Source organism: Anoplopoma fimbria, chromosome 17, assembly GCF_027596085.1.
Source record: "Anoplopoma fimbria isolate UVic2021 breed Golden Eagle Sablefish chromosome 17, Afim_UVic_2022, whole genome shotgun sequence".
Lineage (NCBI taxonomy): Eukaryota > Metazoa > Chordata > Actinopteri > Perciformes > Anoplopomatidae > Anoplopoma > Anoplopoma fimbria.
The window spans coordinates 23,135,460-23,187,222 of record NC_072465.1 but is presented as its reverse complement, the minus strand read 5'-3'; the positions used below and the strand labels follow the sequence as shown (position 1 = coordinate 23,187,222).

Here is a 51,763-nt window from a genome sequence, read left to right as displayed (position 1 = left end):
ATAAGTTGTCCTTATTTTCATCACCAATCTTTATTGGGTGACTTTGCGGTGACCGCGTCCACTCCTCATATACAGTCTATGATACAGACATTCATGGTCCCCAGAGGATGAATTGTAAAGACTTTCATGATAAATTGGATGCTCTATTTATGTTTCATCTAGCGCCATCCTCAGGTCAAAATAACATTTTGTCTAATACATTACTTAATGACCAAATAGCTGCAAAATTAATCAGCCTCAGCAGTGCTTTGTGTTTGTGCTAATTAGCTAAATTTAGCATGTAAACACGCTACACTCAAAATATTGTATATCTGCTAAACTCAGCTCAATATTGTGTCATTTTTTAAAAAGTCTTATTAAAATCTTCCAGTATATTTCAGATCATTTATATTTCAAAACATTCCTTTTCTTATTCTGTTTGGATTTCACAACAGCCTTTTCCTAATGAGAGCTTTATTTTTAGTCAGTGACCAAACAAACTTGGCAGTCTGCCTAGCCCTAAAAGCAACATTATTTAACAAAATGCTAATTGGGGAAAAATACTGTCCTGAAATAAGACCAGACTTTGAAAAGAAAAGATTTTGACAAAAAAACTGCTTGAATGCAATAAAAATGACCTGCAATTGTATTGGATTATTTCACAATTTCATAGTTATGTCTTTTGACTGGATGTACGAGTATTTATTTTATGTTTTATTAATTTCATTTTTGAAGCTTTGTGGCTGCTTATTTCACACTAACTACTTTCAATTATTTACATCTGCCTAATTGTCTGCCTGAGCAAGGGAAGGATATCAAAGCTTCAAACAGGACTCAATAAATTTTATTTTTGACCTGAATATGCATCTGTGTTGTGTTTCTTACTCATGAAAGGAGGCTAAACGGTTATTAGGAGGCACTTATCAACATATAATCACCTTTTTTTTGACGTGTTCTTTTTTCTGATCTTTTGTTGACATATTGTTGACATTTCCTTCTCACGACTAACTGTCTTCTTTCATATAGTCCAACTATTTTGTCATAATTGCTCTTTCTATGAAGTGAGCCAGAATATCTGCCAATAAAAGATGGCCTTGGGCTATAATAAGCAGTTTAAACCTGCAGGTAAGAGTGTGTTTTGGAAGCTACCGTTATCCCTGCATACAATGTAAATATTTTGAAATCTCAAAGAAGGAAACATGGATCTAAGGTTTATTTGTCTTTAGGTGTCTGGTGTGATATATGATTATGCTGGTTATCAGAGCCATGGTGATGTAAGACCTGTAGAGCGCACTGCGAAAAAGCAACAACCGTTTTCAACATCCACCCTGCAAAGATGAATCCATGCCAACACACATCCTCATCAACTCCCTCTGAAGGGAGGGGCAAATACAAACATCATTAAAATAGAAGTAGCTATATCCAGAAACCATTTTAAAATGTTTAATTTGAATCATTATCTTGTTCTTTTTTTACATCAACTCAAATTCCCAGTTTGCCAAAGTTTCTGCCTTGCAGTGCTGACCTGGTGTTTAATTAATTATACCTTTTGACTGGTTGAGTAACTTTAGCGGAAAAACTTTAGAACTTTAGAGCTATTTCTGCTTCTTAACCATGAACCTTCTCCCAACGTGGAGATTCTCAGAGACCTGATGCTTAGTGATGCTTTCGCAGGTAAAACATAATACAAGTTAAAAAGATAGCAGCTAGAACTGTGTCTGTTTGCCAAAAGGGAAAAAGAAAAACACACACCACTCAACCACTAAGTGTACTTAGAAAAGCAAATAGCAACAGTTGCAATGTTTTTTTTTCAGGTTTGATGTACCCGGAAAGTCATGTAAGAGCTGTACTAGAATAAAATCCTCAGGAAATACCAAAATATAACCAAATAATAACTACAAAATGTAGTCTAAATGAATCTGCATAAGTTCACGGATGTCCACATAACAAACAAGAAGCATGTCATAAAAGTTTTGAAGAATAAAAAAATAAAAGAAATCTGTCTAAGTTTGGGGAAAGTCCCGAGACACTGTGGGAATTTTGTTAGCTTGCGTGTGAGGTCCATTTACTGGCAGCAGGTGTGCTGATTTACTGGATGAGTTGAAGGATTGTTGTTATTTGTGGGAATTTGACTCACAATTTGAGGATTAAAGTGACAAAGAGCTCAATGCGGTTACTGTTGCCCTCTAGTGGCAGACTGGGATATGACGTGTGAAGGTAAAACCCAGGGGACTCTGCTCAGACTGTCACCGTTAAATACTCTGAATTTATTTAAAAAGGGGGCACCACTCTTTAGACATTTAACATAATAAGCAGCTCCTTTGACCTCATGGTTTGGTTTTTGCTCCGATGTGCATGGTCAACTGTGAAGGTGTCCCCACAGCTTGTTTGAGGGTCCCCTGATTGTCACTGTGTGTGTTTAGGTGTGAATGTGTGTGTGTCCCGTCCTGACGTCGACCTGGGCCCAGTCTACCTCCACACCTGACACCAATCAGCTCGTCACCTCTCCCTGCTCTGCACACACCTGTCAGCAACAACTCATCAACTCCACATGTACATCAACCCTGGATTTCCCCCCAGGCCGCCGTCTCAGCTCATGTAGTTATTAATGCCTCAGGCTGCATGAGTTTTTATGTTTTCTTGGAATTAAGCTTGTGTTGTTTTAAAAGCCTCATCCAAACTATTATTAAAGTGTTCCACCACTTTTAAAAAAAATGTAAACATGGTTAAATTCCACATCTCAAAGAGTCTCATATGTGCCTCAGAGTTTTCTGATGACATTTTTTATTTTTGCTTATGCATATGAACAGGCACTACAGTTTTTATAAATTACAGCACTATGCTAAAAAATAAGAAAGAGAAAGCCCTCTAAAACGTTCCTCTCAACATTGCAGGTCAATGTTTTTCAGACAGAAAAGAAAGAAGCATTTGATACATTTTTTTGAAAAATATGATTTACCGTCCTTCAGTGTATCACAGGAGTTTCACAGTGGATGCCGCAGTTGTTTTTGCTTTTACACACTTTTACAGTACACTCGTTAACCATCCCATTCTGTTTCAAATAAAAGAAGCTGAAGTCTTTAAATTCCTATCTTCAGTGAAGACAAAGAGGGCCTGGGTGTCGCGTCGGTTGTAAACTGAGCTACAGAAGCAGGAGTCGGATTCTGTGGAGGCGAGTTCTCGTTCACTTTTTTAAACACGACGGTTGAGAGTCTTTGGGGTGGCATGGTGGTAGGATTATGGTAAGGCAACATTTATTTTGCCCCTCTGAATCCAGTGCTTACAAGGGGGCAACAGTTTTCTAAAAAAAAAAAGCACACAGAAGCACAAACACAGAACAAGAGACATTTCCCTCTTGGATCTTTTAAAAATGAACTTCTCTCTTGCAGCACAAAAAGGCAGTTGCCTCATCAATATTTCAGAGACGGATCCTCTTCCCTGCCTTTTTTGTGCAGCGCTCGTTGCAGCCTTTCTCAGTCCGCATCAGTAAGACTACACCCAACTTCCTCATCGACAAAGTGTAGTTTTCACCAACACCTGTGGTTACCAGGAGCAACAAACCAATCGACGTGTACCGTGCTGCTACGTAAACTCCTGACCTTTTTGTTTTAGTTTCATTTTCTGATTAAATTACAAGAACCTGCATATGTAACGCATATGTAGTTTGGTGCACAGCAAAATAGACGAATCATGATTGATTATGTTACACACAAAAAAATCAAATGGCATCATCATCCCGATAGTTTTAATTCAATCAAGAAACTGTTAAGTCATTTGGAGGAAACTAATTGAGGCCATGCACTGGATCAGTTCAGATCAGAGCGTTAAACTGTGTGTGGGAGCATCAGCATGCACAGAATAATAAGAGCAGGAAGCTGATAATGCTGAGTCACTGACATTCCCTCACAGTGAACAAGTAACTGCAGAACTTTAAAAAAAGAATAAATAAAAGCCTTGGTTGTGAAATGAAGCGAGTTTCCAGGCATGTTTTTTTCTTCACAGCTCCTGCGTTATTAACACAGTCTGCACGTTAAGACAACAGGAAGAGACACTAAATAAAAGGAAGTAGTGATAACAGGCACCTTGTCAGTGACGGGTGGGACAGCGGAGGTTAATATAAACAAGTGTTGCACGGTTTGGTAGAGTATATATTTCCATTTTAAAGAGGACTTTGTTTTTTATAACTGATGGTGAGCTGTCTTTTTTTTTTATCTCGGTTGAAAATGCTAATTGGGTGACATGCTATGGAGTGCGGCAGGAAAACAATTAAATGCATTAAAGGAATAGTTTGATAATATGCTTATTAGTATTAAGAGGAAAAGATCGATGCCACTCTTGTGTTTGTGCACACTATGCATGAAGCCAGAGCCAGCAGCTGGATAGCTTAGCATAGCAAAATGACACAAAGCTAACCTGGCTCTGTCTCTGAAGCTCACAAAATAACATCTTGTATCTTGTTTGTTTAATTGGAACAAACATTTATCTTTATTGGTGGGGTTTGTACTGCTACTATTTCTTGGCCAGGGACAATAACTGCACTTTGTACAGATTAAATAAAGCATTTTCAAACCCCGACACTGTGAGACCTCCTCTCTCTGGATTAACAGAAGAGATATAATAAAGGAGCTTTAGAGGGGCTGGCAGGTAGATTATGTTCCCTTCAGACAGAATCAGGCTAGCTGTTTCCCTTTGTTTCCAGTATTTATGCTAAGCTAAGCTAACCAGCTCCTGGCTATAGCTTCATATATAGTGTACAAACATGAGAGTGATATTGATCTTTTCATCTAATCCTCAGGAAGAAAGCGGATAAGCGCATTTCCCAAAAACTATTTCTTACATGCTAAACATGTAAATATTTCACAGAGAAAACACTGTATTCAATGAGAAAACAAAAACTGTACAAGCATCCAGACTGTAAAAAAAAAAAAGATTAAAATATATACATGAAATGCACAATGCATAGTTCATTCTCGCTATCCAGGCACAACTGACGATACCATATCAATACAATGATGAGAGGACATACTGTATGGCATGTTAACGTCACATCTGAAATCAAACACAGCTACACACACAAGAGACTGAAATAGTGTTGCGTCAGTTGAAGAGTTTGGATGTTGATGATGTGATCCTGAACTGGTTTCAGTCAAGTTTTCTCTGTGATGAGTGCTGAGATGAAGAACAGATCACTGTGCTCGACAGGAAGAGGAAGCTTTGCTTTCAAGTCTCTGGCAATGTGCAGTTACAACTGGACGGTTCAGTCTGGTCGGTTTTACGCCCTGCGACGACACAAGCGTCCTCAGGCAGGAACAGCTACATCGGCTCCACGTAATTGGCCGGGTAAAGACCCAGCTGGCCGTTGTCTAGACGACCTTTACACCAGCCCTGCTCGTCCTCGTCCTCCAGTTTGATCAGCTCGTCCCCTTCATCAATGAAAGGAGACAGAAACGTACATCAGGGGGAGATTATGTCAAACAATTCTGATTTATATAATACAAAATCAATGCTATGTGGATCCTACAGCTGTAATCAAGAAGATTAAAAGACCATTCCACCGGGGAAAAAAAACTTGATAGTGTGTAAGATAGCTGCTGGTTACCGTGGTGACAATAAAGGGCCAGTTTCATGGCTAAAAACAAAGTATCAAGATATCAAAACCACTTTTTCAGCATAATTCACAAGCAGGTTGTACAGTTTGTACAATAACACAACAATAGTTACTGTAATTCAATATTGGGGCCTCTCAGTGTGAGAGTTTTCATGTTCTCCTTGAGCCTGTGTACGTTTTTGTAGAGCAATTTACCAGACGTCAATGTCAGATTTTGGTCAATCTAGTGAGTTAAAGGAACAGTTTGACATTTTGGGAAATACAGTTAGTTGCTTCATTGTCAAGCGTAAGAGAAGAAGACTAATACCACTTTCTAACACTGTCTGTTAAATGTAAGGCAACAGCCAGCAGCAGGTTAGCTTAGCTTAGCTTAGCATAAAGACTGGAAACAGGGGGAAACAGCTAGCCAATCTCTGTCTTAAGGTAACAAAATAATTGCCATAAAGCCGTTCTGCTAACTGATTTTTAAGTATTTCTTTCACCTCATAAGGTATATATAGTGGTATCACCTAACTCTAATGATAACTCATAACACTAAATACACAGCTTCTGTTTGTCACTAATGTTTAACCTTATGACACCAACTACAGTTTCTTACATTGGTCAAGAGCGATGACCAAAATTTTTTTTTTCTTAAGTCCAACTTGAGCAAAGAATTTGCTTTGGTGAAATCATTTTATACAAAAGTACTCCTTTGACATTAATCAGTGACAGCAGCAGGAACCCTACTCGACAAACTTCCATCCGTTAGTGAAACCGTCGGCAGCTTGAGTCGTTACTTTGCTGTCAGGGGTTCATTGTTTGGTCACCAGGTGTCGTGCTCACCTGCTTTGAAGCTGAGCTCGTCCTGCTCTTGGCCTTCGTAGTCGTACAGCGCTCTCACCCTCACACCTTTCACCACTTCGTCGTCGAAGGGGTTGGGCCCTCCGTTGGTGTCGTTGCCTGAGTCCGGGGCCGTCTGGTCCTCGTCCGACCACTCCGTGGAGGCCGTGAACACCTGGTTCTTCTCGTAGCTGCTGACACTGAGCATTTCAGCCGAACATTAGTGTTCAGTCCTACCAGTTAAAATAACATGATCTCTCTCACTGTGTATGTTTTATGCTGTTTTTAGTGTGTTTATTTCTTTATCTTATTGACTTGTCAAGAATTCCTGCTATCACTGCTCATACTAATACTGCTATAACTTCTATTACTAATAATATGGCTACAGTACTTCAGTTGTATTTGTGTGGTTGTGATTAAAAGATGAATATAAAACACTTGAAAATGAAACTAAATTACATAAAAAATAACATGAATACAAACAAATATTAAATATAATGAGACAGCATACGGTGAAGGAAGACACTGATTCAACTAGATATAGTATGCAAAAATAAACTGATTTACACTGTCTCTGGAAATGTTGAAAGATACATTTAAAAATGTGTCGGTGTTTACTCTTACCTTCCCTGGTCTTCAGCTTGAGCGTGGTCGACTGCTGATGTGACGTGAGTCAGCATGACTCCATCGCTGCCTTTCTTTGACTTTTCTTTCTTCGAGATGTTATGGGTAAGTTCTGGGTTGTATTCCTGCACAACAAAGGAACTACTGATCAATTCCAGTTATATCGTTCAATATGTCCTATTTAAGTGACACTAAATTTGAGCAATGCTTATCAAAATGATGCTGATCAATGCTGGACACTGCATGAATATTACATAACCAACTTTAACTACAAATTTAAAAATGGTCGGCTCTCCTTTTAGTCTCATCTAAAGAAAAAATATTATCATCTCTCTGTTATCTTTGTGTTTATTGCTGTTAAACTAGGAGAGAAAGAAAATGTAATATTAAAGGAAGAGCTCAACAGTTTGGAAAGAATGCCTATTTGCCCTCCTGAGAGTTAGACGAGAAAAAGTATCTTCCTGGACTACACATGTACTTTGATTAAACAAACACGATATATCATGTTAATTAGTTAGTGTTGGTGGATTTTGTTTGTTTTAAACTATTCCCCTGATGATTGGCCAGTACATATTGCAGAATACTCTAGGCCTCCAGTGATGCTTGAACGTCTAAAAGCCTGTTTCTGTACCTCAAACTGTGGCCAGTTCATATGCATGCCGGGGCCGTGGTTGTTGCTGAACCACTTCAGATCGTCCTGCGGGCTGGACGACGTGATGGTGTGTTCAAGTTCTCCGTACACTGTAGCATAGCTGTGAAAAGAAAGCGAGGAGTTAGCATACAGGTAAATGATTATCTGACAACAGGGTCACTTCATATTATTCGTTTCATGACCGTCTCAAACCTTTGGTCTTCTGTGAGGTTGAGGTGGCGTTTGACGTCCAGCAGCACCTCCCGGAGAAAGCTCAGCCTCTTCTCCTCAAACTGCTGGCACTGATCGAACACCTGCTCCATGTTTTCCATGTAACTTGGAGTGCACTTACTCAGCTCATCCAGAGCCTTCTCATACTTCTCCTTGGCCTTGGAACAAACACACGCACAGACACATAAGACACACGTAACAGCCTGGAATTAATGATGTTGTTTGAAATCTCACTGGAGTCAAATGTGAGTCATATTAACCTTGAAAAGACAATAAATGTGGTGTAGAGCACAAGAAAGAATTGTAGTACAAGAGTGTGAAGGTCAAGGAAGTCAAAGGAGACCGGAGTCCACAGCTAACATTGGATTAGTGACGGAGACATGTAGAGGGGGGAGGTGTTGTATTCAGTCACACATTAATAATGCAGTTAAGAAGCCCTAAAGACACTTGGCCCGGTGAAACCAGCGCTACATCTTATAATAGCCTGCGAGTTGATTTGCTTTTGGCTTGAGTCATTTGTTCATTACGAGCAGCGACTTTCGATGCTCTCACCTTCTGTGAGTCCTGTTTGCATTTGTCCACTTTCTCGTGGAGTTTCTTCTGCTGGTCGGCGGCCACAGAGGCCTCTCCCTTAATGTTGGCCTCTCTGGTGGACGCCAGCTTCTCCTCCTTGCAGGCCATGTGGTAGGACTTCCTGGCAGCCTCGAGCTTAAGGAACAAGATGAGATCAACTCATTCAATCTTCATTGATCAAATGAGAAATGTACACATAAGCTCGCCATAAAAGAAGCGGGGCTGCAACTAATGATTATCTTCATAACGGACTAATATCACGATTATTTTCTTGCGAATAAAATTGTGATAAATGCTCGAAAATGCAGGGTGATAATCCTAAAGTGCTTGTGTTAAAAACCTAAAGTTATTCAGTTTTCGATCACATAAGATTAAAAAAAGCTAAAATAAGGAATATATGACATGTTTTCTTAAAAATGATTTTAATGATCAGCAAATAACCTAAATAGTTGTTGATTTTTTAAATCTAAAATCTGAAACAATCAATGGTTAATTCTTTATAAAATTGTTTCATGATAAGTGACTGCAACAAAAAGTAGTTAATCCTTTTTAATTGTAGAAAAAGGACTTGAAAATAATAATAATAATAATAATAATAATAATACATATGAATTACAAAAAATGATATTCACAATTATATGCAACTAGTCATGCAGACAGTTTTACCTTCACTTGTGAAATATCTGATGCCACTGGAGTTCAAACTGTGGTGAAAATAGTTTTATTTGTGCTCATGTCACTGAAAAACTCAACAACACATCTTCTCAGAAACTAATCAAATTATTTTTCAATGCTCTCAGCTCCAAAAACTAAATCCCATTCACCATATAAGGCATTCTCAAAGAAACCTCTGCCACTAAAACAAGCTTAATTTGAACTGACCCTTTTAAAATTTGTTAAATGTCTTTGGACATTCTGAAAACGTGTCCACATGGTTGCACATGACTGGAGGAGTAATTAATAAAACACACTCCCTCACCTCCTTTAGCTTCTTGGCCCAGGGTTTCTGGGCCTTCTTGAAGCCCTCGTCTGCCTCTTTGGTCTCCTTGAATCCTCCCATCATCTGTTTGTGGTACAAGTCTTTCTGCCAGTTCTTCACCTTCTCAAAGTCCTCGTTGATCAGGTTGTTTTTCACTTCCTGGTGAAGCTCGCTCACCTTCTCCGCCTCCGTCATCACCCCCATCCAAGCTCGCTCTACCGTGCCGTACTGAGGCCCTGGTAGAGGAAGGAAGGGTGAAGTCAATATATATATATCATATACAAAAATACAGATATATTATTTTAAAACATTATGTGAAATTGCATATCATGAGCATGAAACAGCGGTTACCTTTGTCTACCAGCTGTCTCCACCTCTTGGACCACTCCGTCAGTTGCTGTGAGTAGGCTTTCTCGATTTTGGCACGCTCCTGGATGCAGTTCATCAGGTCATTGCAGAGCCGATGACCATCGTCGATCCGCTTTACTGTACGTTTGTAGTTCCCAACCTTACATAAAAACAGAGTCACTTTCAGTTAATGTACATGACACCTAAAATCAATTGTATTTAAGGAATATGTCGACATTATGGGACATAAGTTGCTTTCTTGCTGTGAGTATGAGAGGATCAGTGCGAGGCTGCAGTCTAGAGGGGATTAGCTTAGCTTAGCATGAAGACTAGCCTGGTTCTGATCAAAGGTAAGAAAATCCAAAAAGGTGCTGGTAGACAGGTTTTTAAAAGTGCAAGAATAGCTGTTTCCCCAGACTTCCAGTCTTTGTGCTAAACTTAGCTAACCAGCTGCTGACTGTAGCTTTTTATTTACAGATAGATATGAAAACATAATTTTTATCGCCATATAAAATGATACACAGCACAACGTAATGACATGTTTATGTGATGTTTCACCTCTTGGTGGGAGGACTTTGACATTGATGCACATTTTTTTAAATCCTTCTGCTGCTTTAAAATTAAAAGATTTTTGGTTGTATAAATTACCTGCTAATTACAACAATTGTCAATACCTCTTAATTGACTGTTGTAGCACGTAGACCGCATGATTTGTGTTATGTTACTGAGAAAAGTGCTGTAAACGGTTTCGCTGTTACAGGATTCACTGTGTGTGAGGTGCCCCCTGCACTCAGCCTGCAGGTGATGCATTGAGTAGACAGGTGGGAACAGCAGGGGGGAGACTGCTGGTAAGACTGGACCTATGCAATGAACGCAGGGGGGGGGGGGGGGGCGTTCATGTCATATTATTTACAACTCTCTGTGGACACAGGAGAAGCAACCTCCCAGAGCTGGCTGTTAGCTTTAACCAAAGACACAGTGACAGAAAAAGAGAGAGGATAAAATCCCACATTACTGCATTCATTTCACACTTTTGTGAGAGAGAGGGGAAAAAAGGACTGCATCTCTACTGAATGTGTATTAGGCTTTTACCTATACCTCACGCTGAAAATGACACCCAACAAATCTCCTACGTGGACTAAATGAAAGCAGCCGGAGGGGGGGGGACGACGACAAATGATTGTATTCCACACCAGCCCTCTGGTTCAGCCGAGTCAGCGATCAGCAGGCAGCACTGCAGCAGCTCTGCTGTTGAGCAATGAGCGCCTGTGATGAAGTGACTGTTTGCTGCAAACGGGCACCTTTGCTGCTACAGCTGATTGCTGGTCGGAGAGACGTGGAGAGGATAAAAACACAGCCGAGTCTGAGAGGAAATTCATTATAAAACCCTGAACGTGTGAAGCGACGATACATCTTTTCCCGTCTCGACTACTCGCTGAGTCAATACATCATAAATAAACATGCAGCAACACGTCAGTCAATATTATCTGTAGCTTTAGATGTGTGAAACTTTTTTCCTGGTTTGAATATCGTTGAACCAGCCTCATATATAATGTATGGACTTCTGGGAACTTGTTGCTCGAATTACTTGGGACTGTTAGAGCTCAGGAAAGGTTGTTGTTGATGTAATCGTGGACGAGAAACATAGTACAAGATACTGTCATTTAGAGCTAAACAATAATTCAATAAGTAAAATTAAAAAAACGAGATTAGTGATCAGTTAAGTAATTTTTTTTACATTCGTCCCAGTTACTCAGTTGTGAACATTTGATGATTTTCTCTGTTTTATGTGACAGTAATCTGGATGTATCGGGCTCATTATCATATATTCTGAAGCTTTAGGGAAAAGTTTTCCCTATTTTCTGACTACATATTTTCTCCTTAATACAAGTCACTGTTACCTGCAGCTATACTATCATCCATCCTTTAAGTTGTCATCAAATCTTATTAGTTTTGTTTTGTTTAGAATTATTAACGTGTCAGAAAATATTTAGCTCCACGTAAAACAGTACCAGAATTTATTTTAGCAGTGTCACCTCAGTGTCATCCATTGACAAGAAAAGAGCAACCACATAACAGTCTGAAGCAAAGTAGTAAATCATTGTTTGATAATTGAAGCACTCATTCTATAGTTGCATAATAGAAGACTTCGCTGGCTCAGTCAACTCAATTAGAGATAATGGCACTAATATGTATCCGTTTGTCATCATGCTGAGTGATTGAAAGCAAATGTCATCAATGGATCTATGTTGACTAAGAGATGATTCACTTCTGGTAAATTATTTGTGTAATTGAGCGTTAATGTGTGTATCTTTGCCTACATGCAGTGGATAAACGAGGCCTCAGATCATCAGCTCCCAGGCGGAGCCGGTTCAGTGAGAGTTCATCACCGAGTGTTGTCAGTTCCCGGTTGGGTTTAATCTGTCAAAGACCGTTCCCTGCTGTCTCACCTCCCAGAAACTGTCCGTGGTCTCCTCCTGGCTGGCCGACTCGTCGTAGGCTCCAGACATGGTCTCTCCAGATTTGGCAGGATGGGCTTCAGGCTGTGGCGGTCTGCAGCAGAGTAACGCTCCTCATGCACTGTAAGAGAAGACGAGCACAGAGGAGCGTAAATACAGAGACTGACAGGTAAACGTAAACACTGAGATTATAAAATTGTTTTTAGCTGCAAACAATGTTGCTGCATAAAGTCACTCTAGCTATACTCATTAAAATAATCGTCTCACAGGTTCAAAGTGAAGAGCATGCATTTATGACGTGTATGCATTCGATCACAACTTCATAGTCTTAATCTAGATATTTGCTTTTATAATGCCCACATATGTTATGTCACTGAATTCAAAGTGGATTCAAAAATGCTTATGTAACAAGAAGAAGGTAGCGCACATGAAAGGGTTATGCAAGAGATTATTAATCATGTAGAGTTTAATTAATAACAGAACAGAACAAATTAAGTGCGTCTTTTAAAGAACAATAGATAATGTGACTCTATGGCTGACGGATAAAAAGCATATTCGCTGCCCAGATTATACATGTTTTGGAAAAACAATTTATGAAATATAGTATAAAGCTATCACTAATGACCGTTTTTATTATCTGCTGATTGTTTTGGATTCTTTGTCCATAAAATGTAAAAGAATTGAAAGAAATGACACAAAATGTCCCAATTCCCTAAAGCCCAAGATGACTCCTCATTTTTTCTGTCCAAGAGGCCCAAACTTAAAAGTTTTCAGTTTAAAACAATTATATAAAACATAGGACAGCAGCTGTAACCACTGACTTTTTATTAGAAAACAATTACTTAAACGATTAATCGATTTTTAAAATTGTAACCGATTCATTTTCACCCGAACAATGGTTCATAATCATTTCAGCTCTAGTTGTAACTAACACATTTTCGAAAACGTTGATTAAAATAAATACCCCTCATAATATTTAGTGCTTGTTTTGTATGACCAACAGTCTAAAACACAATAATATCCAATAAACAATGAAATAAAGATTGAATATTGAATAAAGGATTCTGGCTTGATTGAATTTCAGTTCTGTCAATCAATTGGAGTTCTCTGATACCTTTCACAACTTTGCAGACACATACTGTAGATAACACAGCTGTATAAGCTAGTGCACATTCGTACAAAGTACAAACTAAAGGTGAGATCAGTGATTACTATCAGGGGAAATCTAAAGTTAACCATCCGAGCATTTTACGTTACACAATACTTTCCACACGCTGATATCAGGACGGCTCAGATACGTACAAAACCACCTTTACACTCACAACCTGTTCCTCTCTCTCTCTACTCCCCTGAGATCTCTTTGCTAATATATGTAATGACTGGAGGGTAATTATCTGAGGCGTCGACTCACACAGCTTCTGTCAGAACACTGTCGTATAATCATAGAGTAATCTTCCCTCATTCTATTCAGCGAACATTATCACAAGGCCACGCTGGAACTCCGTATGCTGCTGCAAAAATGTATAGCTCTGACATGACTGCTAATGATGACACGTGGTGATATTAGAGCACAACAGTAGAGGAGGAAGAGAGGGAATCTAAACAAGCCATCCATCAATCCATCCATGAATCGACTGCTGATTGGGCCTACTAGGCACAGGCACCCAAGGAGCTTTTGTTTGGAAAGTGAATCGAGCAACTACAAAGACGCACAAAACAACAACAGAGATGCAGAATGATAAGCACAACAATGACAAAGAGCATCAAAATTACCACAAAGACACAAAAAAAACGACCAAAAAGATAAGCTAAATAACCTCAAAGAGATGGAAAGCAACTAAAAAGAGACGCAAAATGACCACAATGTGACGAAAAAAACACCATAAAGACACGCAAATAACAAAAAAATGTCAATCAATTTAAAAAAAATGAACACAATGCGCAAAATGAACACAAATAGTAACAAAGCGACAACAAAGAGACGCAAAATGACCACAAAAAGATGCCGAGCAACTACAAAGATAAGCTAAATGACCTAAGTCTGACGAAAAACGACCACAAAGACACACAAATTACAAACAAGAGATGCAAAACGACCACAAAAATAAGCTAAAATGACCAGAAAGAGATGTAAAGCGATTACAAAGAGACGCAAAATGTCGTAAAATGGCAACGACCATGCAAAAAATGATCACAAAGACATGCAAACGACTTCCAAGGGACACAAAGAGACATGTCTTGAGAGGATGCAAAATGAGATGAAAAATAACCACAACAGCTACAAAGAGAGACCACAAAGAGACAAAAACAACCAAAGGGAAGCAAAACACTCTCAAAGAGACACAAAACAACTAGAGAGAAATGCTAAAAACGATCCACCAAGAGACACTCAAGCTCTTGTCTGTATCTGCACTGGGACTGAATATCATAAGAGAACTGCTAAATAACAGAGAATAAGAATGCAGTGATCCATGTCTTATGATGTCTAACAGACTGTGGACTCTCAGCGTAATATGAAGACACAGACTGAATGAAAATAATATCCTGGTGCTGCTGCAGCCTCATCAGTGCCTCGCTCACCTCCACTTGTTCAGGTTCAGCTCACAGCCAACACTGCAATTTCAAAAGGGACCACGCTGTTAAACTGCCACATGTTCACACAGCGTACTGAAATTATGATGGGCTCTAAGTAACAGGTAATTAAACGCTGCCAATGAGTTTGGTTACAGCTTCATAAAACCTAATCGCAGGGAACCTCTGTTCTTGTAATGATGTTTTTTTTGTCATCTACAATTCCTGGCGTGAACTTGACTTTTTTAAGTCCATTGAACGGGAAAAAAAAGGGTTATTTGTGTTGTTTTAGAACAAGAAATTGTTTGATTTTAAATATTTGTTAGGCATCATCATGCAAGAAGGGTACACAGTTAATGACCATACCAGGGTTTTGGATTTGGGGAAATACAGAGTCCGACAGAACATTTTTGAGCAAACAGCACGAGCCTCCTAAGGCTTCCCAAATAAACTTCAATTTTAACAGATATAATTTCAAACACTTGTCTCTCCGACCGAAAGAAAGCAACATAAAGGCGCCGTCTGGATTATATATCTGCAAAGGGATCTACTTAGGGAGAAACCAGACAACTTGCAACAAAATATATGTTGTTTTCCTGGCTCTCTACAACAGATGTGGTGAAGGTTAGCGTGACCCACAGTCAGAATGGATATCAGAACCTCCCACCTGCACATGAGCTCCCCAGACTTTTTTAAAATCAATACCCATTTTCAACTGCATTTTGATATGATAACAAAAGTCCCGACATGGTTGCTTTAGATATTTACACAAGCATAAATCACTGACGGGATACACTGAGATGACAAAAAAAGATTACACAAAATATTAAGTATGATATTGTGAGGCAAGAGCGACAAACAGAAACCGACACACAAACAAACAAAACACAGATTGAGATAAAATGCAAAGTGAGGATGCAAATGAGCTGCTATTTGACTAGACTGTTATGAGCTCAGTTAAATGCCAGCTGCAGCTCCAAAACCGGTGTCACCGAGCCGCTGCTGGAAAACAAAATATCAATGAACAGATAAGACAACACAAAGTATGCTGTGTCGTCTAGCCTGCGATGAATCACTAAATTTGCATGTTAAAGGAATCGTTTGACATTTTGGTAGCTACGCTTATTTACAATTTTGTGTAGAGTTAGATGAAAGGGTTGATATCACTCTCAGATGGATGTACGGTAGAAGGGAAGCTTCAGTCAGCAGCCAGTTAGCTTAGCACAAAGACTGAACACAGGGGGAAACAGCTAGCCTGGCTCCGTGCCAAAAGTAACAAAATCTGACTGCCAGCACCAGATTGTTGTTTGTTTTATCTGTACAAAAACTCATGTCCTAAAAAGACAATTTTTTTGTCTTTTATGAAAGGTTTAATGTGCTGCAATATTTCTTGTCTGTGGCAGTAACTTCCAGGAGTTTCTGCCGGTTACCTGGCAACCTCATCAAATATAACCCTCCATAAAACCACAACTTTTCGTTTTTATATACTTTGTTCTTTGTACAGATACACAAATGAGATATTAAGTGTTAATTAGCAAGCTGTAGTGGTTCTGGTAGGCAGATGTTGTTACCTTTGGACAGAGCTAGCTGGTTTCCCCTGTTTCTAGTCTTTATGCTAAGCTAACAAGCTGCTAGCCAATATTAAGCGTGAAGGCATGAGAATATGCAACCATCAAAATCAAAGTCAACTCTAATCACACCTTGAATTGTCACACATTGTCTATGAACTGTACGTTTATGTTTCTTTGAACGGCCTCCTCCAACAGCTGATCAGAAATGGACGGATAGATGATTGTCTCATAATCACCAAATAAACCTCACTAAGCCAAAGCTGCAGATGAACAGGGATTTGATGCAGAAGAGACACACGTGTGAAACAATAGAAAGATAAAAAAGGCAGTGATGTGTTTTGATAGCAGGTCAGGGGGAGGGGCGGGAGCTGCATGGGTATTTGGGTCAACCACGGAGCCGATGCACGGAGCAACACTTCAATGAAGGGCAGCGATGAACCGACAGAGGGAAGTGTAAGAAAACTCTAAAAATTCTAAAATCCTGTTAAGTGAGAGAAAAATCAACAGCGGTCGAAGCCCCGACGGCCTCGGGGCAAAACAAACACATCGGCCGGATGCAGCGTGGAGCACGGCATGAGTGGGTGTTCATCATGCTTGGTTAATCCATTAGCTACGTGCTGAGAGGGGGCTTTTGTTCAGGCAAGCCCTTTGCTTGGCTCACAGAAATGCAGATCACAATGACTTGCTTCTTCCACTTTTTTTTAATCAAATCCATAAAGCAGAAATGAAACGATAAGACAGAAATAACGACATCAACCTGATTGTGTTTCTAATTTAGAGTGCACTATCTAGTGAGTTATTCACTGTGGCTAGACAAACAATACCCCCCTCCCCATGCACACACACACACACACACACACACACACACACACACACACACACACACACACACACACACACACACACACACACACACACACACAAACACAAACACACAAACATTGGCATCCTTCTCCCAAGGTTTAGTCACCAACACATCGACTTACTCTTCTTCTCCTATTTCATCAATACATCCTGCAGTCCGAGCAAACGATCCACATCCTCAAGCACAAAAAGGCACTGGGAGCATCATTGGGAATCCCCATCCCTCGAAAGCAAGTGCACACAAGCACCAAAAAGCACCACAACTCCCAGCACGGCAAACCGGTAGCATCAACACGTCATGAGAGCGAGACCCAAACCCCCCAAACAAAAACCCCCTCAACACACCCATAGAGAGAGGGAGAACACAGCCCCCACCACAGCAACAAAAGCTTACCCCCAGTCCTCCATTAACAGCGGCTAAGGCTACGGCTAGGAGAAAGGAGACACGTGGGCTCCTCCAGCAGTCAGCCCCTCTCCTCCTCTCTTCCTATTCTCCTCTTCTCCCCCCCCCCCCAATCCTGTTCGCTTATCTTTCCTCTGCGCTGCCCAGCCGTCCTCTCTGACTGGCTGGGCGAAGGAGCATCAGCGTGAAAGAGCAGGAGAAGAGGAGCACTAATATGTGATCTGAGATCTTCCTATACCTGGCAGCACTGTGCGGGAAAAATGTGTGTGTGTGTGTGTGTGTGTGTGTGTGTGTGTGTGTGTGTGTGTGTATGTGTGTGTGTTTCTCAATGAGTGAGGGATAATCCTGTGGTGCTTTGCTTGAATGGCTCAGACAGAGCAGCAGGCCAGAGAGGAGAGAGAGAGAGAGAGAGAGAGAGAGAGGGGAGAGAAAAAGGGGAGGGTGGAGTAGGTGGGCTGCTGCTTCCTATGAACACTGTGGATGCTGTGTTGTGGATATGTGAGGTGTTTAATGATCTGGTGGAACTAGTCATGGTGGTCTATTAAAGCAACACATATAAGGTGTTATAATTGGTCATAAAAAAAAGTCATGGATTATTTTGTAATAATAAGTGCTAGGAAATAAACATATTTTTCCTCCTCCCTAAAAAAAGCTGTTGCTTTTACAAGATGAGATGACTCTGATATTGTGTGTATTTCATTTTGAAAATGCTTTTTACACGTGAAATCAACAGGCATTCACACCAGCTTTTTCAGGTTGCAAAGACACCCGTCAATCTTTATTATTTTTGGTCTGGTGCATCAGGTTGTTTAGTCTGCAGAGTTTCAGCTGGTTAAACTTCAAGCTGTCCTCCTCTCTGTGGTGAACTGAACTGTGTTTAAATACTGCTGAATTTTATATTTTTCTGTTGCCTGACAACAGAATGTGCATAACATAATGATTTAATTGCGGGTCATGATACTGCTGGACTAACTGTTGTTGCAGAGAGACATTTGCTATTTGACATTTAGAATGAGTGATCATGGAGACTGTACAACATAAAGTTGTCACCTTAATTTCACTGCCATATAGCCCTCAGGGTAGCCTGATGTTTGAATAAAGTTTTCTATAAAGGACAACTGGATTTTTTTAGATTTATACACTCTCGGAAAATGATGGAAATGTATTTTCACATTATGTGACTTGGTGTTGACATTTTCTGAGAGGCAGGAAGGGAAGAACAGAGAAGGAGGTTTGACATTTTTGGTACATTGGTCCAGATAATAAAAGAGGCTCCATTTCAATACATCATAAATTCCTTCAGTAGGCTCCAGTACAACACAGGCAGGGTGGGGACTAACTAGCAGGAGATTACAACAATACCAAGTCGAGCATATGATGGGTGGAGATGATCTTAAGGTAGATACACGTAAGCTGTTCTGAATGTGCTTGAAGGCCAGAGAACAGGTGTGTGCTGTTGACATGGCAGCCATAAAACGATTAATAATTAGACAACTTGTCGTAAAGGTCGGAGCAAAAATGAACCTATACAGCTGTAGTGTATGAAAAGGAGTAAACTGCAGAGCCAACGGCAATACATTCAGAAATATGTTGATCACAAATGTTACAATTTAGCATACAGAAAATAGTCCTCTTTGAATCATACCAAGATATTTCACCAGCCCTCTCCTCTGCAGCATTATTTAAAGCACAGTCATTGACCAAGACTTCCTGTGAATTTAAAAACCAGTAACACAAGAGAGGGAGACCTCCGTCACACTCGGCTACAGCTCCATCACCCTGCCAACCAGACTGACATGATGTCACTGTCTGATGACCGGACTGTCACGATGAGACGAGACCCGGCGGACAACGGAGGGCAGATGGATTTGTGTCTCTGTTGAGAGTTCAGCTTAGTGCAGAGTCATGAATAGGACATGTGAGTTGGAGGACACACAGGCCACAGTGACGACTCTTTAAACTGGTGATATCGCATGGAAATCTGACATCAAATCCAAAAGCTCAGGAATAAAAACATGGTTTTGATAGATGGATATAAAGGAGAATAATAAACACTAAGAGAATAGGGATTAAAAAATGAATTAAGAGTCCACAGCATGCTAGCAGCTCTGTGAGGCTTTAATTAGGCACAACAGTGCTTTGAGTTAATGCTGACATCCGCATGCTAACATGCTAACAATGACTAAGCTAATGTTTAGCAGGTATAATGTTTGCTATGGTTACCATCTCTGTTCAGTGTGTTAGTATGCTATCATTTGCTTATTATCGCTCAGTCTCTATAAACAGATTCTCCATTCACATGTAGGATGTGAATGCCACGGGACTAGTTTTGGTATCAGAAGCAACCTGGTTTCAGTTTGTAGTCAAGAGTAATATTGACCAATCACGTTCGAGCAGGCAAAAGAGGCGAAACAAATGCAATCTGGGAACCCACTGGCTATCGTCTGACAATGATTTAGCTATTTATTGGTTTTAAAATGAGTTTGTAATCTACTTGTGAAATTATATGGTTGTACACGTCGTCTCTCAACTCCAGTCTCACATCTCAAGTTGCTAATCGGACTGTATCCGACGGAGGCATATCCGTCGTCAGGCCGATAGTCGATGAGGAGATTGATGAGCACACAAACTACAGCTGAGGCTGAAAATATGTGCTCCAAACTAGGGTTGCGCTGATCCAGCTTTTCAAGTCTCGATACAGATACCAGGTCTTTGGGTATCAGCCAAGTACCAGTGTTTGATTAGTGACCTGTTTGCTTCACTGAGTGGGGGAGACTGGATTCATTCTTTTTTTGTGTGAGGTAACATGAGGTTTGAAAAAACTTTCCTAACACTGTAAAACAAAATGTAAATCATAAATACTGGTATACTGGTATCCAACACCTCCCTTCTTCCCATGAAATCACATGCAAAGTCCCGGTGGTTGGAATGTTTTTGCTTCAGAGATTTCATATTTTGTGTCAGCTCAAGATTATTTTACACATCAGTGTCACGTAGAATTATAAACTGAACATCACAGCCATGTTTGATAGGCTGTGATCTACGCAGTCCCTTGCCTATGTTGAAGTAGAAATATGCCAAATTTTACAGCAGAAATCAGCACTTTATATGCTAATAAAGCTGCACACCCCATATTTTGTGAAAAACTCCACTGTTTTTTTAAGCTTAATATTAAATGCAGTCTTGCAGAAAACTTTTTCTTTCTTTGTGAACTATTTTGTCTCCTCAACCTCTCAGTGGAAATACAAGATAAGCTGGTTCAAAGTAAGCAAGAGAAGTAACTGCAAAATCAAAAACAAGAATGTTTAAAGATTTTCAACTGGGTCACAAAGTTTAGAAGAACCAAAACTCAGCAGGTGGAGAAAAACAAACATGAAGTGATATTCGCATTTAAAACACAACCACAAAAAAAAGTTTGTTACCACAGGAGATAATAGAATCCATTTCTCTCGCTGTATGACACCTGACTGACAACTACACAAATACAAGGCGGGCCATTGATCACAGCTGCCATGCTCTTTTAATAAATATCCACACCGCAAGCTTTTTCTTATCGAGGATGCAGGCGAGTTTGTCAAAAACAGCCTCAAATATAACAAAAAGTGAAACCACAGTGCACTCCTGCTCCCATCCATCATACTGTGAGAAAAAAGATGACAAGAACAAAAAACATAACAAAAGCTGCAGGTATTTTCCAAGAAAGTTGATAAAAATGAGGCGACACGCAAAGCAAACATATATATTGTCTCTAAAGCACCCTGACATTCTCTAAAGTTGATTGATCAGAGATGATTTACTGATTTCGATGATCTCTAGCATTCATATACTCACACATTCATGTAAACAGACCACTGTATCCCTCTGCCCTCTGAGCACAAACACCTCCTGCACGGCGAGATGTTGGCCACATTATTCAAATGTAGCACTTTTTCTTTCCCTCGGGACAAACTGCGTTGCTGCTGCTGCCCTCATCACATTCAAGTCCTATATATAGAGCCCTAATTCATCAATAATTCACACTGCTGTAAACAGATAAGAGGTGATGACCAACCCTGACTCACGTGGAGAAACTCGTTAAGGGTTGATGGAATCTGAAGTCACAATGAAGACAACTTGAGTATAAGACACAGAGATTGATACAAGAGAGCAGGACTGAACAAAAACTCACCAAAATCTACTTTGTGTACTGTAAACTAAAGACATCACTGTGTGAGTTCATCTGAAATACAATGTTAACAAATACACTCTTCTCCACTTTACTATAACTGCTGACAGTCCCTGATAAGCATGAGTGTCGCATGTGAATGAAATGTGAATGAACAAAGAGAAACTGTGCGGCTCTCGCCTCCCTCAACAGATATCAGTGTCACTGAGGCATTTAACCCTCAGCTGATTTTATGGTGTTGGTCAAAAGCCAACAGTAGGAGGATTGTGCTTGTGTATGTCTTTTGTGTATGCATTTTCACGTTATTTGACTTGGTGTTGACATTTTCTGAGAGGCAGGAAGGGAAGAACAGAGAAGGAGGTTTGACATTTTTGGTACATTGGTCCAGATAATAAAAGAGGCTCCATTTCAATACATCATAAATTCCTTCAGTAGGCTCCAGTAAAACACAGGCAGGGTGGGGACTAACTAGCAGGAGATTACAACAATACCAAGTCGAGCGTATGATGGCTGGAGATGATCTTAAGGTAGACATAGTGCTTCTAGAAACATTTCAGCGATTTGTTTTGGACAGCGGGATGGCAGAATATCTGAAACTCATTCCAGTTCCTCTGCAATATTCATGTATTGTAAATAATACAGATGTTCAGGACACAAACAGACTTAAATACCTGTGGGATGGCCTGCATTGTGGGTAATGCAGGCGCCCAGGCTTTGATAAGGAAGAGGAATGCATGGACTAAAAACAGACGATATCTTTGCTTCTGCTGCACTGATTTTGATCCTTTTTCGTGAATCTGACAATAGTTAAGAGTCTAACGCTTTATAACTCATTTAAAGTCCATAACGTCAATGAGATAAGGCAAAGATCGAGGTCCGTGTTTACTTAACACAAGGTGACTTTCTTGTCACCTCATTAATTCATTTGAGTCGCAATTCATCACCTGCTATATGACAGAAGAAACAACAGCAAAAAAGCTCCCAACTACAAATTCAGGTACAAAGCTACAAGAATACAACTTTAAGGTCTTAAAGTAGACACTGAGAGGTGTCATTACGGATCGGAGCGGTTTACTGAACCTGGTCTGTCCTCTCTGGTCCTCGACAGCGAGACGCCAAGTGCTTTTCTGACAGCCTTCGAGAGAACTGACACCTGAAACTTAAGAGTCGTCACTGCTCCACTGCAACCATGACGCATCCTTTGGTCTACACACACAAAGACACACACACACACACACACACACACACCCTGAACTTTGACATATCCCTGAGAAGACACATTAAAACCATCAATAATTAGCTAGCTGCGAGGGAGGGTGGAGACTTCAGGGCTCTCCCTTGTCACACACAATCATTAGTGACTGTGAGACAGAAGGATGCAGAGAGACAAGGACGAAAGAGACAGAAAGTTACTCATCGGAAAAGATAAAGAAGGCAGACAGGCAGTACGGAGAGAGGAGAGGGTCACACAGGGAGTGAAGATAAAAGCCTGCTCTGTGGAGGACAGACAGGGATGAGTCAACATCGGGGTATCAGGTCAGCCGCGCCGCAGCCACTCAATCGATACAGATTCGCTGATGTACGACCAATGCAGCATGTGAGGGAAGAATAGTGGAATGTCTTTCAACTGAGGAGGAAACATGTATAGAAAAAGAAATATAATTCTGCTTCAACACATTTAAAACACCCAGATCTCTTGTTTTCTCGTCCTGTGATAATAAAAAAAAAAAAACTTTAAGTCACGACAGATTCAAATAGAGCCAGTTGTCCACCCACTGAGACAGACGCTCGTCTCCCCATTATGTGCCATCTGTGTATCCTCTAATCATGTTTCTCCCTGCGGGGCTCACTCCGTTTGACCTCGGTGTTCAATCCCATTATTGCAGGAAGTAATAAACGACCCCCCCGGCGCAGGCCAAAGAAGAACTGAAAGGGCTGCAGGTCCGGACTTGTAAAGAAAACACACTCGTATGATTGGGGCTGTTCTCAGGCTGTGATTTGACAACATTCAACATCCTGAAGTCATCAGTCAAAGTCCCTCTGTCCTGTTTCTACCTCTATCTCTAAAACACTCCAACTCTTTTAACTGTTTGGAATATTTGTATTTTGTTTATTCAATTTGTGGGTTTTTTCTCTGGATATCAACAAGTGCTTATTTGTAACTTGAACACATCTAACTAAAGTATGAATATAATAAATGCTGTAATGCTGAATATGTTTGCGATAAAAAAAGATATTATGTCAGGCTAGCTGTTTCCCCCTGCTTTCAGCCTTTATGCTAAGCTAAGCTAAGCTAACCGTCTCCAGCTTTATATATTATATCCACTTTCTCATCTCACTTTCTGTAAGAGGAAGCATAAGTTGTCGACCTATTCTGGTGAATAAGCAGAGTGCTGTGGTGCCCTTGAGCAAGGCAACAAGTCCCTTTATCAATACAGAAAAATATGTTTAAGAATCTGACTGAGCGTTCAGTCCCAACGGTCATAAATTACATTTTCTATACTCAGTGTTACACACAGTTTGGTGGTTTTTAATAAACAGTGAGGTTTGATACCCGACACCAGTCACATCATCTGACATCCCACAAATATGAGTTCTATGAAACTCAAGGGAGGTAGGGGAATTCAATTAATTCAATGCAAATCAAAAGAAAACATTAATCCTTTTAAACACTAGCTAACAAAACAATTAAGCTCCATTTAGTGGCTGTTCTGGAGCTTTCTATCATACCACAATGGTATTGCAGATATCTAAATGAACATTATTACATTAGCTAAATAATAAATGACAATAGAAGTTCACTCATGACCTCAAAACCATAGTCCTACTGATATCATTTTAGTTTCCCTTCGCATTGAAAATTGACTGTAGATTGAGGGAATCAAACCCAGACACAGACGGTGGCCTGCATGGCCAACTCTGACAGATTCACGGCAGAGAGAAAGAAAACATGGCTGTGATATTTGTAAATGTATGTTTGTATAGTTGAACACCATTCAATATTCTTTGCAGAGCCAATTTCTCATACTCCAGGGTAATTAAATCAATACTCCAGGGCAAGTGAGGAGGACCTCTGTGCTTTCCAGTTTCTTTCTAATCAATAACCTTTTTTCTTCTACAGCCCAGTGCAGAGAGACGGCGTCCATTGAAGCTCCTATAGGTTCAGCTGCCGGAGCCAAAGTGAGCTCACACTGAAGCTGAAACACGGCAGGAATATGGAAGTGACTCATTCAGTGACAGTGCAGCTGCTAAAAGCTATGGGAGCTACACACACACACACACACACACACACACACACACACGCACACACGCACACACACACACACACACACACACACACACACACACACACACACACACACACACACACGTCATGAATGAGAACTCGTCTGGCTGTTAGAAGTGCGAGGAAGATGTGAGAGGAAACACCATCAGTGATGCAGTCAGCAAAGAGAAAACAGCTTTTACCAGGTAAACATGTTGCTGTTTCTTTATTGAGCCAGCAAGCAACACCTACTATACTAGAAAACACACAAATACATACACCATACTGACATAATCTGTGCTGAAATGATCCGTCAATTAATTGATTAGTAGAGCAACAAAGAATTTGAATATAAATATATTGACTGGATATGTCAAGTCATTATTTAAGTCATTGACTCTAAAATGCCAAATATTCTCAGGTTCAAGCTTCTCAAATGTAAGTATTTGTTGCTGTTCTTCATCGTTTATGATAATAAACTGAAAATATTTTATTTAGAATCTTTAGGGCTCTGGGAAATTAAAACAGTAAAAATAAGAGACACTTTTCTTTATTTTCTTACATCTTTTAGACAAAACAATCTACTAACCAGCCGAGAAAATAATAATTTGCATCCCTATTATAATAAATGCAATTACAATTGGTTCAACTTAAGTTTTAAACTTCATTCTTGGCCTTGAAAACACCAGTTGACAGAATAATCAAATTTCCAATGTTTAGCTCTTCTGTGATTCCAATCATTTAACATGATCCTTCTAAGCAGATCAGCAACTTTCCCTCTGGTCATGAGTACATATTATTTACAGTCTTATTCCAAAAAGAGGGGAAAAGATGTAAACTGGAACATCTACAAATCAGTTAAACCTGAGGAAACTCCATCTTCAGCTCATGTGTTGTGATTGAAGGCTCTACAACAGCTACATTTTTGTGCCTTGATATATGAAATTGATTAAGTCATTTTTTCAAGTAAAACATTTCTCTTAAGTAACTCATTTTCTAGATTAGTATATGAAAAAAAATATTATTTTATCAGCCATAATTCAAATATGCACACACACACACACACACACACACACACACACACACACACACACACACACACACACACACACACACACACACACACACACACACACACACACACACACACACACATACTGCTACACGCACACGGCACAGACGCCATCTTTAACAAACCCAGTCGCCATGGCAACACCTACAGTAGCCCTCTCACTTCCTCGTCCTCTGGCTCTAAAGCACTTCACTCGTACTATACATCTGACACTCTTGATCCTCAGAGGAGCAAAGCAAACCTGAAAAACCACTAACAGCCTCTTGTTGTTCCTCTTAAGCTGTGAGATGGGTTTTTACAGATGAGGCCCCAGCTGAGTGATTTATCAAGTACTCCAGTAAATGGAAGCATGCACATCCGATGCAGATCCACAACAACTTATCTCTCCAAACTCACCCAGTGAAACTCTCACCAGTAGTCATACAAGGCCGATGTACATTGAACAAGTCCAACATGTAGTTTGAGCAATCATACGGCCATGCAACACTGAACCCCCAGCCTTTTTGTCTTGAGACCCCTTAAAATGAAGCAGCATCTACCTGTGATACCTTCATGCAGGTTAAGGAATCTACTGTCGACAGTTACAGTTGTGAGCAGTTCAACAAAACAGTGATTATTCCTTCTGAAATCAGTTGTTTTGAAGGATTTTTAGAGGCCTGAAACAGTAAGAGGATTTGGAATTTCCTAAGAAAACAGCACAAATTAAAAAACTTTAAAAGTAAATATGATTTGATATTTAAAAATGGATTATTTTTCTATCTTAGATCATGTGAACCCTTTTTTTTTTTATCTTGGAACCAATCGAGCCTCGTTGACCCCCAGGTTATAATTGATTAAACTTTTTTGATCTAATCATTTTTTTCTCGAATAAGTGACTCTTTTAGGGCTGCAACTAATGATTATTTTCTCAATTAATTGTTTAATCTTACCTTTAATAAAACATTAGAAAAAAAGTGAAAAATGCCCATTACAATATATCCTAAAGCCAAAGGGGATTTTATGAAAAATCTTATTTTGTCATGACAGTGCTAAATGAAAAGGAATTCTATTTACTATGATGTAAGACAGAGAAACATTAACAGAAATATTACTTTATTAATCAATTATCCAAATAGTTGCTGATTCATTTTCTCTTAGATCAACAAATCAACGAATGGACTGATTGTTGAAGCTCTAGATTCATCAATTCGATTATAAAAGGCAGCAAATCTTCCAAATTATGAACCGTTTAGAATTTCTGCTTGAAAAATGACTGTAAACGATCAACAGATTAGTATTCAGTCCATCTATCCATTTCAGGTGCAAAGTTTTTTTAAAGTAAACATACTCCGTAAATCTTGGGACTGTCTTAACCTTTACTGTCAACAGTGTGTGTTCATGAATTTATCATCAGGAAGGGACCAGGATGCACCTCTGGATAAAAGAGCTGCATGGCTGGACTGTGTTGGCCTGAAGCCGTTTGCTGCTGAGCTGCAGCCCTGCTGGTTAGATTCTGCTGATTCAGCATCTGTAGAAACAGTGCAGCAGAGTCACACAGCATAGACACCAAGGGGATTTACAATCAGTGTCTGGGAAGATGCTTCCAAAACATCTCAGACATAACACATTTCCCATTTAGATAAATATAGTAGATTTCCCTCGTTTCAAATTCTCAAAAGTCAATATTTGATGATTTGCTTGAGTTTTTGTTCACAAATTCAATATTCTACCTGTTTAGTAGACACTCAGCGGTTCACTCTAAAGTGATGAGTAAACTCATGAGATCTTTGGATACTTAGGAACCATCATTATTTTTGCAGGTCTAGAGTCAGACAACAGCTAATTTCACATCTAAAAATGGAACTCATTGTTGGCAAAAAGTATATGTTAATATACTATATAGTGCTTTTATGTCTAAAATGGCAAAAGTAAATTTTGAGCACTTCATCTTAAATAGAGAGAGGTTTCATTACTTCTAGAATAAAGTGAAAATCTTTTGGACTTTTGGTCAGATAAAGCAAGATTAGCTGAAGTTCTTGCAAATTGAACTGACATTTTTTAGACAGAATGATTACTGGATTAATCAAAGGAATAATAAGCAAATTAATCAATTAAACAAATAATTGTTTAAAAGACCAAGAAGTCACAAAAAAGGCAAGTAAATTAGTTTAAATCATATGTAACTAATATTATATCATAGAATCAGGTTCATCTTAGCTTTTCTTTTTCCAGTTAAGGAGCCGCCATCTTTCATAAACACTAAGCAATAATTGGCATTTATTCTGTGTCAAGGCTGGACAATTCTTCTAATGCAATTGATATGTCATGTTGGTCTGCAACTTCTACAGTTCAGCAGTTGCATAACACCGTATGACCCTGGTAGGCAAACCCCCCCGAGGCCTTTAAGGAAACGCAGCCTGCCTTTCTCCCATGATCCCCTGTGAGGATCCTATCTCAGGCTCCAGTTACCTTACAGTTACAGGCCGAATCCAAAGCCCTGCTCTCTCACCATTCAGTCTCTGAGCGCGTATGGAGGAAGGTTCGAGAGGATCCTTTTTCATTCAGTGGTGTAAATTATTGACTCAAGTGTTTGTCTATTGATGTTAGCTACAGTAGCTTTGAGAAGATGCTCCAATCTGCTTATTCAGATACCTTCAGGAGAGCAGCATACGTAATGTTGTTGAGGTCATTTTCAGAGGAACTGAGTAAAAGTGCAATTTGTTTTAATTAAAATCTAATTGCATTGATTTAAAACCCAGATGGGAACACTGAGGATGCCGGAAGCCACATTCTAAGTTACAAAGGCAAAAAAAAAAAAACTACAAGAAAATAATAAGTTTAATAGCTTTCAATCAGCTCAAGTCAGCCGGGGCTCCTGAGCACCAGATGTGACATGCCAAGCTCGTAAGTGCAAATGGAAATTGAGAGCAAACAAAAGCATTTATGCCCACTGGGACTAACATAATAAAATATATAGTTATTTATGCAGAAAAGGGAAAAGAAGGACTATAGGTTTACGTCTAATTAATTACATTAGCATTGACCCTTCATCTGTCATTGCTAAACAGAAAGGAGTTGAACCGAGCGACGTAAATCAAATGAGTGTCCCTCATTTGTCACAAGAATTAATCCAATTAGGCACTCTCTCAAATAAAAGCACTTCAACATGTGTGAAGAGAAAAATCCACTCTATCCTCTCTCTCTCTCTCTCTCTCTCTCAAAATGACCCTAAACTCTCATATTTCCATTAAAATTCAACCCTGAATTTGAAGGTTTTGCATACGATTAATTCTCCTTGATAAGAAAACCAGAAATGATTCACAGTATCCACTCCCTTCATCGTTAATGACCGTCTCTTAAACTATATCTGTGTTTGCTAAAGCGTTGTGCTGGAGGTCGATAGGGCTGATGATCAGAAATGAGATGAGATCATTCCCTCGTATAAGAACACGTATGAGGAAGAGGATTTCTACTTAGCTGGTTGACAGCAAAAACACTCAGGGAGAATAACAATTATTCAACTAGTAATTCCATTTTTTCTGAATAACAATTTAATTTACAATGATTAAAAAACAGAGAAATTATCAAATCCTCACGTTTGAGAAGCAGGAATGAGCATATTTTTCTTTGCCATCTTTGCTCAATAATGACTTAAGTTACTAAGCAATAATTAACAGTGTTACCAATTAATTAGTAACTAATCAACTGGTTCTTTCAGCACTATAGTGAGAATGACATGAAATGTACTTCATCAGCCTGACAGTGTTTTTGTCCAACACACAATAGATGGAATATACTCTGCTGCAAATACTTCTCCGTTTCTATACATGAAATGCAAATACACTGAGTGACAAATTCCAGAATAAAAGTAGAAAATGACAATATTAGTCTGTTAAAAAAGACTACAGACAAATAAAGTGACTTTAGAGGAATATGCCAGCTATTTAGTACTGCTCTTCCACCAAGTTGGTGGCCATCAAAGCAGCACAGGCCGAGCGTCACAAACACTGGATCCTACACTTCCCAAAATGCAACTCAACAGCATCCTTTGTGAGACTTCTTTCAAACTCCACATCTCCAATTTGTGACACATTCCTGCTCTACATGTGTCGACTCGTCTCTGAGTCAAAGCTGAAATGAGGCTCCTTACAGAAACACAAGAAGACGTGACAACAAATGTTTTCAGCCGTACTCCTCATGAGGAGCAAACTGAACTTAATGTGTTATAAATTGACTTCTGTTTGATGGCGTACACCAAACTTTTGCTATAGATGCTATTAAAATCAATATCTATACAGATTAGAGGTGCTCAGTGTCCAGCAGCCTGTTGTACTGTAGTGTACGCACAATGCAGCACATGAGTTCAGAACCGTGGACAGAGCTCGTCTGTGCTCACATGGAGGTCAGCACCTCCACATGCAGACCTGATCTGATCCACCGCCAGCTGCTCTTTAACATTAAATCAAAGAATGAAATAAACGTGCTGGTCTGGAGGAAGCACTGGCTCTCTCCCCAGTGATGTGCTTTATACTTCAGACATCCCTCCCTGCCTCTCTGCTGCAGCCACCACAGGCTGCTGCTGCTGCTGCTGCTGCTGCTGCATCCTCTGCAAAAAAAAACTCCTACTAAATGCTGTTAAATGCATTTGCTTATGTCAAACTGTAAATGTTAAATTATACATGGATCATGATTCATTTTCATGGTGGCAGTGGTTCAAGTTACCCGACACCTCAGCTCAAACCTGCAGGTTTTTAAGATACAAAGAGATGTTATAACAATGACTTTTCCTATAAAAAACAATAAACCTGTAACATTAAAAGATTTAATTAAGTCTGATTAAGATCGTGGCTTGGAGATAATACAGGCTGTTCTCACCAATAGCAGATGTAACGGTGCATCGATATGAACTGTGTATTAAGATACTTTTTCCACAAAAAAACCTGAGATATTTTATTATAGAATAAATCAAGAATGACGTACCTAGAGGGCTTTTTTTAAATCCAGCTCCTTTGAATATTTTCTTTAAAATGTAATCATTGTCTTCATCAGCAGAGGATGCCTCCGTTGTGTCGCCGGTACATCTGTGGCTGTAGGAGCCAGGTGGGGGATGGTGCGCGTCAATGTGGCCGTGAAGGACAAGAACACTTCCCGGAAGCTCCTTCAACATAAAACGTGTTTTAAGAGGGCTCGATCGGTGGGAAGGTATAATAGCAAAGAATTATATTAAGATAAAATAAATAAAATAAATAAAATAAATAAAATGAATAAAATGAATAAAATGAATAAAATAAATAAAAAAATAAAAAATAATATAAGATTAAATAATACAAAATAAAATAAAATAAAATAAAATAAAATAAAATAAAATAAAATACATACAATAAATAAAATAATACCTACAATAAATAGAATAAATAAAACAAAATAAAATAAAACAAAATAAAATAAAATAAAATAAAATAAAATAAAATAAAATAAAGAAAGAAAAATAATAATAAAAAAAAATTAAATTAAATTAAATTAAAATAAATAAATAAATAAATAAATAAATAAATAAATAAATAAATACAATAAATAAATAAATAAATAAATAAAATAAAAATAAAATACAAAATAATACAAAATAATACAAAATAAAATAATACAAAATTAAGTTAAATAAATAAAATAATACAAAATAAAAATAAATAATACAAAATAAAATTAAATAACATTAAATCAAATTAAATGTAAATAATTGAGTCAGTTCAAAAAAAATAATTCTCATCAAATGGTTTTGCATTCAACCAACAGAGTAGGATCCTCTGACTCCTAGACTGTTTGTTATGACTCATCGCTATGAGGAAATCATCTCATCTCCTTTCTGGCCATCAAACCCATCAACCTGCAATAAAAAAAAACGTTACACAAATATAGCTCTGCTTTAATAGGGGGTCATTTGGATGGATGGAAAATGTGTTCATCACAAAACAAGAGAAGGAGTATGAATAGGTGAATGCATTTTAAAGTTTCTCACAAAATATATTGTTAATTGTTTATTTACAGTGGTGGAGGAAAGTTTCCTTGATCCTTTACTTAAATTAAAGTAGCAATACTACTCAATTTTAAGTAAAGGTCTTGAGAGTTCTTTGAAAATGTTACTCAAGTAGGCTGTATTAGTAGCAAAATGTACTTACTCCATTTGCAGGCCATGCGAGTGTTATATTATTATATATTATGTTATTAATGTTTATATGTTTTGTATGTAAAATCTTTATTTGGAAAGTAAATAATAACCGAAGCTGTCAAATGAATAGTATAATTAAAAGTGCAATGTTAGCGTCTTCATTTTACTGGAGTAAAAGTTTAATGTAGCATGAAACGGAAATAGGCCAACTTAAGTTTAGTACAAGTACCTCAAATTCGCACTTATATGGGGTGCTTGAATAAATATACAGTAGTTACATTTCACTATAATACTTATTCTAGATGTCATCCAGTTTTGTAAACAGATTATTTTGTACAACTAAGTAATAACAATTATAATAATAATAATTAATATTAAGAAGAAGAAAAAAACAATAAAACAAATAATAATGATAATAATAAAAATAAATAAGATAACTTGGGAATTAAACATTGTGCCAAAATAATAAAAAAAATATGTTGTATGCTTTTATTTTGATTAAATTTACTAGAGCTTGGATGTAAATTGACATGGAATGAAGATATTGTTTTAAAATAGGTATTGTTAATAAAACAACTAATAACTTAAAAGCCTTGTTAAATATACAGTAGTTACATTTCACTACTTATTCTAGATGTCATCCAGTTTTGTAAACCGATTATTTTGTACAACTAAGTAATAACAATTATAAGAAGAAGAAGAATAAATAATAATAATATTAAGAAAAAGAAAAACAATAATACCAATAATAATAATAATGATAAAAATAATAAAAAATAAATAAGCATTGTGCCAAAAATAATATAAAATAAAATAAATACTTTTATTTTGATGAAATTTACTAGAGCTTGGATGTAAATTGACATGGAGTGAAGACATTGTTTTAAAATAGGTATTGTTGTAGAAAAACTCCTGCACACTGTCTTCTTCACTTACGTATACATATCTTTTAGTAACAACGTTTCGGTTCGTAGACCTTCATCAGGTTATTTTACAAGGAAATGAGGATGCATCCATTAAATAGAACTTGGGGTTCGTAAATAGATTGGTAGACCAATCAAATTGCCCCAATCACATGACATCAATCAATCATCCACGAATCGGAACCATCAACAAATAAAGAATCGATTTACATTATATCGTGGCATTAAAAGCCTACAAACAACATGAAAACATACACATAATACATAATATCATATAGGAGGAATGTCTTCAATTAAAAAAACACATAAAGAAGATAATTATAGAAATTATAGAAAGGCTGTAATGCCAAGAAAATAAGTATTGTTAAAAGAAAATATCAAAAAAACTAATAACGTAAAAACATTGTTTAATATATGGTTTTTACGTTACATGAAGAGGTGAAAACTCACCTCTTCATGAAGTACTACCCTGAGCCTTCCTCGTAGCACTTATTGCATTCGTATTAGTTTGTTGCACTTATTGTATTCGTATTAGTTTGTTGCACTTATTGTATTCGTATTAGTTTGTTGCACTTATTGTATTCGTATTAGTTGTTTTATTGTAGTAATTTGCTTCTGCACTATACTTTTGCTCTGGTTTATGCTTTTAGATGCTTGTTTAAGAAAGGAGATGCACTCATGACTTCTGGTGACTAGTAGTTCTCTTGAATACCTATGTTGAATACACTTATTGTAAGTTGCTTTGGATAAAAGCATCTGCTAAATGACTGTCATGTAATGTAATACAATATGTGGTACTATACAGCAGTGGTTCTCAACCTTTTTTCAGTGATGTACCTCCTGTGAAATATTTTTTCAGCCAAGTACCCCCTAACCAGCGCAAAGAATTTTTGGTTGAAAAAAAGATGTAACACACAGCGCTGTGCCATCAGTGTCTGATTTATTAAACTGTCAACACTGAAGATTGCATCGTTGCATTGAATTCAGTTGCCACATGACCACATGACAATAATAACATGACAATAAAAACCTGTGCAATACATTACACATTACACTGTGCAATAATAGTTAAAAAAGTTAAAATAGTTAAAATAGTTGTTGTTTTTTTCTGTCTGTAAATATAATATTTCAGTTATTGTTGTTTTTTCTACTGTTTTTTTTTTATTGCTTATTTATAATACTTGTTTTATTTTATTTTTTATTCCTCATTTTTTATCTTGTCTTCTTCTACTATGTCTCTTGTGTGCACTTTACTCTACGCTGTTGTAAATTTCCCCGGACTAATAAAGGATTATCTTATCTTATCTTATGAACTTACACTTATATTTTTTTGAATATTTATTATAATTTAATATAATAATTAATAATTTAATAACTATTTTTAAAGGATTTTTGAATGGATGCTAATTTTAAATATATTCTTTAAAAATCTCAAGTACCCCCTGGAGAGAACCACTGCTATACAGTAAATCCACCAGGCTGCTGTTCCCCTCCGCACCACCAGGGGGCGACCCGTCTCCACAGGACCGGGTCTCGGGGATAAACCTCTCCGAGCAACGACAGTCGTTCCTTCCGGCTCCGGTCCCTAAACCAGTGGAAAGGTAAAGACAGACCCGGCGTAGTAATCTAAATATATCTTCAACATCTCTTGCTCTATAACATAATAATGTCTCATTTTCGATTGATGTTAATGTCACAACATATTCCGTCAAGTTATTTCAGCCGTAGATGATTTAGTATTTTAGATATTAGACTTTAAAGAGGGGAAGTGACAATGGCACCGATGTTCACTGCGGCTGCCATTTTTCTCAGTTAACGCGGGGCCCCTGTAGTCCCACGGTTTAAGTGTGTTAATATACATTTATACAAAGTGTTAACACGTTGAATATGAACTTGTCCCTTCCAGATGCTGATGCCCAAGAAGAATCGCATTGCTATCTATGAGCTCCTCTTCAAAGAGGGAGTCATGGTGGCCAAGAAAGACGTCCATCTGCCCAAACACCCGGAGCTCGCTGACAAGAACGTGCCCAACCTGCACGTGATGAAAGCGATGCAGGTGAGAGGAGGATGAACACTGATCAATATGATCAATATGTGCATGTAGCCCTCACTGAGATGTACAGGTGCAAAGCAAAGAGCAAGGAAGTACTGCTGATACATGTACTTTAAGGTGTAGTTTTTGGTGTTTTAGTGTCAGTGAGTGGTGAAATGAACATCTGTAATGTCACAGTAGCTTACTAGGCATCTAAGTTCAGACATTAACTGTTAGTTGCATTGGTCGTGTTCAGAGTATTAAGATCCAAAGGAAAACATGTAATAGATAATACTAAACACAACATCCACTCTTTATAAATCTGAATATTGTTATATTTCAGGCTCTGATTTGACAGATGTGCCTTTGGAAGTAATAATAGTCCAATGCACAGCTGAATGATGCTCTTAAAGTAGCCGACCGATGGTCTCTATGAAGATGTTTATTCATTCAGATGGTCAGAGATCATCAGACATCATGTGGATATAGCCATCACTGATCTGTACAGATGATGAGGACCTGCTGTGTCTTTCAAAGCAAAGAACAATGCAGTACTGCTAATACATGTACTTTAAGGTGTAGTTTTTGGTGTTTTAGTATCAGTGAGTGGTGACTTTCTCTTGAGGAAAAACAAACATTTTCAATTAAATTCAGTTTATTTTGTATAGCCCAGATCACAAATTATAAATTTGCCTCAGAGGGCTTTACAATCTGTGCACATGCAACATCCTCTGTCCTTCCCTCACATCGGCACAGGAAAAACTCCCCTAAAAAAAACCTTTAACAGGGAGAAAAAAGGAAGAAACCTATGGGAGAACGACAGAGGAGGGATCCTTCTCCCAGGATGGACAGAATGCAATAGATGTCATGTGTACAGAATGAACAGCATAACAGAGATACAACACATTCAATGTATATGACATAAATGATTCATATAATCAGAGTAGTAAGCAGAGTAACAAAGAAGAAAAAAATTAAGACTACTTATAATAGCAGCAATTATTATTGGAGAATTATAATTATGAAATAGGTAATAGTAATGTGACTAATAATAATTGACATCTGTAATGTCACAGTGCTTACTAGGCATCTAAGTTCAGACATGAACTGTTAGTTGCATTGGTCGTGTTCAGAGTATTCGACTCAATTGTAGCAGACGTAAAGATCCAAAGGAAAACCTGTAATAGAAAATCCTAAACGCAGCAGCCACTCTATAAATCTGAATATTGTTATATTTCAGGCTCTGATTTGACAGATGTGCCTTTGAAAGTAATAGCAGTCCAATGCACAGCTGAATGATGCTCTTAAAGTAGCCGAACAATGGTCTCTATGAAGACGTTTAAAAGCAGGATGTTTATTCATTCAGATGGTCAGAGGAAACTGATGGTTGCCCTTTTGACCTAAAATTGAATGAGGTGCACAAACTTGGGATTGGAGACCGTGACACTTTCACGAACGTATGCACAGGGCTTGAGGGTCATATGTGGTCTGTTACACATATTTCAATACAAATGCAAGAGTGGTTCGATGCTTTCACGCCTGGTTAGACGCCGGTGCCGGGACAGAGGATGTCACGTGTACAGATTGTAAAGCCCAGAACTGAATCCAGTGTGAAAATGACATGTTTGTGTTTTTCCTCCAGTCACTGAAGTCCTGTGGGTACGTCAAGGAACAGTTTGCCTGGCGTCACTTTTACTGGTACCTCACCAACGAAGGTATCCAGTACCTGAGAGACTTCCTCCACCTTCCCCCTGAGATTGTGCCCGCCACCCTGCGCCGCCAGACCCGCCCTGAGACCGCAAGGCCCAGGCCCAAGGGTAAGCTCACTGATATACACGCTATTTGTTGAACGTTGCCTTTTTTTCTTTCTTGGAACATAATGTATATCTGCAAAGCCAATTTCATAATCCGCACCAAACTCATAGTGATAACTTCTGCTGTTGCGTTTTAAATTAATCCTACCAACAAAAAAGACAAGTAATTTTCTGTTAATGGAACAGAATTATCTTTGATTATCATGATGGAGTCAAAAGGCTGCAGTCGTGAGTTCAGCAACTGGGTTGATTGTTTCCTACTGCGTTTTAGCCTGAGGTGACCTGTAACTGAGTTCTTTGATTTGATTAATAAAATTGGCAAATTCAAATCCAGTCACCAATCAAGACTCAATTAGATTTTCTGCTAATTTAAAAGGGAAGGCTGAGACTTTTAAATGAAATCACAAGCCAGATAATCCTCCTTCCTTTAGCAGTGCGTATCATAATGTCTGTTGATTGCAGAACTGAATCTTGGATTTAAAACTGAAACAACATGCCGGGTCTGACACCTTATTGAGAACTTATGTTTTAAGCTACAGTTGGTAACTTTAATATAAATAGCTTGTAATATTCACTATATTAATAGTCACTATATCGCAACAGTACATGATGCAGATAATCTGTGGAAAAGAATCGGGTTCCTCTGCCTCTTTAGTTTTAATAATTTCAGGGTGATAACAATTCAAGAGACAAATACGATCACCAACACTATGCTAACGATCTTACAAAAACACAAAGAGGAAAATAAATTAATCTTTTTTTTAGACTTTACTAAAAATAGATTTTACCTAAATTATTAAACTCATTTGAGATAATGTTAGTTTCTCAAAAATACATAGACTAATTAATGGCAGATTATCTCCGGAAAAGCATCTTATGTACGACATTTGAATAGCTTAACATAATGTTGGTTCATGTTAAGAAAATATGCAAGTCTTTAACAATAAACTGACTAAAACTAATGTAGCATCTTTGATCCTCTATTCTGTCGTCATCCCTTTGCTACTGATGCTTCTAACTCTTAACAGTACCAGTGTTAATATGTCGGAGTGCATTTAGATGTGAGGAGTTGACAGCGGTTAGTTTCTGCAAGTTAATGTTGTGGTTGATAAATTCATCGTGCTGTCTTCCTTACTGGCGGACTTTGTCGCTTTCCGTTAACGAGCATCTTCCTGGTTCACTCCAGTTGTCTCTGTCTGCCCTTCCTGTGTGCGTTTATAAGTATAATTATCAGCTAGAATTCCATTATCGGCACAATTTAATTCTCCTAATGGCACATCTGCCACCAACATGTATTTTGTCTCTCTCTTCAGAGTTGATGTGCCAGATATTATGTCAGGAATAATCTGCTCATGACACTGAATGTCACTGAAACCAGTGTTTTTTGTAAATACTGTTAAATACAACTTTCAGTTTAAAGAATACAGATTTCTCTCTGATTTTATCCTGATATGTGCAGCAAAGTCAACTGTCAATTTCAAAGTGGAGCTGACCTGAATGTTTTCTTTATTATTTCTGCAGGAATGGAAGGAGAGAGGCCCGCCCGCCTTAACCGTGGTGAAGCCGACAGAGATACATACAGGCGATCTGCTGCACCTCGTAAGTACACTTCTATCAGTGTGTGTCCACCTTATCAAACAAGCTGCTTTTATATAGTGGTGTTGAAATGAGCAGCAATACGTCTTTGAGAGGGAGGTAGAAATGGTGACTTTCCCTTCCAAGTCCATTTATCATTACGTTCTTATTAGCAAAGTTTCACAACAATAGAAAAATAAAGTTTAATTACTTTGGTTATCTTCAATTTAATGTAGCGTAGAGTGCTTTCTTAAAAGGTAGATTTAACATTGTGTTTGCATAAGAGCCTTTTATTTTTCTTATTTCTGGGGGTTAATGTGTTTTGTGTATTGAAGCTTAAATTATGAAAGCTGTTGTCTGACTTGTCAATTCATAACTTCTCCACCAGCTGGTGCTGACAAGAAAGCAGAGGCCGGTGCTGGAGCTGCCACAGAATTCCAGTTCGTAAGTACTGCAGCCATATATTCACTGGAAATTCATACATTTCCCTTCGTGGGAATTATATTGTAAACAAGAGCATAGTTTTGGTCTTGAATATTTTTCTTCTTATTAAGGCATGTTATGGCAAATGAGGAATGTATTCTTTAGCAATTATACGATATAAGAACGTCGATCATTCCTCCCTGAAACGTTGTAGCGTGTGGGTGAGGTTTTATGAGTCAGCACGCTGCATTTAGTTCTTCATAGTGCCGTTACAAAACAGACTCCTGCTCAATGTCCTCTTCACTCAGTCAGAGATACTAATGTTTCCGTACTCAGACCTTGTATCAGGTTATCTTGGTAAAGTGCGGTCATTAAACTTAATTGTTTTGTTGCGCTCCGGTTGACTGATGTACTGACGAATGTTTCCGTGTTGCAGAGGGGTGGATTCGGACGCGGCAGAGGACAGCAGCCTCAGTAAATTTCACAATTTCTTTCTGTACAATAAAGAAAATCAAAATACAACTCATCTGTCTCAGTATTGTTTGTATAAAAAAAAAAAAACCCTGTAAGACCTGAGTGGATCCCAGTTAACATTACTGTCAATAAGCGGCTGTAGGAGAACATTGACCTCTCACCTCAAGATAAATGAATAAAAATGTGTTTTCTAGCTCTCACAATCCTCCACTTTTACAGACATGCCTACTATATAATAATCACATGCTTTTTTTAATGCATAAATAAAATAATTTATAGCCATTTTAGAGTGACCATTTTTGATACATGCAGTCACAAGAATAAATTTATTTTCGTGACCTTTAGGCTAATCTTATAATATATTGACAATAAGAATGGATCGCCATCCAATTAATGAAAAAAATGTAATTCTTAAAGAGGTCAAAAGTATGATATGAAATCACAGCATTACGGTCTTAATGTGGTATATAAGGTGGGTTGCATTATGGGGAACTTGAATTTTGCACCAAATCCATGTGACAAATGGAGCTATTTGAATTAATATATTTATTTTCAGACTAATATGATTTACTCCTGTCCTTTTTTTCTAATGGCATGTTGAACAGGTCAGATGCTCATTTGGCTGTAAATTGTCCTCATGATGAGCTGCTCTGTACACAGCTGGTCTGATTCGGTTTGTTTGAGGACTCCCTGCTCATCCTTGGCATGCCTGCTCAGGTGTTTGCACCTTACTTTGCATCCGTATTTATTTGATGGCATGATTCCAGCACAGCTCTGCCAGAACATAGAAGTTTTATCAAGCAGAAGAAGTGAAAACATCTGTGTGTGTTTTGACATCTAAAAAATAAACTGGTGTCCAGGTTGTGTTGAATATTGTAAAGTCTGCTTCTTAAGTAAAAATGAACAGCCTTTGCTTCGGGGCAAGACGTGTTATAACACAAAGGAAATTGCACATTACATTTTCAAATAACACCCACAAGCTGTGTGCATTTCAATACCACAGTCTCACTAAACAGGTTTTGAGTGTGTAGTGTGCACTGGAAACATGACTGAATTAAATGTACTCATAAGTCAGTATGTATGCTAAAAGATATTTTTTTGTGTGTTGGCGATGTACAGTATTCTCCCACAATGCAATTCAATACACTACATACTGAATACTAATGCTGATAGTATTGTTTTTGCAATTAGTGCATCAATAAGACATCAAAATTTCCCCAACAAATGTAATATTTTTTTCACCACCATCCACATTTCTGTAAAGCTTTTTCAAAAAAAAAATCAATATAGGGTGCACATCGATGTTAACCCTACTTTTGTTTTTACTTTGTGTCCACTTTTCCATCTAGACACACAAAACTTAAAACGTGCTTAAAATGACTAATATCTAGTGTTGATTTGGGACAAAGTTGAAGGCTCTAGACTACAGCTTACTAAACCCTTTCACGTTTATTTGATGCAAAAATAATATTCTGTTGAGATTAGTTCATATTGTGTGCCTGTATGGTGGAATGGGGAATCATTTATGACGTTTAACTTGGTACATAAAAAGCAAATCCCAGTTCAATTAGCCTCAAACACAAACTAAACTTCAAATGAATCCTCTTATTCATATACTAGAGTAGTGTTACTGTGAGAGAGGAGCGCTGTAGGGCCCATAGACCACAAAATACAATGACGCGGTCCTGAATGTGAAATACTGGTGTTTATTTGTTGGCACATTTATATTACAATCTTCAGTCTTCTCGCACTGGTTTTCATTCCACAGTCCCAAAATGACAAAAGAAGGGAAAAGAGAAAAATCCAGTGACACATAAACCTTGGAGAACAAATTTTACGAGTATGTAACTTCAAGGCTGAGGTCAGGTGCACTCGTTTTAGTTTGTCATTCAATTACAAGTATTTTGGGGGTAATCTTTTAAACGTGCTCATCAATCAATTTCTAATTATTGAAGTCATTCGGTTATTAAAATGGCCATCTGACCATCACGCTAAAAAGGAAACTGAATGTTACAATCCTCAGCAGCAAAGTGATGTGCTTTTGATTTTGATTTTTGCTTTGGCCACAAGATGGGGCAATACATATTTATACCATCACCTTTGGTAAAAAAAAAAAAAAAAAAGAAAAGGAAGTGACTTTATCTGAAGCTCTAATTGTTCTCTGAATAATTCATCCTCTTGTTTTTCTCCTCCAAGTTCTGAAGCTTCAATGTCATACAAAAGAGCCAAATTTATAGAAATCTGCAGGGAGAAACGGGAAGATACCTTTTTTAACTCCACATTAACTCAAAACGTACTTTTATGGAGACGTGTGTATTTCATTAAATCCCCTCATGAACTCCAGCCCAGATCACTTTACGTAAAACAGGAAGTGCTTGTATTTAGAATTAGAAGGGAGTCGTTTAAAGAAATTAAAAAAAGAAAGGACACTAATCCTCATTGACCAAACGCGTGTCCTCTGGCTGTTAGGGTGCTTGCTGTGTTAGCTATATACAAGACATTTGCTTGTCAATAACACAACCGATTAAGGGACTGACAAAATAAAGACATGTATATTGATCAAGAACAAGTGGTCATTAATAATTAAGTCATTGGCTGTTACTTGTGGACTTCCTCCTCACATTCATTTTGACAGTACCTGTCACCCGCATCCAACCAAGAGTGAATTAAATCATCGCCAATTACTCAGTTTTAGATTTTTTTTTTTTTTTTTTTAAGCCATATACAGATTCATCCCCTCGACGTCTGATTTGCACATTTCAATGAAGACTTAAAAAAAAAGGGTGTAATCAACGCAAACTCTCTTTTGAAGTGCCAGGGGGGGGCATCATAAAGCGAGACTTTGGCCACCACGCCTTTCTGGTACACATCAATAAAATCAAAGTCTCAACCTGTTGCGAAGGAGACTTTAGACTCCTTCCACATACACTTTCGTTCTGAGAGTTTTTCCATTGAGCGATAATAAAAAGGAGTCCCGGCTGAAGTTTGATTTGCTGGCAGAGCGGTGCCCCCACAATTACTGGGAGAAAAGGACCATGAATAAAAGACAACCACCACTGATTCACAACCACCGCTGTCACTGCCGAGAGACTCCCAGCTTCTCCTCTGGGTTCTGACTCCAGTTCTCAGCGTTATTTCCCCATGAAAGCATTTTTTTTTTTTTTTTTTTGGTTTCTTGACGACTGAATCGTGATACTGTAGTTTTCTGCCAATATTTCAAGTTAAATGTGCATCCCATCATTTTAACCAAGAATAAACAATCTAATTTATTTTTTTGGCCTTCAAAAAAAAATTAGCAGTAGGGTCACAATCAAAATCTTATGTGAGCTGTAGATTTTGACAGCTGGCAAAGTTCTCACTGACACATCTGAATCAAGAACTCAAAGCATATCCATAAATGATACTCTTATCTTTAAAGCTGCTATAATCAATGGCTCTATATAAACAGTGGTTCACACGACTCTAGTTTGAGCCCTGAAGTCATTAACCTGCAGAGTATTATCAACTGATGGCAGTTTCCCCTCAGCTCGACGGGGCTATTTAGCATCTTTCAGCTCATTGTTTGGATTTTAGGGCCCAAAACTTGGATGTTTTAGTTCACCGACTGCTCTCAAAGCATAAATACAGCTGTAAAAAACAACAGTTGTATGCTAGCTGCTTAGCACGAAACGGCAAACAAAATGAAGAGTCTAGCTTGTGAAAATAGTCAAGAATTCAGTTGTTAAGAAGCCTGGTATTTATCTCAGGATTGGTGGAGACCAAAACAGAGATAAAAGCCAAGGATTGAATATCAGATGGACACAAACGAAACAAATGAATGCCAACTTTGCTCTTTATATGCTGGATGTGTAAATGGACAACTGTTATAAACACGTTTTCCATATCAACTTAAATGATTGATTGTTTGCTACAACAGAAAACCACAGTATCATGTTAAAGTTTTTTTTTAGAAACAATGAAAGAAATTCTCTACGGGGAAATAATCTGACTGTGAATATTGAAACAACTTCAGGTCTGCTTTACTTCTGAACTAATTAGTGGTTTGGAAATTTAAGAATATAGCTCAGCTAAAGAACAGTAATCCCTTACTGTTACAAATAGTTCTTGGTCAAAAAAAAAAGAAGAAAATCTGAACTTTGAGAATATTCCATTATAAATAGGCTCCTTACTCTCACCATAAACCTTAGCCACATTCCTTGTCCTTCAGCCTCACATTTACTGTAATCTATCTGAAGAAAAGAATCCCAACAGCTCCAAAGCCAACGCCATGAGTTCAATCAGTTCTTCCAGCCTCAGTTGAAATGTCACGTCAGACTCGCAGATGGGTAAGATGTGTTTTTGTCATTTGTACTCTCACCTTTGATCTATACAGAAATAAACAATTTACAATAAAAACCTCTAACATGCTATCTACAGCGCCTCCAGTTTCACAGTATTGAGCCAGCCGCCTCATGCCACATCGAGGCCGAGTGACGCAGCTCGGCTAAAGAGACTTTTTGCCAGACGTTAGAGAGGAAAGAAAACATAAAAAAAAAAAAAAAAAAGAAAAAGAAAACTAGTATCCAAAAGCATTTTACATGTTAAAAACGAGGTCTCAAACTGTACAAGGCTTGTTTGTTCTGCACCAGCATTATAGATTCGATTACTTTCGATGTCAAGCAGGTGTTTTTGAGTGTTTTTTGGGGGGGATGCAGATTAAATAATAAAAGGAAGGGTAAAAAAAATAAAGATAATGACCATAACGAGTGCCCACTAAAGTCACCTGTGCTGTTACGAGCAGTGTAAACAATTGCTTCTTTTTTTTAACCAAACTGAATGTGAGGAGTAAAACATGGAAATGGGTTTTAATAACTTAAGTGATATGTGCTGCATTTTGAAATTACAAGTCCATGATCTTTTTTTAAATCTACTACCCTCTCAGAACGTGGAGGAAGACCTTAAAGTCAGTCAAAGGAAAGCAGTTAAACAAAAAAGGGATTTAAAAGGAGGTAAAGACACTGAGGAGAAAAGGTGGTTCATTTGACATTGTATGTTGACATTCTTGCACTCTCTTTACAGTGTATATTATGCTCTGTTTGAGAGTGAAACCTGTAGTGCTTGGCTAGCTTCCCCAAATAAGAGAGAAACACACTTGACACTTGAAATTGAAAAACTAGTGAGGGGAGGGGGGGGGCGTATCCGTCCGATCAGAGAGACATCAATAACAACGATAAGGAACAAAATGAAGAGAATCCAAAAAGACCTTACCACAAGTCTGTTGCACAGTCAGGTCACTCCAGCGAGTGAGACACAACATAACAGTGCTCATGCAAGACAAGTCACTTCCCACAATTTCTTTTCATTCAGGTACAGACAACATTTCCTATCCTTATAAACAGGGGATGGGAGTACACTAATGGGCACATTCATTCACAAAAAAAGAAATATCTGAAAAAAAAAAAAAAAAAAAAAAAAAAAAATGGAGGAGACTTTAAAAAGACCACCAAAAGCCTTCAGCTTAAGCACTAAGTATACACTTTTACATTACAACAGTAAAAAGTAGTTCTTGCATTCAATAAACACCACGCTAAGGGCGCGTTAAGGGGGGGAGAATGAGGGGGAGGGAGGGAGGGAGGGGATGGGGGACATCTCATGCAGTTGTCAGTAAAAAGAAAAAGAAAAACTGGGGGTCAAAAATTACATTTACATTTACAAAGTGTTTCAGACTATTCACCCAACACTTGTCATCAAGTCTGTGCCACAGTTCTGGCACAAAGGAGTTGGCAAGGCAAACCATGTTATTGAGACAGAAGAGAAGAGAAAAAAGAACAAAGAGCAGAGAAGAGAAGAGAAAATGACACAAGTAAGAGCGCAAGTGGTGGCGAAAGCTCCCGGAAGGTGTCAAGAGTTATGGTTTTAGTTATCTGATACCCGAGACGGAGCTCTGATTGATGCTGTAGGTAGGGGAGAGGTCCCCACCTATCGTGGTCACCAAAGGGGTTCCGTTACTGGTCAGGCAACTCTCCTGGAGAGCCTCGAAGTAGGTGGCCTGCACAGGCTTGTGACACTGCAACACTCTTATGGCATCGTCTATTTTAAACCATTCCCTTTTTCTCCCTGTTGACAGAACAAGACACCATTGTTGGAACAAGTTCAGACATGTGAGAGACAAAAAGATAAAAAATAAACACACATTATGTGAAATAAGTTTCATAATCACTTCTGTGCACAGCGTTAAAATGAAATCAGGAGGGCAGGAACAAAGCTGGTGTTATAATCCCCCCCCCACCCAACAAACATACAGTAAAATCCCTGAACTTGTATTATCACTAAAGCCTGGGAAAGTAAAACAAAGCTACAGACAGCATGTGACTGTCGGGGGAACTTTGTCCGTATGATCCCTATCATGAGGAGTAAACAAAATGCAGGGCTTTACCGATGTTGACCGAGTCCTCCCAGTCCTCCAGCAACTCTGTTACAATAAGAACATAGACGTAGGTTCTGTGTTTCCTCTCTTGGTTCTGTAGGGGTGGGGGAATATAATGTTTTCATTCACAAAAACATGCTGCATGGTCACAGTTGAAGAACACAGCAAACAAAGTGGACTGCAAACAAACCTCACCTCAAAAACTCCAACCAAGCGACCTAAAGTCCCCTTCACACCGGCCTGTAAAAGAAAAAGGACAATGATTGAAATGGTGAATAAATACAAATCACAGCATCAGTTACGATGAACAACTAAGGGCTGTTCTTATATATGAAGACCTGTACAATTTAACGACAGCCTGCCAGTACATTTTGCAACCTTGTAGTGTTTTGTCTAGACTAAATGATTTGTGTTGCAGTGGATTACATTACGTCATAATAATACGATTGTTTTTATCCCCTTCTAATTCCTTGGAATCCTCCAAGTAACACACAAGCAAAACATAAAAAAAAACAGTGACTTTATTTCACCAAAAGCAGAAGTCGTGTCTTGTATGTACCGATTCTTCCTCCATTAATTTCACACTTCAGTGCAAGGGGGACTAATTTAGCCAACAGTAAGTAATAGGTAATATAATTAGTCTGGCAGACTACTTTCCAGAAACAGACATTTCAAGAAACAGGTGCCATTACAGTATAGACTATACAAGCATGGCAACTAAAGATTATTTTCATTATTGATTTATCTGCCAGTTATTTTATTGATTAAAGGAAGTCGACACGAACGATTGGTAGCATTTTGTTTGCCTTTCAACGTCTCTCAACATATCGACGGCAGGCTGGCGGCTCATGGCTGGCGGCGCTGACTATGGTGAGAGGGCTGACAGAGCTACACCAGTGTTTACGGGAGGGGAACCGGAGGCTTCAGCGACAAACCCATTGTTGGGACGGCGTTATCAGCTCTAAACGTCGTATGAAAGCGGTGCAGAATGGCAAAAGCTTAACACTGGGGTCTCCTCAGATACACTAATGTGCACTAAAAGCATTAGCGGTCGGCCCGGATATGTCAACAGAGCAAGGAGAAGCTCGGATGAAAACACACACAGAGGGAGAGTCTTTCCCTCTCTGCTCAGGTAGACATTACTCCACTAAAGCTTTAGTATAGTTGTTTTCTGCTATACAAATACAGCTTCATTAACAGATAAATCACTATCTCAAGACGCACGTATAGTTTTGTCCAACCAGAAGTGAAAACCCTAAAAAAAAGGTATCTAATTACAATTGTAAAAAAAACAGATAAAATCTGTTAATTTACATTTTATTGACACATCTGAGAAGTTTGGCATTTTTCCTTCAGAAATTACTTCAAGAAAAAAACGTTGTCATTCCAGCAGTTGCTGTGGTTCTAAATTCTACAGCTTCAAAACACATGTAAACACCTCTGTTCAGCTATCACTTACTGTCACATACTGACGGCTGCTCAACAAGATGTTTTGAGTACCGTAAAAGATCAAGCGTAAAGGTCACAAACAAACCGAACAACCGCTGTCCCGATATTCACCGTTACTCTTCCTATGACCCTTCACACCCAAGCCCGGCAAATGTCACAACCTTTTCCTAGAAAGAGGATGATGCTTGTTACCTTTAAACAACTATGGAAAATAATTAATCTCCAAGGCGGATCTGAACTCCCAGAGGTGGATAGTAGGTCAAGTTTAGATACAGAGCCAAGCCCTTTGCTGACATCTTTGCAGCTTCTTCTTCAGGTTCCAGTTTCAGTCTATAAATAAATGTTAACTGCACTCACTACGCCATGGACTCAAGAGTTGGGACTCTTAAAGATCATATGTAAAAGAACAGGCCCTCCACTAGAAACCCAGAAGACATGCCAGGGATTAAGTAATAGGCCAAAAGTCAACCTGTATGTTTTGAGATGGAAAATGTCTCCTAACCCAAGCATTCATGTAACTGAAGACTGCTGGGCATCGCCTTGGGAGCGGATGCACACCATTGAGGCGAAGTTACGCAATACTGCCCCGTGTCTTCCTGAAGCAGGGTGTATGACTATCGAGCACCAGCCGAGGACGTGAACAGTCAGACAATCAAACAAACCCCCTCTGTAACCTTTGGCCTGCTCCTGACTGCTGTGTCGTCACCGTCATACCTGGCAAGACTTCAAATCCATAAGCAATCACTCATATGGTCATCAAAATAAGGTCGCCAGGATTAGGATATGTCCCGCTACACCACCGTCCAATAAGAAGCTTAGGAAGCCACAAGACATGGTGGTGCATGGAGTACCACTGAAAGTCGGCACAAAGCGGTCTGAATGCGGCCAGTAGTGATGCGACATTGCTTTTGACCCTGTGGAAATTTATTGGCAAGCCGCAGCGTCCTGCAACCGCCAAAACTCCCAAACAGCAGGAGCCAGGATCAGGGATGATATCAGCATCCATCCGTGTGATGGATCACACACACAGAGAATAAGCTTAATATGGTCAGTGAGCTGACAGCCGGGTGAGATTCAGTGTCTTCAGCGCCCCGTCGCCATTCTGATCAAAATGCCCAAGCGATGAACACGAGGTACATAAGCGGGATACCTGATTTAAGGGAGGGACGTTAGAGGTATAAGACGTGTTATTGATTTCCAATGAGCTGTAGGACTGGTTACGAATTGCTACCCATCCTCCCAAATACACACACAAAAAAAAAAGGAAAAAAAGGCACCGTTTGTCCTTCAAACTGCCTCTGTAGCAAGGCTTATGTGGTAAAAAATAGAACTGTCTAAAATCATACAAAGAATGGAGCGGATTGTTTCCCTTCGTTTGCTGTATTTGTGGGATGGGATAGTGCTGCAGTGCAACCGCTGGGCAGCCAGTGTTCAATCTCAGCGTGACCTCCTTTGACGCTTAAACACTGCTTTGTAACATGATGCTATGATACAGCTTATACGTTGCTAGGCTCTGTCTCTCTGTCCACGCAAACAGGATGACTGCACGGACGAAATGGGTTTCGAGAGCAAGGTATTAGGCCCAGTGTATAAATGCAGACATGATTTAATAGATGCAACACAATACATCTTCTGAGCTTCAACTCAAACTAATTTGCCACCCTGCAAATAGAAATCCATTCTCAGAACAATATTCCTGGCTATGAATCAAGATTAGAGAGGTATATTTCACATTCATGTTTCAGATCCATTGGGTCACGTAAAGTGCACGGTCTACATATGAACTGCATTAGAACAAGAAAAAAGGGGCCACAATATAGGCTTATTTTAGATATTATAACAATGAAAAACAGTTAAAGAACCAACCTCTTCGCACACTTCTCGAGCTGCGGCAACACTGGGCTCCTCCTCGGGCTCCATTCCCCCTCCAGGAACTATCCACTTATCAGGATGTCGACTACTGCTCACCAACAGCACCTGCAAAGCATCCCATACAAAACTGGTTAGGCATTACGGCCCGACTCCATGCTGACTGTTAACTGCGGTTTAACAGCTTGGGTTCACATGAAAACAAGTGTTGCTGGTTGAGTAACATTATTCTGTGGTATGTGTTGTAATATTCGCAATAAGAGCCAAACCCTAATAGTCAACGATGACACTGAAAGCTATCTGACATAACCTGGGGCCAGGTTCTCCAGCTGGATATTGTTGTTTTTAAATACCTAGTGTATGAGTCACTGATTTTGATTTTTCTTTCTTCTCCTCCTCACTTGCATGGTGACTTCATGGTGTCAACAATCTGTTCTGAGAAAAGCTGTGGCTCGGCTCTTTGTCGATATAGTGTATAGTAGTCAGGACTGCAGTCTCTGGTAGAAGTTTATAGGTCATGCTGATGTGTTTCCTGCTCACAGTCTGGCCTTTGCTTTAACCAAAAAAGAGGAATTAGTCTCTGATTAGTCTCTTAAACTACAAACACATCTTTGTGCATGTTGTTGACATTTCACCAGCTTGTAAACAGGTTGGTGAAATGACCTCACAACAGAGCAGGTTTCTAGCTTGTCACCAAGTAGGGGAGTTTGATCCAAATCATAGGATTATGGGTTTTAAGTCATGAAGTCAGCATTGTATAAACAGTGATGTAACACAACCGGTGTGGTCTGCTGGTTGGGAGCTAGCACAGCTAACAGCTAGCCACACCAGTCCCATGTCTGACCATCAAAACCAGTTGCACCAACACCAAACCAGTTCCCCCTAACACGTGCATATCTTACCTTTTGTCCCCTTTTTGTAAAGCTAAAAGCCTTTTAATCAAAAGTCACCGCTCTGCTGCCAGGCTGGCCTTTAGCATTAGCAAGCTAGCGTTAGCATGGCGCTAACAGGCAGCACAGCTAAAGAAGCTTACATAACCCCTTTAGGAAGTACGATATCAATATGAATGTTTGATACATAACAGAAGACAAAACACTCATGTATATTATAACATAACTTAATAACAACATATCTGTGTTGACAAATGCGCCGCTCCTGATTTGCAGCTAGCTTGTTAGCTTCGTTAGCATGGGCCCGCTACATGGTCCTCATCCTCGGGCTCACCTGCTCCTCGGCCTCGCTCCTGAAGCACAGGCAGGCGGCGCGCTTCTTGTAGCCGTCCCCGTCGTACGTCCGGGTCTGGTTCGACTTGAGCTTCATCATTTTACACACAGCAAAAAAAAAAAAAAAAAAAAAAGAAAAAAAGTTCAAAAGTAAAGTTTTCTTGCTTGTAAAGTCCTCCTCTCGGCGTTTTTTTTGACTTAAAAGAAATAACTTCTTCTTCGCTTCATTTTCACAAACCTGGGCACGGCTACGGCACGGTCGCCATTACAAGGAGCCGCTACGCTAGTGACGTAGGTTACGCTTTAACAGCGCGGCGAGCGTAAGGAATCTTACGTAAATTACGTTGGAGGATTCCGACAGCGGAGAGCGCAGCAGCACGCTCTGACTGGAGCAGGCACCTCTGGGCTCAACCAGCCACTGACACTGGGTTTGAGGCAGATTTCATTAAGTAAGATTGTGTAGCTTGCAAGGGAGGGTTTTTTTTTTTTTAGGAGTTATATTATAATTTGTTCATTTAGTGGATAGTTTATATGTAAATAATAATAAAAATGATGAATGAATACTGGTTTGAGTAGTAGGTTTCAGCACCGCAGGTAATGGACAGCGCCAGCTTTTGTTTTACAAAAACTGATCCATAGATATACATTAGATTAGATTACATTACATTACATAAAATTACATTAGATTACATTAGATTACATTACATAAAATTACATTAGATTACATTACATAAGATTACATTACATTAGATTACATTACATAAAATTACATTACATTACATAAAATTACATAAAATTACATTAGATTACATTACATTAGATTACATTACATTACATTAGATTACATTAGATTACATTAGATTACATTACATTACATTAGATTACATTACATAACATTAGATTACATTATATTACATTACATTATTAGATTAGATTAGATTAGATTACATTACATTAGATTACATTACATTACATTACATTAGATTACATTACATTAGATTACATTAGATTACATTACATTAGATTAGATTACATTACATTACATTAGATTACATTAGATTACATTACATTAGATTACATTACATAACATTAGATTACATTACATTAGATTACATTACATTACATTACATTACATTACATAACATTAGATTACATTAGATTACATTACATTACATTACATAACATTAGATTACATTACATTAGATTACATTACATAAAATTACATTACATAACATTACATTACATTACATTACATTACATTACAT

General features: G+C 38.6%; 3 protein-coding genes across 3 annotated transcripts; 1 reads left to right on the top strand and 2 right to left on the bottom strand.

Moving 5' to 3' along the window:
- Positions 1-5,140: 5,140 nt before the first annotated feature.
- Positions 5,141-9,940, bottom strand: pacsin1b (protein kinase C and casein kinase substrate in neurons 1b). Its single transcript, XM_054617349.1, has 8 exons — positions 9,799-9,940; positions 9,448-9,683; positions 8,448-8,603; positions 7,878-8,053; positions 7,665-7,785; positions 7,034-7,158; positions 6,413-6,609; positions 5,141-5,402 (listed from the first exon to the last, which is right to left on the bottom strand). Exons 1-8 carry the CDS (start codon positions 9,890-9,892, stop codon positions 5,293-5,295), a joined length of 1,215 nt encoding a protein of 404 aa, XP_054473324.1. The 5' UTR covers positions 9,893-9,940; the 3' UTR covers positions 5,141-5,292.
- Positions 9,941-34,726: 24,786 nt separating this feature from the next.
- On the top strand, positions 34,727-39,599 carry rps10 (ribosomal protein S10). The gene is made up of 6 exons (XM_054617039.1): positions 34,727-34,834; positions 35,140-35,289; positions 36,908-37,082; positions 38,601-38,678; positions 39,043-39,098; positions 39,514-39,599. The coding sequence occupies exons 2-6, from the start codon at positions 35,140-35,142 to the stop codon at positions 39,553-39,555; spliced, it is 501 nt and encodes a 166-aa protein (XP_054473014.1). The 5' UTR covers positions 34,727-34,834; the 3' UTR covers positions 39,556-39,599.
- A 5,539-nt stretch (positions 39,600-45,138) lies between these two features.
- Positions 45,139-50,897, bottom strand: nudt3b (nudix (nucleoside diphosphate linked moiety X)-type motif 3b). Its single transcript, XM_054617360.1, has 5 exons — positions 50,500-50,897; positions 49,273-49,383; positions 46,153-46,197; positions 45,967-46,051; positions 45,139-45,647 (listed from the first exon to the last, which is right to left on the bottom strand). Exons 1-5 carry the CDS (start codon positions 50,596-50,598, stop codon positions 45,451-45,453), a joined length of 537 nt encoding a protein of 178 aa, XP_054473335.1. The 5' UTR covers positions 50,599-50,897; the 3' UTR covers positions 45,139-45,450.
- Between the last annotated feature and the right edge of the window lie 866 nt (positions 50,898-51,763).

What these genes read in the sequence shown, in the direction of transcription:
- pacsin1b (XM_054617349.1), bottom strand. Translation starts at nt 9,892, where the DNA reads ATGAACTGCATCCAGGAGCGTGCCAAAATCGAGAAAGCCTACTCACAG. An exon ending in GCAAACAGGACTCACAGAAG is followed by an intron (nt 8,054 to 8,447) that starts GTGAGAGCATCG and finishes GTTTGTTCCAAG; the next exon opens with GCCAAGGAGAAGTATGAGAA. An exon ending in CAAGCTGAAGACCAGGGAAG is followed by an intron (nt 6,610 to 7,033) that starts GTAAGAGTAAAC and finishes TGAAATGCTCAG; the next exon opens with TGTCAGCAGCTACGAGAAGA.
- rps10 (XM_054617039.1), top strand. Translation starts at nt 35,140, where the DNA reads ATGCTGATGCCCAAGAAGAATCGCATTGCTATCTATGAGCTCCTCTTC. An exon ending in ACGTGATGAAAGCGATGCAG is followed by an intron (nt 35,290 to 36,907) that starts GTGAGAGGAGGA and finishes TTTTTCCTCCAG; the next exon opens with TCACTGAAGTCCTGTGGGTA. An exon ending in CTGCCACAGAATTCCAGTTC is followed by an intron (nt 39,099 to 39,513) that starts GTAAGTACTGCA and finishes TCCGTGTTGCAG; the next exon opens with AGGGGTGGATTCGGACGCGG.
- nudt3b (XM_054617360.1), bottom strand. Translation starts at nt 50,598, where the DNA reads ATGATGAAGCTCAAGTCGAACCAGACCCGGACGTACGACGGGGACGGC. An exon ending in GGAGCGAGGCCGAGGAGCAG is followed by an intron (nt 49,384 to 50,499) that starts GTGAGCCCGAGG and finishes GATGCTTTGCAG; the next exon opens with GTGCTGTTGGTGAGCAGTAG. An exon ending in GGAGGACTCGGTCAACATCG is followed by an intron (nt 45,648 to 45,966) that starts GTAAAGCCCTGC and finishes TTCTGTCAACAG; the next exon opens with GGAGAAAAAGGGAATGGTTT.